General features: G+C 44.8%; 1 protein-coding gene and 1 long non-coding RNA gene across 2 annotated transcripts; one reads left to right on the top strand and one right to left on the bottom strand.

Annotated features, from left to right (window-relative positions):
- Window positions 1-23842: 23842 nt before the first annotated feature.
- LOC137470444 (uncharacterized) lies at window positions 23843-32516 on the top strand. The gene is made up of 2 exons (XR_010997066.1): window positions 23843-31041; window positions 31511-32516. It is a non-coding gene; the product is annotated as an uncharacterized lncRNA (long non-coding RNA).
- A 22651-nt stretch (window positions 32517-55167) lies between these two features.
- Window positions 55168-62310, bottom strand: ZNF706 (zinc finger protein 706). The gene is made up of 4 exons (XM_068183784.1): window positions 62149-62310; window positions 59091-59227; window positions 57787-57894; window positions 55168-57174 (listed from the first exon to the last, which is right to left on the bottom strand). The coding sequence occupies exons 2-3, from the start codon at window positions 59223-59225 to the stop codon at window positions 57799-57801; spliced, it is 231 nt and encodes a 76-aa protein (XP_068039885.1). The 5' UTR covers window positions 59226-59227; window positions 62149-62310; the 3' UTR covers window positions 55168-57174; window positions 57787-57798.
- Window positions 62311-71817: the final 9507 nt, after the last annotated feature.

Raw genomic sequence — 71817 nt, 5'->3', positions numbered from 1 at the left:
CTGAATCTGCAGAGAACTCCTGGATGAATGTCACATGCAAACTCGTATTTAGAGAAGATACCTGAGAAGCATGGAGTTCAATCTAGCAAGGAACAGATTTTTCAAATTCAGACATAGGAAAACAGTGAGAAGTACCTACTGTGTTTGGAATGTTACACATACAGGTGCAGTTGCCCAATTTAGAAATGAGTCTGACATTCCTGCTCACAATCTAGGAGCAAGTGAATGTTTGTCTGCACTATTGATGTAAACCAGTCTCATCACCTATGAATATCTTGCTTTTGGAAATGTCAATATTTTATGTGAAAAAAAAATCCTCTCTTCAGTTTCTTCTTAAAATAGGATGCCTAATGTTGGTAAAATTATTTCAAGGTTTATCTCACTGGCTTTTCTATAACAGCCGTTTCCCCGTGTACTGCTTCCCAAGGTGGTAGTGGTAGAGCTGTGACAGATCATCAAAGAACATCATGGGCTCAGTGCTTGCAAATAATTTTTAATTAAAAAACATCTTAGTGAAACTTCCTCCCCCCCCGCCGAATTTCCAAAATTTGGGCTACTGTCTAGGATCCTTAATTTCTAATTAATTTCCTTAATTTTACTCTTAAAAAAAAAAAAAAAAAAAGATGGATAAAAGAAATAAAGTTATATTAACACCTTTTACAAGGGAGAATAGCTAGAAAATTGAGAACAGAGGCACATTGTATTTAATTCATATTAAATACATCCCCTTTGCATTAAGAGTGAGCCAGGGCACCACTGTTGTATTCCATTCCTCAGCTAGCTGGAATACCATGTAAGTAAAGCCCAGCTCTGCTGTCTTGTCTTCTCTCCTTTGCCTGGTGGTTTTGTTGGTCTGGGGATGAACATGGGATGCTCTGCTCCCTGTCAGCCCCAGCCACCCCATGATGGTTTCTGTCTCAGGAGGGGAGGCCTTGATTCCAGACATTTTGCAAAGTGCCTGCTGTATGGGACCCTATCACTGGGAAGAGTAAGATGGCTCTGAGATGTAGGATAGACTAGACTGGAATAGAATAGAATAGAATAGAATAGAATAGAATAGAATAGTTCTGTTGGATGGGACCTACAGAGATCATCTAGTCAAGGAGATACTAGATATTAGCGAAGCCTTCTGCAGGGGCTAGACAGTGTTTTGTCACCAAGTGCAGACATGCTGCAGGTGCAGTCCCCCAGCTCCCCAGAGAAATGTACACTGCCACATGCCCTCCACACAGGGTGAGTGCTGGGCACAAACAGCACAGGCACAGGACTTCAGGCTGTCACAGCAACACAAGGCATCAGCCCTGGTAAACAAGGCTCAGAGAATCACAGAATAAGCTGAGTTGGAAGGGACCCACAAGGATCATCGAGTGCATCTCCTGGTCCTGCTCAACACTATCCCCAAGGATCACACCATGTGTGTGAGAGCATTGCTCAAACACTTCCTGAGCCAGGCTTGGTGCTTGGTGCTCATGGCTGCAGTGGCCGGCGCAGGAGCACGGGGAGCCAGGGCAGTGTTTGCTTTTGGGGCTAAAGGAAGGGCCCCATCCTGCAATAACATTTCTGTCTTCATCCTTCCTATCTCTGAAGTAGGGGTGGCAATAGCAAGCCTGGTTTTCCATCACAGTGCTGCCCTTCCTTCCCCTTTCCTGTGGCAGGAGCGACTCAGCCCTGGCCCCTTGTTCTCAGGATAGAAATTCTCAGTGCTAGCAGCTCTTCTGAGGAGCCTTTGGTTGATTCTGCCTTGAATTCCCCATAGCAGAGTGCTGCAGTTAAAGCTGGGCACTCAGAGCAGCCCCTGGTCCTAAGGCAGCCCACAGGAAAGGTATGAATGTGTCCCCCACAGGAATTCTTAAGGAAAAGTCAAATGTTTAAGTTCTGTTAGGATTCAGAGCTTGCAGTCAGGTTTTGCACCAGCAGAATAACCTCACAGCTAAGGCAAGGTCAGTGAAACTGGAGAGCTCAGCCCATCTCAGCCTGCAGGGATCTGAACGCTCCCATCCATCGGGAATATCATAGCCACCAAACTGTGCTGCTGCCCATCTAGCAAAACCAGGCCTTTTCACCACAGGACCCACTGAGGAGCTGCTGCCTCATCCTCCAGCCCTTCACTGCCTCTTTCTGAGGGAATTTAGGCAATCTGCTCCAGCCTTGAACCTGTACTATGAACTAGCAAAAGCCCCGGACTCGGATGCCTTTGAAATCACTTTGCTCTATTTCTTCCAACAATTCCCATTTATATAATGTGACATTTAAGTGTCCCAGACCCTTGAAGCAGAACGACTGGGCAATTATAACCTGCATTTGTTGTTCAGCTTGCGCCCCCCTCCCGCGAGCTGAACCGTGAAAACAGAGCTCACACCAGCTCTGCTCTTGTGAGCAGGCAGCAGCATTTACAAACCTCCGGGATGGGCTTTATGGCCCGTCCACAGTGATGGATGCAGAACTCCTGCAGGTGCACAAAGCTTGATGTTCAAATAGTCAGTCTGATCTCCAGATCCTTCCTTCCACAAGGCCTAAATAGCTTCTCAATAGAAAAGGGCTAATCTGAGCTTCCCATCCAAAAATCCTGTTTGTATCTCTGTTTGCAGACTCTCTTGTTTCTTGGCCTACTCACAGTGGAGGGCGCTGTATAAAGATTGTTTATTATCAATCTCCCCGGGAATGGAGTGGGACTGTTTATCATAATCCTTTGTATTTCTTTAACACTTTAGACCTGATTTCCTAGCTCTTGGCAAATGTTTGCACTTCAGCCTTGCAATGTCTCTTCAGGAAGGTCAGTGGGTTATCCATGGGTTACAAGTGGGAAACTGAGGCACAAAGGCCTTAAATGGCTACTGGCATCCCTGGCTGCTGTGTGAAGTGGATTTAGATGCAAACCATTCCAGCTTCAGGTCAGTGCCAGCCCTCTGGTAACAGGGCCAGCAGGAAGAGGTGAGTATGAAGAATTCTGCCATCCCAACAGTAGTACAATTTGCCAGCTCTTGCCTGGATATGGGGAGCTCTAAACAGAACTGATGGGTCACAGGGTCTGGGGTCTGTATCACCTTCCATCACCTTTGCTTTGGGGCCGTGACTCACACTGGGTGCTTAGGTAGGACAGATGTTACAGACAAGCACTGCAGAATTGCCTGGTGTTTTCTGTCAAGAGACCTTGACGAGAATCAGAAGGTACATTTTGAACACAGCCAATTCCTTTCCAACCACAAAGACATCCTTCCTTCCCCATGTGTATCTGTCACTTGTTTTGATAGCTGCCATATTTTTCTAACATGAAATAGGCACACATAATATGATTTTCCCCCCCATTTCTCAAGTTTATCTGATGCAAACATATTTAGGAACTGGATAACAGAGCAGAATGCTGGCCTTCAAACCATAACTTTTAAAGTTGGGTGAAAATTAAAGCAAAAATAGGTATTAAATTTGAGAGAGGCTGAAAAAGTTCTGTTGGAACTTGGAGGAATTTCAAATGTTATTTTTAACCAGACATTTAGCTCTTATGGGAAACAAAACTTAGAAGGACAGATATAATTAGGTCAGATATTGAGAAACTTATTATGCTTTGCTACAGATGATCCCAGGAGACTGTAACTTAAGCCCTTTTTTTGTATTAAGATTCAATCATGGTTCTTCACTTTTTAATGTAAAATAAAGTAGATAGAAATATGCTCTGTATTACTAAGTGCTTCAGCATCTGAAGCAATGGATGTTTGACAAGAAATCTGAGGACAGAAGGCAAGGTTTTTATTTCACTTTGTACCAAAATACATAACATTATGCTAGCATCTGTGCCTGCTTTTGTTCACTGTACAGATACAATTGATTTACTGGTGTATCCTGGGAATATCTGATGTTTGGTATCTCCCAAGCTCCACTGTGCAAATATTAACTGCACCTTGCAGTAGGATTGCAATGCAGACATTATTCCTATTACAAGGGGGAAAACTGAGGCAAAGAGCCCCAGTTGTTTGATCAGCACTGAGCCTGTTTCACTGCTGCAGTCAGGACTTCAGAACTTCTGCCTTCTGCTCCCACTGCTTCTGCAGAGAGATCCACCCTGACACTAGAAGTATGTGCTTCATGCAAAACCAGGGGAGAAAAGCCTTCATCAAAAGAAGAAAGGAGCCAGTAGGTGGCTGATAGTGCTGTTAACACATGGATCTGTCATTACTCACAGCATTTATCATGTCTGTTGCTGTGAGGCACACTGTTCTTCTTTGAAGTAGGTGTCTAATTTGAGGGATACTGGTTTTCCTAGCAGCTGCAGTGATCTGGGGAGGGAGATGTGGTGAGTTGTATGCAGTGAGATATTGCACATTATTTGCTGAAAAGTCTGCCCAGAGAGAGGTGAAAGTGGACTGGAGTCATGCTAGGCAGATCCTGGATACCAAGATTTCCCAGCACAGCCCCACTGGCTCAGGAGTAGAAAAAATCAATATTCTCACTAACAAAGATTTGTTGGCACCTCTCCTGGAACTCAAAGCCAAATCAGACACAACACATAAAGGTGAAAAAAGCTAGATAGCTTAAATTTTTCAGGGAGATGGTCTAACTCTGTCAGCAGCAACAGGTCTCCATTGCTAATGTAAAATGTTTGTCCATCCTACAGACAAGTTGTGTGTATAGTTATTAGCAAAACTTTTGTTGTGTAGGATCAAGATGCAAATATCTGCAGTGACTGGAGTATGTGAATTTGGAGTTCAGGTTCAAACCTCCATCACAGATGAATGAAATAGAAGGAATCTCTTCTTGTTTCGAGACCCTGTCCAGGCCAGAAGTGGTGGTAAATCTGAACAATGGATTTATCTTGAATTCATCTTGAATCTGAAGCAAAGAGCAGCCAGATGCAGTGGCAGGACCATCTGAAACTAACTAAGCACACTCAAGGCAAGCTGATTCAACTGGTGTTTACCTGGACCAAGACTCCGTATCTAACGTGGCATTGAAACATAAAAGAAGCCAGGAAATAGAGGGTATTTAAACAGGAAACATCAGTATTTCTTATAATATTTTTGACAAGTATAGGTAAAAGGCAACCATATAAATTCCTATGGTAAGTTAAAATCTCATGCTTGATCAAGATGAAGTGGTGGAAAGGTAACTGATTCCAGTGCTGCATATATTTGTAGCAACACAAAAGTGCCATCCATCCCACTGTTGCCAATATCCAGGAGTTTACTTGCTATCTGTACTTGTAAATGGTAGCAATTGCAGTCAAAGTTTCCCTGTCTGCCACAGGAGGTATTAAGGTTGATGAGCCGTTCAGAATTCTTGCTAATGACTACAAGGTAGTGATATTGCTCTTCACCTTCAAGGTAGAAAGTGGTGTCAAGCTATGGCAATAATTTCCTGGAACAAACGACATACTTTTACTTTCTAATGTAAACTGTACTCTTATTGATGCAATAAACTGCAACTGTTTCTTCAGGCTGTGGAAGACTTCCAGTAACTCATAAAAGCCTCAATCATGTAATTCTGTGGGGTGCTGCTTCCTCCCAGAGCCTTGCTAGCTGATCTTGCAATAGGGACCATACAAAAGAGATAGTGTACAGCAAGTTTGGTCATTTCCAAGCAGAGCTTGGTTGTTGTCTCTCAAACATGCCACTTCCTACGTGCAGCTGCAGAACCTCACTGCCCCAAGAGACTCAAATCAGCCAAGTTGTAACTCAAAGTCCAGAAGTAACCATTCCGAGATAGGGAAATATCGTGGATAACCTATTTGGCATAACACTTCTTGGTAGCACCCAGACAACAAATTGACTTAAATTAAAGCTAATTAGGATTAATATTATCTGAGAATACACATGCTTTCCTGTACTGAGTAACTCTGCAGCCACACTTCTACAACAGTACTTTCTTACCCACTGCTTCTTTGTGTTTCTGTTCTGAGTCATCTGTCAAGTCTATCTCAAGCCTTGTCAAGCCTTGTATAGTTCTGCCAAGAGTGTAAATTTCCTTACTCAGGGTACGTTGGAGAAAAGAAGTTTGGTTGGTTTTATTTTTTCTTTTCTGAGTTTCTTTTTTATTTTTCCTGAAGGAGATGGTTTACCTTTTCTCAATCCAAAAAACCTATCGCAACAAAGTTATGTTTCTGCTTCTGTACCAAGAGTCTCATTTTCCCAGGATAAAAATATCATATGGATGCATAATGTTGCACTCTAATGACTGGTGTAGCAATGACAGCTCTCTCCTGACACAATGTCCAAGCTCTGAATTCGATTTGTTTTTTTGTTTTTGAAGCATCTGACTGTTCCCTGCTGCCATCAATAGTGCCTGCACCTCTAGAGTAGTGGAAAGGGGGCAGACAGTGCAGAAAGCAAATTCTACTTCAAGTTTTTACAATGCTCAGCTAAAATATATTATCAGGCCAACATGGAACTTCATCCTCAGGCTTTGAGAGGTGAAATTGAATTCCTTTTAATCTTTGAAACATCATGTTTCACTGTTAGTATTCAAGGCAAAGAGTAAGATGGCTACTTGCCTTTTCTATTTTTCAGAGGAAAGCAAAACCAAATTTTTTCCTGGTTTGATACCAGAGAGACACTGTCTACTTGAAATAGAGCCAGTTTGTGAAAATGAGTTAAAAGTCATCTCCTTGCCAATTTTTGTGGGTGTTCATGCTGCCTGGTTAGCAAGAAAAATCCTGCAGGGAATCTCATGAATGTCAGTGCAAGCAGGTAATGAAGAGCTAAGCCTCTGCTACATTTCTTTCTTCCTTCCTTTGAGGAGGAGGAGGAGAGGGGAAGGCAGATGGTACATCTTCTCTGGAGCACCGTGCGTATGTCTGTTTTGAAGCTTTACCTCTATAGAATTGATGTGTTTGACTAAAGAATTATATCTTTGCTGCAGAAAACAGGAGCAAGACATCAGCATGTTCCATGACTGCATTTCTCTGAGTTGGAGAAAAAGTACTATGGAGAGCAGGGAAGGGAGAGGGCAGGAGCTGCTCACTGCAGAGCAGTTCCAGCTAGAGGAAAAAATATCCATGGCTACTGCCAATGTGCCAAGTGTTGGAGAGTGTTGTTCAGATTTACCAAATTGATGTGATTTATTGAGCTTTCCTTTCATCCCCCTCCAAAAATGTTTTGTCTGCTCAAATACATTTTTTACTTTATTGCTCACAGTTGGAGTGTTTCACACAATGAGGCATAGGTAATATAATGCATTTTCCCCAGATTTCTCCATGGAAGCTCAAAAAATGCTTAAGTGTTCTTATTTTTTTGGACAGACCCTCTAAAAATTGAACCTAACCCCTGTTCTAGCAGTCAGTTTGTGGCAGAACAGCAGGAAAACCTATTTCAAATTGGACTTTTTAGGTACATTAAAATAAATTTTTTTATTCTGAGTAAAGACATAGCCTAGGACTTCTTGGGGAAAAAAAAACCCCAAACAAATCTTTAAGCCATTGTTACATTAAATTTTGTTCATTAGTTTCTGATCACATTCTAGGGAAAACAAAAATGTGCATACTTATAAATCCAGGGGAAATATTTCCCAGATTTGGGGGGCATAAAGTGCTTTTGTTTCAGCTGGCTGGGAAGTTTGGAGTCTACCATATTTGGGGGAGGAGAGTATGTTAAAAATATATTTAATTTTATGCTGAACACACTGAATGGTGTTCATTTCAGCAGTCACCCTTCTGAAAGCATTTATTCCAACATATTACCATAGAATCACAGAATGGTTTGGGTTGGAAGGGACCTTAAAGATCATCCAGCTCCAACCCCCTGACATGGGCAGGGACACCTTCCACTTCACCAGGTTGTCCAGGGCCCCATCCAGCCTGGCTTGAACGCTTCCAGGAATGGGGCAGCCACAGCTTTTCTGGCCAAGCTGTGCCAGTGCCTCGCCACTCTCAAGGTGGGGTTTACATCGGTTTGACTGCCCTTCTTTTGTCCTGCAGCAAGCAGCTGGGAGAGATGGGCGTGGAGTCAAAGGTGCAGTCCAGACTGTTCAGGAAATGGTGACATGAAGTTTCTGTTAAAAGCCATCTCTTTAAACCCAGTGCTTCAGGTTAGCATAGAATACTTGGGTGAAATCTGGCTAAACTGATGCCAGGCAGTGTTTGTCTTTCCCACTGTGCCTGGGTGGGAAATAGAGTAGATGTTTCTGGACTGGGATCTGGCTCCTTTGAGCATCATGCACCACAGTGTGCCTTTCAAGTGGTGAAGGGTGCCTGTGAGCTTCCCACTGGCTGTGCTAGAGCTAGGCATGGTTCAGTTGAAGGGGACACAGGCAGGACTGAAATATCTTTGGTATGGGACCCAGAAGGAGCAAAATGGTTTGAAGTCACCTTTCCATGTATCTTCATCTTGATTTCTCATTCTGCTCTGAAAAGAAGTCCTAGAGATATCTCATTGCTTCAGTATTATAAAGTTCAGAAAATAAGAATTCTTTATTTAACACTGACTATTCTACAGCAGTTTACTTCTGCTTTTGTATATATTGTACCACACACAAAGTTCCAAAAACCTTCGCCTGTTAGTTTCTGTTGGACACAGCTAACAAAGACACAGGGGAGTCCCAGAGAATCAGCATGCAGCTACTTCAGCCCGTTGCTTCTGCTGAGATTTCAGCAACGCACACAGCAGTTATGGAATGCCCATGCTGCTTTACATTCAACCCCTGGCTTATTCTGAAATAACTTTCATGTGTAGGCAAGCCAGGACAAGGCTGCAGTGCTAACCACCCTGTCTTTCAGTCTTCAGGAATTCTCCCGTGGGAAGGCAATGCTTCATTTCCTCTTTAAAGAAGTGATTTGTCCCCGTATCTTCCACAGCTGCACAAAAGGGGGGAGACTAGACGGAGAATCTGTGTAAAATGAGAGGCTGGAAGGGGAATAAGCAAATCAAACTCCCTTAATGGGAAGTTCCAACTCACCATTTTGCGATGGACCCAAACCAGAACACTGAGACTCCTCTTTAATGCCAGGGAAATTCAAATCCAGGTCCAACTTAGAAGCCTAAGAGTGAGAGGTAAGGTAATATGACACTTCTCTTCAAGATGGCTGTTCGAAAGAATGCAGGAAGAAGAAAAAATTAACCCTGTCTGCATATAAAGTGAGCCACATCCATCCTTCATTCAAATCCAGGGGGAAAGTCTCCCCTTTGCATAATTCCTGTGCCCCAGGCAGGAAAGGGCATGATACAGTTCTGATGACAAGGGTCTAAGGGATGTGGAGTTCGGTATGATTATTGCAGACTTTGCAACACTGATTGTGCTGGTGTGGAGAGGGTGTAACATAATCAACATTTTAGGAATGTCTGCTTGCATTTGATTCAAAAAGTTAGCAAATAAGTTGAACTTGATATTTATGTTTTTGTGGGTGAACCTTACCTACACTGGAATATTTGGTGATCTGTGTAGCTCTGGATTCAGAATGTGTGTTGTAGCATCATCTGCAATGAATAAGTAACAAAAAGAAAACAGGAAAATGTGGGCCTGCTTCTGCATGAGATGGGCGCCATAATGCCAGAGGATACAGAGAAGGTGGAGTTACTGAATGCCTTCTTTGCCTCAGTCCTTACTGCAAGAGGTGGCTATCAGGAATCCCAGACCCTGGCAGCAAGAGAGAAAGCCTGGAGAAATGAGAACTCCCCACTGAGGAGGATTGGGTTAGAGTTCATTTAAGCAAACTTGTCCCTCTCACATCTATGGAGCCCAATGAGATGTGCCCACAAGTGCTGAGGGAGCTGGCAAATGTTATTGCACTCCATCATCTTTGAAAGGTTGTGGAGAACACAAGAGGTGCCTGAGGACTGGAGGAGAGCCAATGTCACTTTAGTACTCAAAATGGGCTAGAAGGAGGACCCAGGGAACTACAGGCCAGCCAGCCTCACCTCAGTCCCTGGAAAGGTGATGGAACAGTTCATTCTGGATGTCATCTCTAAGCATATGGAGGTTTTCCTCCATATGCTTAGAGATGTAGCCAGCATGGACTCACCAAGGGCAAATCATCCTTGACCAACCTGATTGCTGAGATGTCATGACTGGCTGGGTAGATGAGGGGAGAGCAGTGGGTGTTGCCTTCCTTGACTTCATCAAGGCCTTTGGCACCATCTGCCATAACATCCTCATAGGCAAACTCAGGAAGCGTGTGCTGGGTGAGCAGAGAGGGAGGTGGTTGGGCACTGCCTGGAGAGCAGAGCTCAGAGGGCTGTGGTTAGATGCTGCAGCTGGCTGGAGCCTGCAGCTCAAGGTGTTCCTGGGGGTCAGTACTGGGCCTCAAGGTGTTCCTGGGGGTCAGTACTGTTCACCAGATCCACCAGATTCACCAGCCTGTTCACCGGATCCACCAGTGATCTGGACGAAGGGACAGAGTGTACCCTCAGCGAGTTTGCTGGTGGTTCCATAGTGGGAGGAGTGGCTGATACCCCAGAGCCTTGTACTGTTGTTCAGTGACACCTGGACAGGCTGGAGAGAAGTTCAGTAAAGGCAAGTGCAGGGTCTTGCACCTGGGGAGGGATAAACAGGAAGGAATAACTCCATGCACCAGCACAGACTGGTGCTGACCTGCTGGAAACAGCTCTGTGGAGAAGGACCAGTGGGTCCTGGTGGACAATGAAGTATCCATGAGCCAGAAGTGTGTGTGCCCTTGCGGCCACCCTGGGGTGGTAGCAGGAGTGTGGCCAGCAGGTCAAGGGAGGTGATCCTGCCCCTCTGGTGAGGCCACATCTGGAGTGCTGGGTCCAGTTCTGAACTCTCTGTTCAAGAAATAACAAGGAACTACTGGACCAGGTCCAGTGGAGGGCCGTGAAGATGACGAGAGAGCTGGAGCATCTCTCTTATGAGGAAAGGCTGAGGGAGCTGGTCCTGTTTAGCCTGGAGAAGAGATGGCTGAGGGGGGATCTTATTGCATCCAAGTATCTTAAGGGCAGGTGTCAAGCAAATGGGGCATGATTCTTTCTAGTGCTGCCCAGTGACAGGATAAGGGCAACGGGCACAACCTGAAACACAGGAAGTTCCATCTGAATATGAAGAAAAACTTCTTTAGTGCGAGGGTGACAGAAAACCTGGGGAACAGGCTGCCCAGAGAGGTTGTGGAGTCTCCTTCTTGGGAAATATTCAAACCTGCCTGGACATGAGCCCAGGAAACCTGTTCTAGGTGAACCTGCTTTAGCAGGGGTGCTGGACTAAATGATCTCCAGAGGTCCCTTCCAACCATTCTGTGATTCTGTGAATAAAAATTATCCTAGAACTCAGTATCACTAACACTTGCTTTACTGTTTTTTTTTTGTCATGGATTTGTGGTATTTAGACTATGGTACATGAGTGGGAAAGAGAGGCAAACACAGCAGCACTCTCACACAAAGCTTCCATTAAACTCCTTTTTTTTGGAGAAGGAACAGATGAAATTTGAAAGAAATTAAATTTGAATAAAGAGCCTGGGGCAATGGCTGATTTCCACTTCAGTAGACATCAGAGATGGGCAAGGCAATCTCAGCTATGGTGCTGTCTGAAGGCTGATGCTTTTGCTTCAGTAGCATTGAAGTGCCACCCACCATCAGCTGAAGTTTTGTTCACTCTGTAGAGCCAGCCCCTGTGATGTTCTGGTCTGGAAGGTACAGGATTACCAGCTATTGCAAATAATTCAACCAAAATCACTACAGATACACAAACCTAATTGCTTGACGGCGTTGTGCTTGCAGATGAAAGGCAGATATTTAGTCTTGAGTTTTCAGAGGTGCTTAGTCAGTGCTGAAGAAGTGAAAATCTAAGGTGGGAAGTGCTTCTGACATTAAAAACGGGACTTGCACACTGCAAAAACCATTCCAGTATAGAATATTTAAAACATACGGTGACTTTACTTCCTCCTACCTTTTGGATCAGTCACTATTGCAGTTAGCTCAAAAAAAGCTAAGGCAAACCACAGCCAAAACTGTGGAGCTGCATATGGCTTTGACTCAAAACTGTGCAAAAATGCAACCCTTTAATGGTTTGGGGAGTTGAAATCATAATTCCCCTCCTCCCTCTGGTTCATAATTCCCACTGGGAAGGATACCCATGAGAAAACTGATTTCTGCTGCTCCCCAAATTGGCCTCAGTTTGCTGAGAAGGGCTGTGAAAAAGTCAGAGGAGCTGAGCTGAGAGTTTGTGCTGGAACAGTGAACCCCATAGCTGAACTCTGGAGAGGTCTTAGGTGGATCTATTTAGAAGCTACAGCTTCTATCAAATTAGTTATAGATCCCTGTGGGCCTAGATCTAGGCCAGTTTTAAAATGATCATGGAGTCTATTATATTTAAATATGTACTCCACTCACAGCTTGAGTGGTGGCAGTGCAACTTCTAAACCAGGTCAATGACTAATCAAAGGCAGTTTGTACTAAAAGAGAAAAAAAAATGTGCACATGCATGACTTCTAGATGAGGCTTTGTGCCCCACACTCTTCCAATTTGGGGTTTGGCAGCTCTGGCATCACTGTGATCCCAGATCACTTTTGGGAATTATCCTGATGACTCTTTGAAGACATTCTGGTGTTTTACACAGTTTTAAGTACTAAGTGGCCATATGATGGTAAAGCTATTAAGAGTGTGTTTGTACCATCTTGAGGATGACAGTTCCTCATGCACACTGGTATAATGTTACACATGCAAGTGTCTCCACACATAACTGGGTCCACATAAAGGTCCCATATATCAAGTCCTTGTGTGAAATTACCTTGATTTCTAAAGCTGTGGTGGGATTGATACCACCTGATTTCAGAGCTTTTCACGTCTCTTCTCTCAGGCAACTGGACTCCCTTTGTAGTTAAGAGAGAAACAGGCACTCAAAAGGTGTTTTGCCTGATCTTCTTTTTGCATGTGCACAAGAACAAGAGGAATCAGGTTCTGGATATGTTGATTTCTCTCCCATGACGATCAGAGGAGTCCAGAGTTTTGTTTTGGAGCTGCCATCCCAGCACCCAATCCTCCTGCTCCCGCTGCCACTCATGTCTCCCTGCATCCCTGACTGATCGTAGCTTCCTCAGGAAACACGTGTGGGCAGGAAACACAGTCAGCCACACCGTGTAACCCCGGCAGAAGCACACAGTGCTGCAACCACAGATCCTTTCTGAAGGTGGGGCAAGCTGCAAGATACATGTGTGGGAAAGGGAGAGACTCAGGTGTTTGTCATGGACAGCCAAGAGACTAGAAACACAGTGGTCCTGAATGCTCTTGATGAACCCAGCACAGGAACCGCATAGCACACCAGTATGCTCTGCTATAATTTCTTCCTGCTTTCACAGACTCTTATTTTTCTGTCTTAACTGTGCAGTGAGGAAGATTTTTTTTTTCCTCATTCTCTTCAGGCCTTTTAAGTCTCCATATCTTGTCTGTCTCAAGACATCACTCTTCAAGGTGTCCCCCATGCCCCCCACGCCCCTGGCCCTGTCAGGGTGGCAGCCTGCAGAGCCCTTTAGGGACAGGGCCAGTCCCACCCTGGGCTTGGTTGGCCCTACCAGGCCATACCAGCCTTTTGCTGGAAGATGACCGGGGCTGCCTCAGCTCTGAGCTACAGGGAAAGCCAGGACACAGGGAAACTGGCCAACAACCCAAACCCACCCTGGGAGTGTGTACAAACAGATCTGGCAACGAGCCTGGCCTCCCAGGAGCTCAGGGAGAAATACCACCACGAGCAAATGGAAAACATGAAGAGAGGAGGATGAAGAAACAGCCGAGCTTTTCAGATGATCTGAGGCAGGATCTAGTGGGTGTTTCACTCCTTTCAGTTTCCTCTGAAAACCCTGGCTCACAGTGATAAGATCACATGGTTGCACAAGCCAATTATTGCACAATTTTGTTCCAGGCGGTTTAAGAGGCTGCGTGTTGTTTTTTAATATACACTGCCCCCTCTGGCATCCCTCTCTGCTGCTGCCTGGCTGCCAGGGGCCAAGCTCCCGCAGCAATCCGGAGTGCCAGGGAAGGGGAGCAGCGCTGCACAGAACCAGAGGTTCTCTCTGCAGAGAACCAGAGTGAGGCACAGTTCTATGGATCACGTCAGCTAGGACATGCCATGTCCTCAGGCAGCATAGGAAAAAGTGGGAAGATGCTGGTCGGAGAAGCTGGCAAGAAAGTGCTGTCATTTCTGGAGCACAGGAGGTGTAAGAAGATTTTTCTGTCTCCAAGTGCCATTCACATTCCTCTAGCTGGCACTGCATGGTGACAGGGTTCAAATTATCTGACTTCCATTTATTTTTGTTTCTTTCACGGTTTTCCTCAGCTATGTCAGCACTTATATAATTTCCATCGGGCTCTGATATTAACACCGCATTAAAATGAGCAGGGAATAGGATTCACACTGCTGCTGGTTTTGCTTAGAGACAGGTGTTCTCTGAGATGGCTGAATGACAGTAGATTTTTATGGGGAAAACTATCTTTATAACAGATAAGGCTAAGAATAGACAAACTCCTTGGCTTGCACCCATCTTTCAAAGAGAGATCCAGATGGGAATCCTGAGTCCAGTGAGTCAGACCGTCTGTGCAAGATGAGGGGGCAGAGGGCTCCTTCTTTGCAAATCTTCCTGCCAGATAAGCAGGATTTAGAGAGCATTTTCCCTCCACGAAAGCTCCCTGTGATCCCACAGAGAGATGGGGGCACCTTGCAGCAGGTTCTGGCTGTGGGCAGGACAGCAGTCATGCTGTTCCTCAGACAGTACAGCCAGCAGCACGTCCCTCACTGGGGGCTGCACATTGGTAAGGGCCTTTGCATACTGGGAAAATGCTTCCAAGAAGGGAAATGTGATGGCACTGTTCCACAAGAGGGAATGATATAGATATGTGCTTAAATATCTGAGAGAAAGGGCCTGTCCCTCTGATGGGATCAGAGGTTTTTCCTCAAAAAAGAGAAAGGAGATGGTGGTCCAGCTAGGCTCAATTTATTCTCATTGTGAGGTTCCAGTTGCCTCCCTTGCTGGCAGTTGGAAGAGCAGACAAAAGCCAATATTCTAAAGAAAGAATGGTTGAAGAGCAAGGTGGTGCAATGACTCTTTGAAGCTGCCTATTTGTTATTTTCCCACATGAGAGGCATTAATCCCTTACATAATTGGATGTGCCAAGATGAACTTTGTCTTGAAGGTACTTCTGAGCCAGCACAAAAGTGCCAGCCAGATAAACACAGCACTGAATTTGGGATTCTTTTTTTTTTTTCCAAAGTGTTTTTAAAGAATTTAGGATAACTGCCTTTGAATTAAGTGGTTTTAAGAGTCATGCCTCAGGAGGGAACTAGGTCATTCAGAAACTCCAGTGGACTGCTGCCAGAAACAATTTCTTTTAAAAGCAGTAGTTGTATGAGTGAAATGAGAATCCAGAAATCCTTAGTCTTACACCTCCAAGTTGACGGTTAAGTGAGATATCTGTTGAAGGAGCATCCTTACAATAAAAACACAGGTCCCTGGAATACCATCAGCAAACTGGATATTCATTAACCTCCATATATAACTGTGTTTGTGTGAATGACAAATAGGAGAAAAACCTACACTGTTGAAGGAAAACAAAGCTATACAGCAGAAATTTCTTTAAAGCTGTAAAGATAAAAATCCATATTTTATATGGATTCACCTACTCTTAAAGTCAAAGCCTAAAGGAATGTCTTTGGTGTTGAAAGAAATGACCCAATATGTATCTTTGCCTCACTGCAGGATGGCAGATTTCAGTATCGTGAGCACTTCTAGTGTGCAAAGCTAAATAGAAGCTATCGCATATCTTTTTGTGGGGGGGGTTCATTCTTGATTCACATGACAACTTAATTTATACAGTCTTTGTTATATGAAACAAATCAGACCAGCTGTTCAGTGTCAGCAACTAGAAAATGCAGCTTCTGAGATAATGGAGGCCAGTATCACTGCTGTAGTATGCCATTACTGGTCCTATGGGAAAACCTTTTCTATGGTAAGGAACTATAGTACCTACATGCACCATTTATTTTTAATTATTTTACAAGGAATACTCTAAAAGAAATGTCCATGAAGCAAATCAGTGAAGAAAAGTTGTACTTGTTTCTTGCCAATGATTATATTTGCTAAGGAGGAGAGCAACAGTGGTCCTTTGTCCATTTTTCTGAGGTGACAGTGTCTTCAGTGTACCATGCATCAGTGAAGGATCACTACTACTAGTAAAGGGTTTCCAGATGTTCTCAGAAAAATGAGGTCTTATAGGATAAGGTGTTAATTCTATCTGATCTTGCTGTTATCTCTATAAATCCCAGAGGCAAATAACATGGATCTTAGCAATTCACTCTCCACCTATTAAGAATGGCATTTTAGGGTTTGGTAGAGCAGCAAAATAATACTGCATTCTGGATGACTGGTTGGAGAGGTCTGATCATCTGATCATCTCTTTAGTTTCTCATGGATTTTAAATTTTCAGTATTCAAGGATGCTGACAAACATTGTTTTCCCTGAAGCTACTCCTCTGTAATGTCATCTGTATAACCCAGTGCAGCATTGTGAAACAAATGTACCTCTTTTGTATTCATAACACACATTTTTCTTTTGCTTACGCTCTGCATTCAGAATAACTGAGGTCCTGATCTATAACACAGCCTAACAGCCATAGAAATTAGCGGCAGTGAGATACCTGTCTGCTTTGTGGTTCTCAGTCGGGTTCCTTAAGTTTCTGGTTAGCCTCATGGAAATCCGTTGCTTGTTTGGGAGGGGATGGTTTTGTGTCTGTCAGGATCAGTGATGCAGAGGAGACAACTGCTATAGTTATGTAAGAAAACAGCATGAAACTTCTGGCAGGTATCAGTTTCACAGGAGAAGTTAAAAAGAGAGATGTCTAAGCATCGAGTGAAACCATTTTCTCCCTTTTTCAGATTTTCCCCAAACCTTTATAAGTCACTTGTTGTGTGTCAAAGACAAGCACTTAGGCATGAGCACAGATTTGGACTTCATCAAATGCCACCTAAAATCCCTGTGGATATGTGGGCAGCAGGTGGAATTTGTTGTTCAGAGGTTTCTAGAGGCTCTCGCAGAAGACTCCTCTGGGAAGAACTGGCCAGATATTTTCATCAGCTAAAGATACTTCTGATGGGAAGCTGTGTAGGTGCCACTATGTACTGGCATTTATCTGGCAGCAGATCAGGCAAACAACCAGTGTCCCCCACCCCCTCCCCACAGTACCAAGCCATGGAACATCTCTGTCTGCAGAAGTGGTCCAGGAACATCTTTGTCAGAACCCCAATCCCAAAGTTCACCTGACTGCCCTGACCTCCTCAGTATCCCACTGGTGCTGTTGATGGCAGATGAATCTCCCTCCATTTCCCTCTGGAAGCATATGCTGAACCTTCCATTAAGCTGTTTATGCCCTTGCTCATGACCAGAACCAGAGATTGAGAAACCGAACCCTTTAGCATGTAGGACCAGCAGGGCTAAACTCAGGAACAACATCTCACCCCTGCTTTTGGAGGTCAATAACCCCTCCCTTCCTGCCTGAATGCAGGGGAAGCACTGCCCTCTGATGTAGGAATTTCATCCAGCTGTAGCACCTCTTTCTGGAAGTACGGCTCCTTCATTCCTTCAGTTTTTGGAGCAAAGTCACCACCTCTGATCCTGAGGCCACATGTATGCTTTAGATACTCCACAAGATCCCCTTCTCCTATATTTAGAGATACCTGCACACTGATAGTCTGCAATTTATTTACCACACTGCAGTTTTCAGAGGAGGACATCTTATCCTCCATGGTAAAAGATGCAGAGCAGCATGTAAGAGTGAAGAGAGTTTTGATTCAAAATTGCATCCTGTTAGACCATAAGGATTAAATGCAGAGCTCAGCACTTCTCTACACAGGTAAGATAATATTAAAGACATGGAAAAGATAACATTAAATGTTAGTAATTTCATTAGATCAGTCAAATAATTATCCTAATTCTGTACACAAAAAATTGGCCCTCATTTCAAGTACTCTAAACTTTAGCAGAATAAAGCAATGCCTGCCCTGGGCTGGCACTTCTGTTTAGATCATGCAGTGAATTATGCTTAGACAAAAAACTGTATTAAAAAGCTAAGTGGAACTTGACAAACTATCAAAAATGTTTTCTGTGAAGAAAATGTAGAAAATGAGTAATATTTATGCATAGTTAAAACATATTTGCCAAATGCCGAGGAAATGGAAAATATTAATTAATAGTGCTTTTTTATAGCAGAAAATTAATTGAAATTATTCAAAGTCCAAGTCTGTTCTCCTTATGCTGTGACTAATCTAATTGAGATAAATAGGCTACTTGTTGAAAAGCAACTACTCAGCATGACTAACTTTGGTGGAATCAAGCCCTCCATGAACATTATTAACCAGTTGTGAAATACAGTGATTATTTTGTGTCCCTCTCCTCAAAGACATGGCATTTGATCTACTTCTTTATTCACTTCATTTCCAAGTTGCCCAGAAAGGTGTGACTGTGAAATGTGCCAAGTAAAAAGCAGATAGTCATAAGAGGCACAGAAGTTACCCGTCCTTACGGGTGAAAACACCTGCTGCGTGTCCAAGCGGTGAAATCACACTTCCGAGCCGTGCGCCGCGGAAGGCAGCACCTCTGCTGCTGGAGGCTTAGCACCCTCAGTGTCAGAGTGATGGATTGGGTTTTCCAGTGCCAGCTGAAGGCAGATAACAAAAACACAGCTCAAGACCATTCCCTGGATTTCTCAGGGTGATCATGTTCTGCAGCCATCTGCTGTACAGAGCCAGTGCTCTCAGTGGTGTTCATTATGAGACATGGGTTTAAAGCATTTAACATAACCACAGTCTGACAGACAGAAAAATGTTTATCCCCTAAGGGAAGATATCAACAAAAAGCACATCTGGATGCAAAGCAAAGCTTCTGGATCCCTTCCTTGTGGCCTGACTCCATAAATGTTGAAGTAATTTTTTTTTTTTCCTTTAGGAGGACTTTATGGTTTTTATTCAGAGATGTGTTAACAGAAAAAGATCAGAGAGTAGAGGTGGCGTCCCACATGTCCCACTGGCAGATCTCTGGATTTCCCCAAAAGGAACTCCTAGTACTGTTTCTGAGTCCTGTTTTTTGTTTTCTGGGTCCTGTGCAGGCAGTTCTGCCAGCCTCTAAGTGGAGAGGAGATATCTGGCCACAGGTGCCCAGGCCTATTGAATTGGTGCAGTTTCCAAAAAATCACTGGTTTTCTCTCTGCATCTGACCTAACATAAGAACTTTTTCCTTGGTTCTAATATTGCTAGTTGGCTATTTATTAAGCTTTTCTAATTTATTCAGTTTTAGTCTTTACATAACAAGCTCTTATAAGATTACATATTTGCTGACAATCCACTCTTCAGCATGTCTGCTAACGATGCTTTGGATTCATGGGAAGATGGAAAACACAAGATAGGATGTCAAAATGTTCTGTGTTCAATGTCCCATGTTTTACCACCTTAGTGATAAAATGTTCTGCACTGCTGGCTAGAACATGATGACCAGTGACCTGCTGCCTACACTGGTCATCTGCCAGAGTCTGGGCTTTACTCTCACCCTGACCTTGCTGATACTGCCATCACATGAAAGGAAAGGCCTGAGATGTAACATAATTGAAGCACAAATTGTCTAAAGTTGTGAAAACCATTTTATAGTTCTAGCCTCCTGCATGCATAAGGTCTTAACTGAGTGCATTGAGTCCCAGACAAGGTCGTGCATTCCTCCAGAAGTCCTAAGTATGTGCAAGGTAACAGAGAAAGAAATGTTTTGTCATGCAATTGTCATGCAAAACAGGACAGAAAGGCAGGCATGTAAATTATGCTGTGATCTAGGATCCTGTGAACATCTGTGGAGAGGACCACCCCAAGGATGAGTCACCCCACCTACTTCAGACACCTCTCCTAGCAGTGGTGAGTCACCCGTGACAGTGCCTGCTCTCTCTATTGATTGCAGCAGAGTTGGGAGCAGCCGACACACAGCAGCCACCAGCTTCTCCCTGCTTGGAGTTAGGTGAGCTCTGCCTCTGCTGATGGGTGACTTCACCTTGTCTGTGGTGGTGGCAAGAGAAGAATAACAACTCTATCCTTCCCTGTTAAATATATGGTGATAAGGTAGCACTAGTTGCTGGAAGCCATTTCTGGAATGAAGTCCAGAACCACCTCAAGTGAGGTAAATTTTGTACTTTTCAGGCCTTTCTGTCTTTTGCAGAGAGGGCCATGACATTTGCAGTCCCTTAGTTATTATACCCCATCAGAAATGGGTAGTTCTGCCTTTAAACCTATATGGTTAGCATAGTGATTAATGAGATTTGAATTAAATTATAGTACAGAGGCTGAAGTGGTTCCTTGGGGAACCTCTTTTTTCATTTGACTTCTGTTCACCATTTATATACAAATTTGAATCGCTTCACTTCTCTAAGCCTGTGCTGTTCATCTTTGAGAGCTGCCTAGAGAAGTGTTAGTCAAGCTGAAAGCATTTATAGAGAGATCTGCTCTTTACTGGGGCCTTCTAAGTCTTTTCTAAATTGCTGATGTCTGCCAAGCAGAGGCAGAGAGGCCTTGTTGCTGGGCCCATGGTGTTTCCTCATGCTGGTTGCCATCATATTCAGTGGGCTGGCAGGGGCCATGTGGTATGTGAATCATTCTGGGTTTATGCAGACTTTCCCATTTAATTTATGTGCTACTTATATGGCCCCTGCCTCAACGTAGCATTACATCCACATGGCTTTACACAGTCAATGGGTTCATTTAGGACTCTGCAATGTGTAGATTTTTTTTTTCCTTTTAGCAGTGCTTGCTTTCATTTATCTGCATTGCATTTCCTGTGCCCTGAGTTTCTTTTCAGCTAGATTATTTTAGGTTCTTCACAGCTTTTCACCACTATGGTCACAAATTTACTAATTTGAATTTTTTTTGATATCTGTGGATGTTCTTACCTTACCTTCATCTTCCATAAATCACCAAAAGTCATAAAGTCTGAGTTCCAGAAAATTCAGTTGCATGGATGATAGGAAGAATGCTTCTTATCCAGTGTGGATAATATGGACATTGTCTTTCAGCCATGGTAATAGTGATCTTATTCTGACACCCTAATTCAGGCCAAATCTGTTACTACCTTATAGGCTGTGGTACAACCCTACACCTTTTGGACCAACTGATACCAACCAGAGGTTCCCATCACTCTGTGCTGATGCCATGGTCCAAAGCCTCTGAAGGAAGCCTATTTTCTTTATAAGGAGCTTTTAAGGAAAAGGGGCCTGAAATGAACATTTTCCTTTACTACCCCACCTCTCAGTTTGGACACACTCTTGTGTTGACTTGAAGGTCATATTTCAGCTTCAAAATTCCTTTCCATGATTCTGACAGGTTGGAATATGAAGCACTGAGCAGAGAAGAACGGAGTCTGGGTAATAACTGCAACAGAAGCTCTGGGGGAATAGCCTACCAAGCCAAATTTCTTGTGGTTAAGGAATGCAACCAAAGCCACATATGCCATATTGCAGTTTCTCTTTGGAACAAATTACAACCCCTTTAGCTAAACATTAATATTTTAAACACGAGTTTTATTCTGAAATGCATTTTAAAAAATCAGTTAAAATTATATTAACTGTAGCTCTTACAGTTAATTTAAATAGCTTGTTTGATTGATGGATGGCATATGTTTGTCAGACCAATAAACTGCACTGAACTGCAACCCAGGAATCAGATGGTTAATTATTGCAGTTCTATACAAGAATTGATTGGGAAACCAGGTGCTCGCTGTGTACACATTAAGTAGAAGTTTCTGAGAACAAGGTGCCTCTGTAAGATTGTTGTTCTAGCTTGAAACTATGTTGAAGTTATTAAAGTGGAAAGAGAGTGGTATGAAGAACATCTTAAGAGGGCAAAAAGATTATTATTGTCTGGGCTGCTAGGCTGTTGTTCTGAGCTCTAAGGAAGTTTCCTTTTTTTCTCTCTTGTGTTTAAGTAAGTATGAAACACCTGTGAAAGACTTTTTCTGATGTGCCAGGAGTACTTAGACAAATCTTTCACATATCAAACCTTACTGTAACTTATTATTTCCTATAAGCCTTTCCTTGTACATCTTTGTAACTGAATGCCATTGTATGAAGGGAAGCTACCTGATTCATCATTAAGCTTTTCATTTTCTGACAAAGTTGTGATGGCTGCCATATTTCCCAATAAGTTCCTCATTCCTAATAACTTGTTCATAAAATTTGTAGAGCTTCCAGTGCCCATGAAATCAGGAACTATAAAAAATAACCAGAAATCATGCTAGTATCTGTCACTTGCTATTCTTCTGTTTTCCAAGCTTGTCATCCAGTTAGGGAACATAAGATACACGGTGTGACTAGTCCAATACCAGTAACAGACAGCAACTTGTCAAAATGAACATTTGCAGACAACCCACAGCATATTTTTTTTTCTCAAGTGTTTTAGAACACTTACAAATAACAATTACATTCAGGAAAGCCTGAGAGTATCATTCAAACCAATGAAGCCTGTATTTTTGTATTTTTGACTTGGTATTATTTCATATTCTGAGTGTGATGAGGGCATCTTTATGTATAGGATTAACCAGAGAGAAAACAGAATGTAGAGAGCCAGACTGCTCTGAGAAAGCAGTACCCTGGTTAGCAAAAAAAAAAAAAAATTAAAATTTAAAAATTCTATGCCTAAAATCTCCTACTAAAATCTGTCCCTCCAACATGATGCATTAGCAAGACTTGCATACTTTGAAGACTGAGCTTTGCTGGTGAATGCTGGATGTTTGAAAAACCTGACTGCTTAATATTGTGAAGCAAAGACAGGAATGAAAACTACACCTCCAGAAACCTAACTGGCAGCCAAGGGACACAAGTCCCTTCTTGTATCCCAGCAGTACTACAGCTCTGCTAACTCCAGAAGGACTGGTGATCATCCAGCTGAAATTCAGTACAAACATCAGGATTAGCATGAGAAAAAATGGTGACATTTCAGTCCCCAGGTGGCTGGTGGGCTTGAAAGGCTACCTCAGGAGGAGGAGAAAACAGGTTCCCTGCAGTCCTGGCAGCAATGTAGAACTCCAGCTCAAGGCCTGAAGGTGTTAGTGCAGACTCAGCTGCACAGGGGTGTCCTGCATGGAAAAGAGGGAGTCCCCAGAGCTATGCACCTAACATGCTCACCTAACTCCAACACAGTGAGTACGTATTAATGATAAACACAATGCTCATATTTCACTGTCAAAAATCCCAGAGGAAACGTGTTTGAGGCACTTAATGCCATGAGCAGACTGCTCCCAGTCTGGAGATGGGTGGAAAAATTGAAAGCCCACATCCTGAACTCACAGTGCTTCTGTGAGTTTTCCTGGTTTTTCCTGGTTTTCCTCTTTACTTTCTTTCATGCTGGCAGCCTGTGCAGCGGATGGTTGTCTCTGCAGGGCCCAGCACGGAGCACCAACCCTCTGAGTGAGCATGTGTTGTGTAGGGCACAGGGGTCAAGCCTCAGCAGGCTGAGTGGAACAGCATTTACTTTGCCTTGCTGTGCTCACTTGGGTGAAGGTACCAGCAACAGCTTTACTCCATTCATGCCTCTGGCTTGGAAACTCTTGGTGCCAGGCCACGATGCTCCAAGGCTGGGCACTCTGCCCTTACAGGACTCTCTGACATATGCAGTACAGACCACCTGGAGGCAGGGAAGAAGGGTCCACCAAGCAGGATCCAGAGAACAATGTGCCAAGCAGCGACTCCCCAGTGGTGGCCTGCAGGAAACATGGGACGACTCTTGGGGCTGGATTCTGCCCGTTATCAAGATTTGAGGGAGATATGACTCCTGCACTCAGGATTTGCTGCCCTTATCTCCCTCTTCCCCTTGAAGTTATATCCCAAAACCTTTATTCCAAACCTAGACACGGGGAACTACCAGGCCATTCAGAATGAAAGGGATGCCCCGCCAATCCTTTTCCTTCTTGGAGGGAATTTGAATCCCTATTTGCTACAAGAGCCCTTTGCCAACTGGGCTATCAGCTCTTACCATTGGAGGGAGAGTTAGTGCTCCCAAACTCGTATTTTGCATGGTGAAATGAAGCACCCACTGGTCTAATAAACAGGAAAATAAAAATGGACATAGCTGTGCCTGGTGCTCAGGCATGTACCTCCCTGCCTCAAGGCAGGTTCGTGGGGCCAGCCTCCCTGCCACCGTTTAGGAGGTTTCTCAGAAGAAGCTGCCTCCCCTTGCCCTGGGCAATGCCAACCTCCCAGGAGATACCTTTTCCCCAGGAGGGAGAAGGCTGCCTGTCTTTCTGACACCTCTCATCTCCCTTTCTGTTTATGCTGCAGTGGGTGTCTCTGGGGAAGTCTGAAGGATGTCACACACGCTGTCCCCAGCTATTAGTCTTCAGGGTGAACATTGTCGGCTGCAGCCCCTCGGGTTCAGTCACTGCCTTACCAAATGCCAGTAGATATTTAGGTCAATTGATTGCACAGGCTTGCAGAGTCGGGTTTCTGAGGGCTGGGTCTCCAACAGCAGCTCTTTCAGAGCCAGAGACTGGAACTGCCTCCTAGAACGTAGCACCACCAAAAGCTCTCTCCCTGGAGACCTGGGAGAGCAGTTTGAAGCCAGGCTCCTAGGCAGGAGATCTGGATAAAACCCATCTTATTTCTTGTTCATGGGTGTAGCTAGTTACATAACAGAAAATAGGTTAATTATGGCCCAGATTTACCCTGGCATAAAAGCAGGTGGAAGCAGTTACATCAGGCTTGATCCCTGGAAGAGGAGGCAGCAAGGATGATGCAGCCCCATGGGAGGGTACTGAGCTGTACACACAGTCACTGCATGTCCTGCTTTGCAAGGAGAAGGCTGAGAAAGGACAAGTCTGCTGATTCAAAGAGAAACCCGAGGTGTCTATGCAGGGCCTGGATTCTGAGTCAGACTAATCCTTGGCAGCTTCTGGCAGCAGGAGCCCTCTCACAGCAGAAACCAGAGGAGTAAGGTCTTTGAGGACTGGATGTGACAACCAGGTAGCAAAAGGAAAGGTGCAAAGCTGGCAGTAATGTGTAATGTTAAATTACAGTAATCCCCACTGTAATGTGGGATTACTGTAATTTAAATGCTTCTTCTTCCTGGGGCAGAGAAGTCCAGTGAGAAAAATATGCTGAGACTTTATTTCACTTTCAAACTATGGGGAGAGCAGAGCTGCTCTTGTCTCCAGGCCTTGATCCCACCAGGTACCCTGGTGAGGAGTGTTGAAGCACCCTTTCTCAAACCATTTGCATCAATGGTTTGTTTTCTTGCCCATTTTTTAACATCCTGTCAGAGTTGCTAGTGTTGTACCTCTGGTTGCTCAGTCTCTATTTGCTACATGGATGTGGTAAAGCACAACACAGCCCCTTGTGAGTGTGCATTGAGAAGTGCTCAGAAAGGCACCTCTTCTAGCATTGAAATGTCAAACATCAGTGTAGGTTGCAGCTAAACTCAGTGAGTAATGAAAATAGGAAAGAAAATCACTAATGGTGTGTGAGCTGACACCTGAGACCATGGGGCCATCTCCTCATCCTGAGGTGACTGGGTGCAGGCTCTGGAGGAAGACTCAGTAGGCAAGCTGCAGAATTAGGAGTCTCTACATCAGGAGAGCAGATTTGGGCTTGTTTAGGGAATTGTTAGGCAGAATAAACTTGGAAACCAGTGGGAAAAAGGTGCCAAGAGTCTGGCCAACTTCTAAAGAAAACACCAAGAGCTGAGAAACATAACTTCCTGTTGAGTAGTCTGACCAAGGGTTTCAGGGGAAGAACTGCTTGCCTAAACAAGGAGTTTCTCAATGGTAGAATGGTTTGGATTGGAAAGGACTGTAAAGACCTAGACTTAGTGGTAGTTCTGCTTGAACAGGTGACTGGATAAAAGACCTCTTGAGGTCCCTTCCAGCTTTGTGTTTCATGTTTTATTGATTACACCTGCTTGTGAAAGAAATGGAGGTGGATTGCTTTCCAACCCATAAGAGCTGCCACAGCCCATGGCCAGGTGCAGCATATTCCTGCAGAAAGCCTGAGGCTGGCTGGGGCATGTGCTCCCATGCAAGCCAATTGTTTCTCCATCTGGGTGGGAACAGGCAGTTACAGGACAAGCTGATGGGTGCTAGCCATGAGAAACCGGGAAGCCACCCTGACCCAGCAGGGCCTCTGCCACCTGACAGAGTGTGGCTGTGGCATGGAAGTGACCACAGGGCTGGACAACAAGGAGCTGCACAGGAAGCATCCCTGGTGGGGTGGCTTTGGGGCAACATGGCCAAAAATGGGATGTGTGGTGGTTGTGGGCATGGCAAACCTGACATCCCTCTCAGAACTATGCCGTTCTGAGCAAGGTTTTTATCTGCCTCTGGCCTGATTGCTGAGCCTCCAACAAGGCCATGCTGTTTTGCTGGGAGTCAAAGGAATTAATCTGGTCAGGTTAGCCCCATTCCTTCCCCTTACCTGGCCTGATTTCTTGGATTTGCTGTGCCTTTCTTACCTCTGTTCTTGTTGCTCCTTCCCTCTCCATGTTTTTGCCTTATTTTGGCTACAGCAGCCACAGTTGTTCATTTTATTCACTTGCCATATACAGGGAAAGTGCCAGGAAGAGCTGGGGGAAGGGGAGCCATGGCAGAGTGTGCAAGTGTGCATATCTGTGTGTGTGTGAACACATCTCCAGGACACAAGCAGAAGCAGGCTGGTTCCTCCTTGGCTGCCTCTCCTCAGAAAGGAGAAAGTGCCAAATATCATCTCAGCAAGGGAGCTGCTAGTCAGGGAGCTGGAAATCTTCCCTCTCTTCAAAGCTCTGAAGAATGTAAGAGTCTTATTCAAGTTTTTCACAGCTCCCCTGCATCTTCAGAGAGCTGAAGTAATTTTTCCCAGAAAGTGTGATGTTCATTAGGATGGTGAATGAGGCAGGAAACTTGCCAGGTATTTAAGACAGACCACAACTGGATGGACTGGATCCAGCTGTCAGGTGCCTCCAGAGAAAACATGCTGAACTCCTCTAAGACACTTAGGTGAGGTAGGATTACCTCCTATGCAGAGCCTTCCTATACCACACTGGGAACATCCATGGATAGTCTTAATTTAGCATTTGGTTATAATTTAAAAACTATGAGAAAATCTTCATTCTGGATGCCATCAGGAAATAAGAGATGTAATTTTCTTCACTTGGGGAGGCTTTACAATCTTTCTCCATAAAAAAGAACTAAAAAAGCAAGACAGCTCTGCATGGATAGATAATACAAGTGCTTTCATCACATAAGCAATCTTGATTTATGTGCCCTAAATCAAATGTGGGAGCTCAAGTCTTTGGCTGGGACCTTAGCACTGCTGGTTGTTCATCATGAGAATTTGCCCAAGCAAGAAAACCTCATGGCTTATTAGTAATTTTTATTTTTGTTTGATCAGAGACAAGCAAATCTGGGCTCAAGGCTGGCCTGGTCTTCCTGTTCTGTGTTAGCATGCACTACGAAATAATTGGGATTTGATTAGTTTGGATGATGTCATCTTACAGGAAAAAATCCTTCAAAACCAGGATGAAGTCTGCATGAGACCTCCTGTGGCTGGTGCTGTGGGTGGCAGTGCTCATGATGAGACCTGGACACCAGAAGACAGCATTTGAGGTGCTCTTTTAATATGATGTGTGAAAGAAGAATATTGTGCTCTTCATCTGCATGGCTCCTTAAGGAGATGACTTTATATGTGGTCTTAACTACGTGGAAATGGCATTTCAAATTTTATAAGAAGTTTATTTATTTATTTAATTTCCAGGAAGAGCCTATCTCTTTAAAAATTCTATTCCTGGGATGTTAAGGCAGGCTGAATGACACAGGAGTTACGGATACTTATTGTTTTGCCACTGCAGAGTACTGGAGAGTAAGAGCTGCTTCTGACTCCACCTGAGGAGTGAATTGAATGCAGGAATGTAAAACTTGCTGTTAAGGTGTCTTGCCTTTAAGATCTTTTCACCCTTTTTTGCTTTTAACAAAAACAACCCCTGCTTTACAAAGAACTGAATTACTCATTCCAGACTGACAGATTGCCTTCCCATTTCTGCTCTATTCTGAGCAGTTGCATTTTTCAGCTGATACCTGGAAAGAACAGCTTCTCTTAAGAGGCTGCATAGGATGGTAAGAAAATACCTGCCTAGATGAGTCACTGGGGAACAAAAAGGGAGAATGAAAGCTGGAAGCATTAAGCCGCAGAAGTGCTACAGGCAGAAGAAAATCAGCACAGAGTTACTGTATCCAAGGTCTGCAGTTTAACAAGAAAAACATTAATTTTTTCAATAAAAAAAACCCATTGGGACAATAGAGAAATCATGGAGGTAATTTAACTCAAAATCATTGTCAAGCTATGGTTAACAGTTTGGAGGCTCAGGTTAGCTTGCCTGGAGGTCAGGTATGTTCCATGCAGCTCTTCCTAGACGTACAGGTGGGGTAACACTGTAAAAGAGACAGCTGGTGGTAAGCACATGTATGTGGATGCATGTGTGTGTGCAGCACTGCTAACCCAGCTCCTGAGAGCACCAGCAAAGGAGCTTGCACTGCAACATTCAGTGATTGTATTCCTCACAGCTGCCAGCCAGAGTCTGAAGCGTGACTGTCTGCATACACAGGTCACTGCTCCCCTCCGGCCACAGGGCAGCCCCAGCTCTGGGTGTTCTGGGGTTGCCACTGGGCTGTGCCTTGGGGCAGCAGCTCCTGCTCCTGCCACCCAGCATCCTGTTCCCCAGCACCATGGTCAGACCTGGGTGGCAACACTCAAAACAGATTGACCCGAGCTCTATCAAGCTGTGAGAGAGAAACAAAATACCACTTAGAGCAAGGTCAAAGCAGTTGTCCTTACCTGCTAATAGGGTGGAAAAATAATTAACCAGGGGCAGAGTGCTGACCAGCATGAGGGGAACTGGGCAGATCACTGGTGTGCAAACCAATATTCTCCATGTGTGCACCCCTGTGTTTATTCACGCTGTTTTTAAAGATATCTTTGCAACCATAAGGTGTTTTCCCATACTTTTTTGGTTAGTTTAAATGAGCCTCAAGAGAAAGTGGAAGGTCTTGAAAAGGACACAGGCTCACCCAGAATGGCCTGGTCTATCTCAGAAGGTGTTCCTAAAATGACAGAGAGCTCCAAGTCTCCTGGATTGACTGCGCTGCTTTAAAATCACCTTTTCTGAGTTACACAGCTGATTCTCGCAGGAGATACCCATGGCTTTGTGGGTCTCTCATAGTCAGAGCTGTAATTTTTGCACTCAGGGATTGTTTAAAATAAGTAACTCAAGAGGCCATGCCATTAACTCCCAGCTGTAATTAGCAACCTCACTTTAGTGGCCCTGTGCCCCCATTCACAGTGCCCCAGGGCTGCTGGATGGTGGTCAGTCACAAGCACAAGTAATCTACTTGCAGCAAGTCTTTGCAGTAGTGTAACTATGGAAATTCCATCCCAGAGTCTGATAGATGTCTCTCCAGACCAGACTGGGTGTGAGCTTCCCACAGTGTGGCTTTCCAGGATCCTGGGGTGTCTGGCTCAGTAGCCAGAGGCTGTGTAGCACTCTCTGCTAGCCTGGCCTTGCCACAGGATGAGATACAGTTTTCCATAACCACACTGGGGTGAAGTTATTTGTCATAATTTGTTCCCAGGTAGATCAGGAGTAAAAAATGAGCCTCCTCCAGATTTCCTCAAGCTCGGCCTTGTCTTGTCTCCAATGTTTTCCTAAAGCATGAGTAGGCAATGACCATCTCATTACAGGCATGTGGGATGCATCATGACAACAGCTGCCTGCACTTATTACTGTCTGCTCTCTCTTGCATTTCCCTTCCCAGTTCCATTTGCTCTTCAGTCTCAACTCTTGAGTTTTACATGTGGTTTCAATTTAGGTTTATTCTGATGTGAAATACCGGTAGAGCTTCACCAGGAATGAACAATGAAAACCCTGATAGATGCTTGGGCAAAATTCCTGCTGGGATCAAAGCTCTGGCTATACCTGGATAAGGACTTCAGCCTTAGGCCTATGTTTGCATTACACCATCCCTGCCAGGGCTGCAGCCAGCAGTTGTACAGAACTCCAGCTAAGAAGGGCAACAATATAATAAAATATCATATTGCAAGATGTCCCTGCTCATTGCAGGGGCTCAGACTAGATGACTTCCAACCCAAACTACTCTATTTTATGAATCTATGATAATCAAGGCCTTTTTCAACATGCAGACTAATGCGGAGAAATGGAGTAATGGGATTTCTTTACATGCACTGGGGAGGGTGCTGGATGCCACTGGAGGAACATGAGACACTGCTACTGGAGAAGCAAGGCAGAGGAGGTGAACACACAGGCAGGAGCAGTGGTCTGTAGGAGCTGAGGGAGATGGGGGACAGAGTCCTTGCTCCGTGCTGCTGAGGGAAGCAGCTCTATCCTGTGGGCCCCTTCAATGGCCAGGGATGCAGCAGGGCTAGCAGCTGCTGTGACAGCTGCACCACAGCTGCCCAACTCTGCACCTTGGTTTCTCCCATGAACAGAAGAAACCTCTGGACACTGAAATACCACCTAATGCTCAAGCTGTGGGACTGTACCAGGCTGGTTTTACTTATACTGGAGCAAATCAGCTGCTTTTATTGCAGGTCCTTCTGACTTTGCCTGTGTAGGAGTAAAGAAAATTGCTATTTGACTTTTTCCTGTGGAGCCTGCAGTGTGGTGGGATATATTTAATCTGAACAAGCTGGATAATGCAGCCCTTTGAATCAGGTTTGGCTTTGATTAAGTTCTAGCACATGTTTGGGGCCGGCAGATTCTTTTCACAGTAGCACTTTATAGCTCTGCACATTAGGATGCTCAGGGCACGGCGTATTGGGCAGCCTCAGGCCCATTCAGTGCTCTCCTGCCTGGTCTCTGGGGCTGTGCTGGAGCAGAAGGTGCTGGGGGAAGCACTCTCGTGCAGGAGGCAGAGGCTGTTGCTGTGCAGTCTGCAGAATTCCCATGGAGATAGTGCTTGGCATGTAACTGAAGTTCACCTCCACACAGTCAGGAGCACCTCTTATCTTGCTACTCAGCCTGCAAAACTTATACTTGAGTGGACTGATTATAACACAAATAGGGGCACTTCTGAGGGCCCTGGGAGCATGGGTACCTTGCTTTATTCCAGCTATAGGCTGCTTTAGGACTGTCTTTAGGAAACTTTTCTGTAGGAATTCCCTTTTTTGTCCCCTCTGATCACAGGGTGGGAATCCTACATGGACACAGATAAAAGACGACAGGCGCTCTTCTCCTCGGGACCAAATCCTGTTTATTATCAGAAGCCACCTCAGGTCGAGGTGACACCTCAGGGGGTAACAGAGGCCGAGGCGTTCGATGGCGTCCAAGAGAGAGAAAAAGAGAGAGCAGGAGTGTCCTCCCGGGGGGTTTTGAGCCCAGGGAAAAATGGGTGGGGCAGAACCGAGGGGCCACATCCAATGGGACACAGGTGAGGAGAAGGGGAGGGGAGAGCGGGTCAGGGAGAGCCCATCACACCTGAGGCTTGGGGGGAAGGGGAAAGGTGTGTGGAATAGACCAATGGGACATAGTGCGATATAAAAACTACTCAGTGCAAATTCCCAATCACCCAGTGCAAAACAACAACTAAATAACTATTTAGTGCATCACAACACTTTTCATTTTAAATGGGCACATTTGTTTGATTTTGAAGTGGAGGTGACTTACGCAATCAAGGTCAAGCAGTCTCAGATGAATTTCTGGTTACTTTTACAGAAGAAAAGTTGCCCTGTAAGGCATGTGACCCCAGCAGCAAGCTATTTCTTGATGCAGAAGTTGTTTGTCCTCCCTCTCAGAGTGAGCAACCTGGAATGAATGATAACGAATAGATGCTTATCCTGAAATGACTGTGAACTGTAGTGGCAGGAGCCAGAATGAGAGGTGGATGGAGGAAAGGAGAGGGGATGGGCTTGGCAGATCACCAGTGATCCTGAGGCCTTGGATGGTTGGGTCCCCACGCTGAACCTAGCACAGGCATCAGCAGCTTGCTGTAATGATCATTTGTGGTGAATCTGGTGGTGTGGATTTCAAGGAACAGGAGCCCCATCTTCCCAGCAACATGCACAAATCCTGCCCTTTGTTTTTGCCAGCTCAGTAGAGAGACACAGAGCAGAAGCCTGAAAAGCAAGGCTGGTGTTTGTACAATCATTATTGGAGGGATAGGTAGGGAAACAGGACAGGGAGGGATGACCTGTTCAAAGCATTTTTGCAGGGACTTAAGATTCCTGAGAATCTGCACATCACACTGCTTGTTTAAATAGCGCCCTTTAGGAGCCAAGCCTCTTGTGTATTAACCATCAGTATTCAACCTGGAACTTAAAAAGCAAAGTATAGCCATGGCAGGATAGGTATGGACCATCCACAGGAGTTCCCAGGTTCTGGAGGGAACCCAGCAGTTTACAGCACAGTTTTAATTGGCCCTGAAACAATTGTGTTTGGTTCAAATATCCTAATTGTTTGCAACACTGGGGTAATACTGTTTATGTGTTATTTACAAGATTGATGCCTATGAGAGCACAATTTGAGTATTAATAAATTGTAAGGTGCAGGAGCTATGGGACAGGTGAAGTCTGTGAGACTGATAAAGCCCTTCTCCATGTCAGTAGCAGTAGCAGACAGAAAAAAAATAAGGACTCTGACAGAAGAATTTGATGAATTCATCAAGCAGCACAATCAATCTGCTGAGAAATGAGCAAGCACCCAATGTGATGTGGGGATGGTGCCCCTGGGAAGGCCGGGGGACAGCACAGTGCCTGTTGGCATCACCTGAGGCGCCAGCAGTTTGCCAGTTGCTCGGGGAGCCTGTCCCTTGCAGGGCAGCCTGCAGCACAGTGCAGCTGAGCTGCCCACCAGCCTGGTGCCTGGGGGGATCCTGCCCACTGCCCTTGGCTTGCCCACAGCCCAGGGCCTCCTGCCCAGCTTTCCCAATGCCAGGCTTTAGTGTCACGGTGTTGGAAGACAAAGCCAACTGAGGACTAGGCACAGGTCAGCTTCCTGGTGTGCTCTGGGTGTTTTCTATTGGGCAGCAAAGCAAGGTTGTGTTGAAGGATTGTTCAGCCACACTTCAAGCAGGCTGCTACAGGATTATGTTTTCTTTTCTTTTCAAAGACAGATGAGAGAGACGAGTCAGAATTCCCTAGCATGTGTCTTGAACTCCAAAGCAAGAGATCACAGTGTGTTTGTGTGGGACCTACAGTTCTGTGCTCTGCCCATGCACTGTTTGCCAGCAGTGGGAATGGACATGTGGTGATTGACTCAGCCCCAGAGCTGGGCACAGTGCTGGTGGCCCACCTGTGATACTGATTTCCAGACAAGGAAATCACAAGGCACAATAAAACCTGTTTATTTTAGCGGAAGTGAAAATCAATATTTTCCAAGTGCCTCAACAGCCAGGCAGCAGTTGAGCTGAATAGTTATTTTCAGCAGTACCAGAAGGCCTTGCTCTCCATTTTAGACAAAGCTGCAGCTCCCAGCAAACACCTGGGCAGGTGTGTTTTGAAAAGATCCTTGATGGAGCTCCTGCAATAAGCACAGTCAAGCTATCCATGAGTTAGCATATTGGAGAGACAAACCAGCAGAACAGGAATAATCCAAATCTAACCCAGCACCATCTGCCACGCGAGGCACTGCGGCTGTATACAAAAACCTCATTAGTACCTGATGAGAGGGAGGCTGGGCCCACAAAGAATCTATTTGCAATACAGGGTGTGTGTGATGCTGTCAACATCCATGTGGCTCATGAAAAGGGGAAACTTGTCACCGGCAGCAGCTTGCAGACCTGCGGGAGAACCACGGGGCAGGTGTGGCACCTCCTGAGGGTGCAGAGATTCACACTTGGACATGGCCAGGGACCAGCCTGGGAAAACCTGGTGGTGCATAACCTACAGCAGGGGAAGACAACATCCAGACAGGCCTAGTTTCTGTCTCGTAGGCCCATGTTGGTCAGGGTGAAGGCTGAAAGCAGTGGGACCATAAGGAACCAAAATAAAAGCAGCCACATTCATCTCCCTTGCCTCAGGCTGGCAGCTGCTAGGGACATGGGCCAAGTCTGAGTGCCCCTGACCATACTGCACCCACTGAGCTGCTCACAGTGGCATCTGCCATAGCCCCAACAGGTCCTGCCAAATCCACCTTTGTCTCTGGTGCCCAAGGTGCAGCAGGGCCCAGCACCTGCGGTGCCAGTCACGCTTCCAGCCCCAGGAGGGGTCAAGGAGTGACTTGACATTGGCGGAGAGTGTGTCACTTTAGCTGCCTTCCCCCTCAGCTCCCTGTGCCTGGCATCTCCATGTGGACACACTGGTGGGGATCTGCTGTCCTCTTGGGCAAGGGGCATTTGGGGCCCAGGTGCCACTCTGGGTGAGTGGGAGGTGGTGGCAACAAGGATGGTGGAGCTGCTCTGAGGGCTGCAGGGAGAGGAGAGCCTCTCCCTGGCTCTCACCCTCCTCCCTTCCCTCCTGCTCACAGCTTGCCAGCAGCCAGCCCAGGGACTTGGAGGCAGGATTTGTCCCTTGGAGGTGGAAGGACAGGGCTTGGGCACTGCCAACTGCCATGAAATGACTGCCATGCTTGGTGGGAAAGACCTGCATCCAGGGCCAGCTCCTGTTCCCAAATGTGGCAAAGTCAAGCTTGTGATCTACTGTGGGCACTTGTGTGAGGTCAAAACTTGTTGTTAACATTATTAATTTTTATTGCTTTATTTTTAGCTGAGCATGTGATCTCAGATTTTGTGTGATCTCTCCTGCTGGGCAGCTCTGGCTCCTCAGGGGCGTACACAAGCAGGCATGGCACAGTGAAATCCCAGCTCAGGGGGAGACAACATTGGGTAGGTGGGGTCAGGAGGATTGGAGGGGGAGATGCTGGCAACTGAGACTTCAGAGCAGATACAATCCATATCTCTCTCTCTCTATATATATATATATATATATAAAGTAATTAAGCAGAAGGAGGCAGAATTAAAAGGTCATTTCGGGGCTGCTACATGGTACCATCTTTAAAGCTATCATGCAGTGCAGCCTGGTGTAAGAGCACAGCCCTATTATGGGTTATTGCATTACAAGCTCCCTCATTTTCTTTCTCCAGACAGTGAAATACAAGGGTCTAAAACAGGAAAGCAGTTTTCCAAATGCAAGGCCCTGTGAAGGGTGAGGGTGAAGGCACAGTGTAACCCAGGGAAGAGGGTTATGTGCTTCCTGGACTTTGCTCCTTGCCTCAGGGACCCTGCCTGTCCTCAGGGCTTCTCCTGGGAGGAAGAAGCCATGGAACAGGGCCATAACTGTTTTCTTTTCTTTTGAAAGGAGTTAGTCCAAAGGAGAACTGGACTGTGCCTTCTCCTGCTGCTTGTTAATTACCTGGGATACCAGCTGCCTCTCTCCCCTGCCCTCGGCTTTTGCATTCTTCTCTCTCATGATCCCATTGTGGCATTGCAGCCTCTAATACCCTCTGACACCCAAGGCTGTGCCTTGCTCACCAAATTTCCTGCTTTCATACATTTCATCTTCCCTTTCCCAGTGCAGCCTCTTGAAAAGTTACTTCTCAGTTCAGTTATCACCTTTGCCTCTCTAGATATCTTGTTCATTTTCATCTGTTTTCTTTTGCTTTATGTGTTCTCTTGTTGGTTGGGTCAATTACAGGCCAAGAAGTGGTATGGCACTTTTATCATGCCCATGTCAGCAACTGGGACCTTCCTGGTAGCATGGAACACTGTGTTTATCTGAGGAAGGGGTAGGAATTCAACCATTCCAGCTCTTTCTGTCCTTTGAAAGTCCTATGTTTGCTGTCCCTTTTTAGAGCCTGGAGCAGTTCTTTGTTGGTGCAGTTCCTCTGCTTCTCAGCTCACTCTGTTTTGAAGCTAGATGGTTTCAAGAATTATAGCTGGAAAGCATTGGAACAGGCAGGCATACTTTGCTTCTCTTCACAATTACATTGCTTGCACACTTAGAATGATTTAGTTCATTTAGTATTTTAAATTCCATACAATTTTAGGAGCACAGGGGGATACATTAGTCTGAATTATTTCCTGCCAAACAATCCTGCCATGAAGACTGCCAAGGCTGCTCGAAGTGTGCCGGGGGCAGAAAGCTCGCTCCACACAGCTCCAGGATCCACATCTTCAGCCCTGGAGGAGTTTCTATGGAGACATTTGCAGTAAACAAATATATGGCTTCCCCAGCGTGTGCAGGCACTGCAGCCCCAGCCCTGCAAGCTCTTGGGCTGTATTTGGTAGGGGCTAATACATACAAACCCCACCCAGCCTGTGCCCCCTGCCAGCCCATGGCCCTGCTGCCAGCAGTGCTGTCTTTTCACCTTGGAAGATGGCAGACAGTAGCAATAATTCCCAGTATTTTAGCCAGGGGATGAATTTTGAGGGGTCCCAGCATGGTATCATGCTCTCCTGGCAGAGCAAACAAAACTCCCATTAAATGTTTGTGTACATATAGCCAGGGAGAGCCACAAAATCCTAAGCAAAAGCAGAGCAGTGCTTTTGTGGTGGAAAGCAGTGCTTCACAGGGTGTCTCCAGGCCCTGTACCCTGCTCCTGCATCTCCCCATGCTGCAGTGCCCATGGCTGGAGACCTGCACTCCACTTGACAGTGCTGAGCATCCCTGAGCTCCAATCCCCAAGTTTGTGGGGAATTAAAGCCCCTCCTGTGAATCTTTGAACCAGTTTTTCCCTGAGATGGCTGAGCAAACCAGAACAAGAGGAGATGATGCTCAGTTACCTTCTGCTGGGTTTATAGTAATTTTTCTACTCCCAGCAGAGTTTTCCTGGTTTATTCAAGATGGGCAGTTTATGTATGAGTAAAATGTCGGTGAATTTTTCTCACAGAGGTAGATATGAGAGCTCGAGTACCCCAGCCAAACATTGCTTGTGTAATAACCAGAAACTGTGCTATAGCTTCATTATTTTTCCTGTTAAGGCTTCTCTTGCTGCTCCAGCTCTGCTCTACATCCCCTCTCAGACTGCAGCAATGCATCATGCTGGGCTGCTCAAAGGCTGCTGCTTCTCTGGGAAGTACTGTGTGTCACCCAAGTCTAAAGCTGAGTCTGGAATATATAAAATTTGCTAAACATTTTGCCATTATTAGGCTAAAGAGTAAATGCAGCCACCAGTAACTTTGATCCCAGAAGACCAGCACAAAACAAAACAGGGATTCACCAGCTGAGTGCACATCCTTATTTTTATCGTGGCATCCAACAGAGCAATTGCTAATGGACCTGAACAAAATTTGACCCATATGGATTTCCAGATTCTGAGCTGAGCTGGCTTAGGTGCTGGCTGCACTCTCCAGCAGTACCACACCCTTGAATCTCAATGTGAAACAGAGCTAGAAGAGGCCCTTAAAATATTGGTAACACCTAACTATTGGAGACAGGGAAGTCAGCTCGAGTCAGCTGAGTCTCTGGCTTTGTTTCAGCCTGGGCTTGTGCTTTATGGAGGAACAAGGGAACAGGCAGGTGGCCATGGGGTGCTGGAGGTGTCTCAGGAACAGCAGACATGCCCCATGCTGTACAGAGCAGAGCCTGCTTTGCCAGCAGCACTGTTCCTGGTAATGGCTGGTGCAGCTCAGCCTGCCCGGGGGTGGGGGACCCTCGGTGCTGCCTCCCCACTGGCACTCACACAGAGGGGCTGCACAGAACAGAGGCCACATCACACTGAAACCCCCTTATTCTTGCTCAGCTCTAAGAAAAGGTTATTTGAGCACTTGATGGAAACACCACGTGCCCCAGAACCAGGGTGATATCATGGTTTTAGACACCCAGCCCTGCCTATCCCTACCTGAGACCCAAGACTTGCCCTCTCTGGTACCCAGTGGGATTGTCAGCCAGGCCATGGCCCTTTAGGGTCCCTCATGTTTTGGGATTGCAGCAGGGCTATGGCTTGATATCTCAAGCCATATGACCCTCAACCCCTCTCACCTACCCAGTACCTATGGGTGATAGGTGAGTGGTCCCCACATGTTCTCCCCAGCCCAGGCAGAGGCTGCTGCTGCTGCCGGTGAGTGCCCCACTTTCAGCCAAAGGAGTTAATGAGGGTGCCCTGCTCCTGCTTGCTTTTCTAGTTCCCCTCCTTTGAGAGTTAATACATATCTTGCTCTATTTTTTGCACAATAACAACAGCGCGGCTCAGGGGAAATTTGCACAAAGTAAAAAAAAAAAAAAAAAAGACTATGTCAGCCAACTGTGGCTTGTTTTTTTCACCTGAAAATGGCTGGAAATTAGAGGAGTGCTGGGACAAGTGCCTCCTGGGTGTGCCCTGCTCCTGTCAGCACATGGGCTCTGCTGCAGGCAGCTCCCACGCCCAGCTGGCGTAACCCCGAGTGACCAACCTCACCTTCTTACGTAAAGGCACTTACTGAATACAGGTTATAAAACTCAGCTTATTGGTTTCCAAGAGACACAGCTGTCCCAGCACCATAGCCTGCTTATCCCTCAGCTGTCTTGTGGGGAGAAGCATCTTCTGATCAGAGATGTTGCCATGGCCAGCAAGGGGGATGGTGACACCTGACAGGTAAGCCAGTCTGGAGGAGTCCCTGTTTCCTAGCCTTGTGCTTTGCTGGCAGAGATATTCCAGGGTGCTGTTTGCAAGAGATCATGGCAACAGCCTAAACCAAGTTACGTCTGCTCTCATGGGATCACTTCATAACCCCTTGGTTTCTTTAAACTAATGACTGCTATGAGAACTCAATGGCAAAACAAATTTGTACAGGCCTTGATATTGCTGAACCCTGGCTATGCTATACAAACAGTTCAGTGAGTGAGGTTAGGAAGAACTGCTACTGTAGACCAAGGCTAGATATACAGGCCTTCTTAAACCAGAGACCTCTGGCAACATGAAAATAATCTTGTCAAAATAATATGTATTAGATATGGTAAGTAAAGAGATGGTAGGTAAAAGAGACAGGAGAGTGCAGGGAGGTATTTGCTCTGCAGAAATACAGTGACTGAGGAGAGACCCTTTGATAAACCACGTGAGTCAGAACAGTGAGCATCTCTGCAGCACTTAGGGTGGGAGCTCAGCTCCAGCAAACGTGCGTTATTTGGGTTCTGCTGTTGTTATCAGCTTGGCAGCCTTCAGAAGTGATGCCCGAGCTGTCAAACATGGTGCAGAAGTATTTTCAGCTTCTCTGAGGGCAGGATGCAAAGAGAAGAGAGCTGCCTTACTGGAGCTTGCTGCTGGTCACTGCCCGGAGCAAAGCCGGGCTCATGCTCCCTCTCCACAGCGATCCGGGGGCTTTGGGGCTGGGGCCACTGTGCTCTGAGCTGGCTGAGGGAATGGCTGGACCACAGCCCATTGCCTCGCTGCAGAGGTGAGAGATGCCCTGCCTCTGGCTCAGCACCTGCTTACGCAGCAGCCGCTGCCCTCCTCGCCTGCTAATCAGAGCCTGTGACTGCCACGAGCCGATGCTGCCCTTTTGCCCGAAGCTGCAGTTCCTTCTCCAGGTTAAGGCACTGTGTGCTAAACTGCTGCTGCCCCACTTTCCCCAGGAACATGTTTACCAAGGAAAGATATACTGCACATTCCTCTGAGCTTGGCTTTGTGCTCCAGAAGGCCAGCAACAGACCCAAGACCATCCTTAGGAGCTGCCGGCAGGATGGGACCTCCTGCCAGCGCCTCCTGGCCCCATTAAGCCAGAGGGGCCGTTCTCTGAGAAACGGGTCATGCAGGAGGATGAGCCCAGCCACGGGCAGAGCCCCAGACTGAAGATGAGACAATTACAGGAGGGACTGACAAATGGAATCCACAGAAAACAGAGCTGGCAGTGTCTTGGAATACCTTACTGCTTATCAGGCTGCTTGCTGCAAGGCAGGATTGACGCTGGCTGTGTCATTTTTGACCAATCTAGCCAAAATGGGTGTTTCTTGGGTTTTTCTGTAGCTATTTATACAGTACTATCTATTACTTGTTGCTCTGCCAGTATCACACCAGGTTCACCATGACCCAGGAAGGTGAATTTCAGTGGATTTTTGTTCTTTCTGCGTGAAGCATCTGTGGTGAGGTTTCTTCATCAGGGCAGGAAGACTGGCATCTTGGGATCCTGACCTGAAGCTCCAGCAGAAGCGCTCCACAAGCTCCAGAGCATGCCACCATGTGAAGGCTCTCCAGTGAAGGCAAAGGATAAAGGGATACTTTCAACCTCCTCTGATTCACTGCCCTGAGTCTGAAATAGGTGTGTAGCTTAAGCCCTATTTGCAGCATCTGGTCCATGTCCATGATGCAAACTATAGCATTCAGCAGAGCTTTTGCCATAAAACAGGAATGTTTCAATAACCTAATTTGATGCTGATACCCTGAACCCTCACTGCCTTCCATCACACCACACAGTGCCCTAGCTCCATGCAAATATCAGGAATACTGTGGGATGCCAGCCAGAATGTTGCATGTTCTTCAGAGATGCTGGCATGTGCCACGGGTGCTGGTTCACAGAGCTGTGTTGTTGTGCAGCCCATGTTGGGGCCATCTGAAATGAGCTCTGAGGCAAAATGAGGGTGTGAAATGAGGAGAGGGCAGGAGGGGAAGTCCTGCCTTACTGCAGACTCTAGTTGGCAGCACACTGGCTGGGTGGTTGGTTTGCCCTGTGGATTTGGCTCTGTGCTTTAGCTATGTAGGTGAGGTGTTTCATGGTTTTCAGAAAGAAGGAGGGATTTGGGCATGCCATAATTAAGGAAATTTCCTGGGCACCTGAGGCACTGAGGGAAAGGAAAAAAGGTAGTATAGTACTGGAGAGGTCTGGGGCAGCTTGGAAAGGATCCCTGGTCCAGGAGCTGTGCGAGGAAAAGCGGAGAGAAAGAAAAGCAGAAAAGCTTGAGCAGGTTATGGGCATAAAGACAAGTTTTCTCAAGGAAGTGGGGCCATGAGGGTCCCAGCAGACGAATGAGCTGGGAAGAAGGAAGGATGAGAAAAGAATGCCAATACACCAGCAAGAGCAGTGCCCTGACCACATTATGGCAACATTCAGGGAACTTGGGCAAATCTTAAAGTTGTAATGTTCAAGAAAGAATCTCTCTATATATTTAGCTTTGATTAGCAGTAAAGAGCACAAAGGTCTTGCATCACCCTGACAATTAATTTTCTGAGAATCCAATACATCCAGCATTCCTAAAATCTAACATTAAATGAGGAACAAACTAACTCAGCTGAGCCAGCTCGTGAATCAGCCACGAGCACAGCATCCCTCTGCTCCCCTTCACTGTGCGCAGAGCACAGCCTCGACCCCTTCTAAGGCAGCTCCCACAGGAGATCTCAGGTAGATGGGAGCAGTGCAGCCCACAGGAGCCCTTGGAGAGTGTTGCCTCCCCTGCGCCTTTGGCTGGTAAAAGAGCAGAGTTATAATGTAAGGGGTGTCAAGCCAAAATTTTTGGACTGTTACTATCTCCCAGAGAATGCCAAAACTCTCCTTTGGTTGTCCAGATGGTCTATTCATCTCTCCTGCCCAGCCCTGAGTACCCAATGAGAGGAGCATGTCCTTCTTAGTCTGGAGGCATCCACCAGCTCCAGGTTCAAGCTCTCTTAAATGCATGAGCAGTGGTTGATAGTGTCACAGGATACCTGATTTCAGAGCTGTGCGTGGCCAGGCTGTGCTGGCCGTGGCTCACCCCAAAAGCACCGTGTTACACAGGCCAGACGTTGTTTACAGCCCCTGGGATGGTCAGTCAGATTTACAGCTCTGTCCCTTGGGCTCAGAAAACCTGGCAGCACCCATCTAGATCCTGAAGTGTAGAAGCAGGCACCAGCCCTCAGTCCCACCATTAGCATTTTGGCATTGGTTTGCCAGTGACCTGGACACAAGCTCACTTCTTTGCTGCCTCTAACTCCTCTGTCAGACAGAGCACCTTAACTTCACTAGGCCAAGGCACTGGGGATGCTACATGGATCTTATGAACCAACTCATAACCTCAGATATCCAAATAAAACCTAAAGTTTCATTTTCAAGCATCTGACAACTCTCTAGGAGCCTCTTGTTTGATTTTTCAAATGCTCCGGCAGTTTGTCACACCTTATGGCCAAGTCTGCTTTTTCTGCCTTGGAGTGAAATGCAAGGATCTCATAACAAACTAACATCAGCCCTTTGCTGGGAAAAAAACAGCTCCTGTTTTTACACACAGCTCCTGAGGATCAACTGCTAGTGGTCAGCTACCTAAAGGCCTGCTGGAGAAGAAATTGGTGATCTGCTGGTCGTGCCCTTTCTGATTTTTGTATAGTAACATGGGTACTACCAAATGGGGTTTTAAGCTCAGGAACTTCCCTGGGCATAAATCTAGCTTAGGTACCATCCATCACACCTAAGCTGGCAGGAGCTTTGCTGCTGAGCCAGGGACCAGGGCAGGGATGAGCACCAGCATCTGTGGAGGGATTGTGTCTTCCCCTGTTGATGGACCAACAACTGAGGGTGTCCTGGGGAAAACAAAGGAAAGCAGTAAATCAAATTTGAATGATTGTCAACCCCTGATGGTTTCATCACTTCAAATTTACATCAGGTTCTAATGAAGCAGTGATGAAAGAATGGGGTTGCCTCTCTCCTTGAGCTAGATAACATGTGTCCTTGTGGGGGGACTGCATCTCCTTTTGCCATGGGACCACAGGGAGTGTGCCTGGCCCTGCATTGCAGCGACGGATGCCTGCGGGGCTGCCGTTAGAGACAGTATCACAGTAACTGGTTTCCAGAGACTGAATTTAGGTTTGTGTAGGTGGTATTTCCCAGCTGTGGGTGTCTGGTGTTGCTACCTTCCCACAGGGTTTCATATGTGGAATTAACCCCTCCACCACCATACAATGAATTCAGCAAGCCCTCCAGTGCTGGTCAGGGCCACTGCACATAGCACCCAATCCATGGTCCTGGCACCCGGCTCTGCCATGGGCACCCAGTTTCACTAGAGCTTGCTCACAGCAGAGGACTCCTGGGCTTCATGTTGTGCTTGGGAGGGGACATCCCCAGAGCGTGCCAAACCTGCTCCCAGCTCAGGAACACTCCACTTCCTTCAGCTCCCCACTCATGTCAGTCTCTAGTCATTCCACCTGTACCCATTTCCTTGCTCTTCTCTAGGTCAATCACCCCCTATCCTCACCTCCTGTCCCAGTTTTTGCTGCTGGTTTGTCCACTCTCTGCTTTCTTTGCCATTTCCCATCTCCTGCCAGCCAGCCTCAGGCTCCCCAAACCTCAGGGCTGCATGGCCTGACACCATTTCACACATCCAGCAACAGGCAGCTCTGGCCTGAGGATGGCCTGAGCATGCTTTGGTCATCAGTGGCTGTTTGTGCCACCTGCCCTGGGTTTCAGCCTGCCACTGGACTGCAGAGCTGCAATATCCCCTGCTTCTGCTCAACAAGAGCTTGGCTGGCTTTGGAGAAGCTTCAGCCAGACAGCTGATTTTAAAAAGTCTTAAAAAAAAACTTTAGCAAGAAAAATACTTCTTAAAAATTACCTGTATTTTAAAAATAAAGTGTTCCTGCTTATCCATAAAACCCAGGAGCTTGGGGCATGCTCTAAAACTATTTAGACTTCAGGAGCAGGACTGTTCTCATGCACATTGACTTTCTAGAATTCAAGTCTCTTCTAAACTAGTTGTCAAAATCCATACAGGAGTGAAATCCTTTGAGAAGACATCTTCCCCCATCCTGAGCCCTACCTTGGGTATGAAGCTGTACCTTTCAGGGATGTGTCTTCTCCCATTGACCAAAGGAAGATCTCAATCCAAGCACTTTGCTTTTCAGCCACTGAAAGGGAAAGCTTTCAAATGGTAGGTTGGAAACTAGTGCACATGATTATTGCACATTTTTTTGTTTCCTAGAAGTTTTTATGTGTTAAAGAATTTATGATGTTACATATTCATGCCTAACCAGCAGGGCTATTATTTTTCACAACCCTCACAGTGCCCACCTCACTCCAAGGACATCCCATGTCATGTGGGGCAGTCAATATCCCTGTCTTGAACACTTGCTGTCCTTCCTCGTGCTCTTGGGTCTCAACACCAGGCTTGCCTGGCTGTGGATACCCCAATCTATCCACAAGGCTCAACAGCTGCAGACATTCCCATGAACTGGCCTTGGGCACGTGTCCCAGCAATGACCACGTGTGGTGGCAAGCTGGCAAAGAAATGCAGCTGCACAGGGGTCTGCTGCTCTGCTGAAGGGCTGTCCAGGTGCAAGGTCATCATCCTGCCTTTGGGTGGTGAAGCATCCAAACATACTTCTTTCAGTATGTTTTTTTTTGTAATAATTGTATCTCAGTAGAAATTACATGCTCAAAACTAAGGAAATGGCAAGGTACTTACCCTGATTAGCAGGTTTTCATTGGTTACTAAGTCTTAATTTTATGATTGGAAATGAAAAGCTGACTCACTCTCCCTGGCTACCTTCAGCACTGATGCAGGAGTTTTCTGGCTTTGCTCTGGAGGCATGAAAAATATCAGGTACAATATGAATACAAAAATCATCCAGAGAAACAGCCCAGTAACAAATAGGGAAGCTTTGCTTTGGCAAAAGCTAGACAAGAACATTATGAAATAATTCAAACTATAACAATCACTTTTGAATGTCTGGAAAGATGGTAGAAGTGCAGTGTTATTACACTGTGCAAAATTTGAGGTAATTTGTTCCTGGAATTTGCTTTGTTTCTTATAGTATTAATGTCTGTCTAGAATTCCTCTTGAAAACAAGCAAGCAAACAAACAAACAAACAAAAAACCACCAACCTGCAAACAAAGGTAATCAGTAAATCCAACTTAAAATAACATTAAACCCACTGAGATGGATGAAGCCAGGAAGGCTGGCTCTGGCTGCTGGTGGGCAGCAGGAGCCCTGTGCCACCAACTGGAGCACCTACCCAGTGCATCCTGCCCTCCCTGCAGCCACAAGGTTAGGGGCTGCTCGTGTAGGATTGCAGCTCTTGTCTCCTTTTCCAAGCAGCTGAATTAAAAGGAGGACAGCAATGCCCTTCTGACCAGGACAAGGCTAGGTGAGAAAAGGAGGCTCTGGATGTCCAGCACGAACTACCCCAGGCGTGTAGGCGGCAGCTTCACAGGGTGCAGTGTGGGGACACGGAGCACACAGCCCCTGGTGACTCACAGGCCAGCAGATATTGGCTGTACACGGGCGTGCTGCTCGCAGCTAAGAGGAGTAGATTTTGCAGATCACGATTACTTCTCCCAGGCATGTGAGTGCTGGATGGAACAATTACAGCTGTGGACAGTTTTATCCCCTTTGCCAAGAGCAGAAAATGGAAGTGCTGCAGAAGAGACAGTATTATATCCCCAATCTCTTTATTTAATAGTGGAACCAAATGTACTTTTATTCCTGTGCAGTTTGCAGCAACAAACTGAGGCTTTCTTCCTCTTACCCCAGGGTGCTTTCATTTGTTCTGCCAGCCCATTCCCTGTCAGTGAAAGGATATACATTATTAATGTATGGACTAAATGCTGTTCTCACTCATCCCTTTGCTCTCAAAAGCAGCACTTACATGGAGAGGACAAGCAGGATTTGGCCCCAAGATTTTAATCATCTCACTCCAATGAATTGGTTTAACACAGACTTAAATGGAAATATTTATGTTCTGATTTTTTTTAGTGTTTTAATCACTGAAGGGGTTATTGTTTGGCTAATTTAAATCACCATGGAAGGGAATACCCTGCTTGAAGAATTACTCCTGCAGATCTGTCTGAAATGGCAAGAGTTTAAGACTGAAAATATAGCTTAATAAATTGTGATTATAAACAGCTGTTTTTTTTTTTTTTTTTAAGGGAAAATGTATGTGCAGGAAGAGATGGCACTACAAAGGCAATTACAAATCTTGAGCTAATCTTACAGCTGAAGTTGAATCAGCATCCAAAGCATGTTTTTGTCAATTGATAGGCCCATATCAAGACATACATTAATTATATTTATGCAGAACCACAAGTCAAGTTCAGCAAATCCAGCACCTGGCTGCTTGTACCCAGAAAGTAATGATGCTTTGGAAAATACAGGATACAGCAGAACACACATGCAAACTGTACTCTGGATAACAGTTAGAGAGGACTAAGGCATATTAATGATCCTGAGAGGATGCTAAAGGGAAAAGTAATGGCTGCAAAACAAAGACCAACTCTTGCCTCAATGTCCAAAATGTAAGCGCTGGACTCAGCAAGTCCTGATCCTAAGATTTTTTCAGCACTTGAGCTGCTTAGGTGGGATCCCTCCCATGGATTTTATACTGCCCACTCTCACTTGTGCACTGTGCTGTGCTGAAGAGAAGGGCAGGTGGGCTGGGGATTCATTTCCTCTCACACAAAGCAGGTGCCAGACAGAAGGACACTGAATGAAACATAAACGAGATGATGAAGCGCAGAAAGAGGAAGAAGTAAGCAGGTTGGGCAGGAGATGCTGGAAATTCAGCAAAGCCCATCTGCAAGGTGTTGTCAGTTCAGAGTTCACTGAGGTAAAACCAGAGTGGTAAGCCTTGACCTGGGAACTAATTACATTAAATACATAGTGTGAAACACACCCAAGATTTTTAAGGAGCTGTCTGGTTACTCACTTCAAAACAAGGGCTGCTTAGGTTTGAAGTGGTTTTAAATGTAGGGAGTGCAGGGTCTGGGCTGCTCCCAAACCCTCCTCTCTGGGTTAACTCTTTACCAGCTGCATATGGCAGTAAAAAACCTACCTGTTGACTGCTATACTGACAATTGCACAGCAAGCAGTGAACAGAGGGCATTGTGTGGGGGTGGCTGTGGATATGCATCCCTGCTCTCTGCCCCATTTGGTCCCAAGTCTTGCCCTTGTGTCTCTGACTTGCCAATTCTCTTGTCACTAAATAAGGTCACATGTGTGATGAAGGGCTGAAAAGGAGAGGGCAGCATGGCAGAGGGAAATGTGGTCTTAAAAAAAAATAGATGAATTTGAATGCTACGGGCCAAGGCAGTAAATCAGAATTAAAAAATATATAGTCTGGAAAGCAAAGACCTTGTGGTGTAAACAACTCAGTGAAGACTGAGCAAGGGAGCCCCTCTGCTGCTCACAAACAGTGAGGAACACCGAGAGAAGGAGAAAGAGTTGTTTCAGCATCTATCACCTGCAATAACTTCTGCACCTCTTCTGTAGGGGAAAGACTTGTCAATGTGACCTGAGAAACAGGATGGTGTGGCTGTGACCACCATGCATTTGGGAAGTCTGGCCATGGAGCTGGAGACAACTGTGGTGGGTGCTATTTGAAACCCCACTGATGGATGCTGCAAAGACAGCTGGGAAGTGCTGGGAAATAGGAGAGAGATGGGGAGGATAACAGGACAGCCTGACAGCTGCTACCAGCTTCTGGGATGCCTCCTGGCAAAGCAGGGTTTTGAAGGAAGGAAGTGAGGTTGAGAGTGAGGAGTGGAGAATACAGGAAACAACAGGTGAGGACAATGATCTTTTGGGCAGCTCTTTGCAGTGACACTCTCCAAGAGTGTGGAAATGAGCAGGGCCAGGCAGCGTATGAGAAGGCTGATGTTAGAGGGAGGGGTGCTGCACAGAGTACCTGTCAAGGACCTGGAAAAAAGCATTGACTAAGGAAGGCAGAAGAACTGGCAAGATGTCTGATACAGAGGGATCTAGATGGAGACCCAAACCAAACCAAGGGCTCATGGACAATCCAAAGTGACACGATAGTTGTAGCAATGCAAAAAAGATTAAGGGGTAGAAGCACTGTGGGCAAGAGGTTAAGAGTTTTCTTTCAGGGGTATACAGTTACAGCTTTTGGTTAGACATTCATTTAGAAATGTCAGAGAGAGTGGGTGTGATTCATTCCACAGTAAAGACTGAGGAGTTGTTGGGAGTATAAATGGTAGCTCACTCATGATTTTGGAGAGGAAAGACTTAATACAGCTCTTCTAGAAAGCTGTCTGGAAATGGGGATAAAGAAAAGACTGCTGGAAGAATGCAGAAAGTAGAAAATGGCAGTGGTCGGAAGAAAAAAAAGGTTTATAAATAATGTTGGTTTTGATAGGTCTTAATAAATTAAAAGGACCATTTCTACACAGTATGATTCCACAGATTAGGATCCACCTTTTAAAACAGGTGGTATTTACTACAGCTTAAGAAAAACAAGAGATGCCTTCCTCAAAAAATAAGCAATGTGTCCGGCACTCTGAAGTCTTTAACTAAGAAAATGACCCAAGGGTAGCCACTGGGATTATTTGTTTAATGTCTCTGCATATCAATTTGCCTGAAGAGTGGCTTGAGACAAACAGGTCTCAATAAGAATTTTGATTTTAAGTTAAATTCTGCACCATCTGTTTCATTATAATCTGCTTCCATTCAGTCTCCAAGGGGGCAGTAACAGCTTTACTTGTTTTAAGAAACTGGACAACTAACCTTCAGGAGGAATAACATTTCAACACTTTCTCTCATAATCAGTTTTAGCAACAATGGCAATAACCTCTTAGTAGAGCTTACATCTGTCCGAGAGCCAGGACCTCTTGCAAAGAAAACTCTGGATAGCAGCACTTTTTGGCTGTCAAGTTCATAGGTGACAATACTGGTTTTTTGGTGGAATTTTCAAATGTTCCCATTTTTCTGTTCTAGCCTTCTCTTGAATAGGGACTGCTTTCATTGGGGCTTCTTGTTCATTTTCTCCCACAGAGCTTCCTGGAAATGGAAGGACTTCTGTTCTCTCCCTGCCAGCTCTACAGCATGTCATCTGTGGGAGTCAAAATCTGGTCAAAAGCAGCTCATAAACTTCACTGCTGACAATAAAGTCAGCATCAGTTTTGTTAAAGTACCATGCAGTTTTTCTCTTCCTGAAACACCAATTATATATAAGCCTATTCAATTGTACTTGAAGAGATGAATATTTGGGTAAGGATGAGTGCAGCACAAGGAGGTCTGGTATAGACATACCCACAACACTGAGGGATGGAGGAGAAAAAATCCCCAAACACTCAAGCACTTAGCACACTCATTACCACATTAGTTGGAAGAATGGTGTGTCAGTACTTGCAAAATATCTGTCATGGGTGCCATATAAAGCACATTTTCATCAAGACCTTGTTAGTTTATTGCCTTTAAATGGACCCTAACCATCATTAGCAATCCATCAATCCTGAGCCAGCCTCAAGTGCTCAAAAGCAAACCTTTCATGTAAGCAAATGCAGAGTGAACTTTCTTACAGTCTAATTGGGATCCTGCCACTGCCTCTCCTCCTTTCCTCATGCAGGGCAGCTGTGAAGGAAAGGTGTTTGTCTTTGCTGAGCTCCTCCAGAAATGCGGACTTCCTGCTGCTTCCTGGCTCCCAAACACAAGCTTCCGCATACAGGCACTTCAGTTTGCCAGACTCTTCCATGGGCTGACTGTTCACTTGCCTGAACTTGGGAAAGGGATTCCATACCAGATGCTTCAGTGTGAATTCACCTTCCCGACTAAAAAAATGCAAGCACCAAAGAAAATTTGTTTTGTAGTTTGGGCATTTCTCAAGTGTTTCTCTATGTCCAGCCCTGCAGGAGGTTATTTTGCAGCCCTAATCCCCCACCATCCCTCATAATGACAGAAAGCCCTTCCTCTACCCAGTCATTTTCACAAATAGAACAACAGAATTGCCTTTAAGATACCTCCCTTTCTACAAATCTGGCTGTCAAGGGTTTTAACAGCAAGGGCCTAGGGCCAGACATGACCAATTACACTGCTTGTGTGGCTCCATGAACCTCATGTCCAGACGGTGGCAGGTCGGGAGTGCAGTCGCAGCAAGCACCTCTGTAGATACCAGATTTCTTCTGTCCCTTTGTAGGGAGTGAAAGGTGAAGTCTGGCCACCAATGACTAAAAATAGCACAGTCAAAGCAGTATTAGCACGGGACAATTTTACTATTATATTACTGTGCTCCTACTCATTCACTCACCACAAGTGGGGAAACACAGAGAGCACAACACAGAGAGCTGGGTGCTGAAAAAATGGCTAGAGTCACAGAGCAAGCAAGAGAGGTAAATCATTTCAGAAGTGTCCAAGAGAGTGGTATCCAAATCTCTGTCCATAGGGCACTAACCTCTCTGAGGTCCACAGAGTCATATTGCCCACACAGCTTCTAATCAAAAGGTTTATGATTATCATAAGAAGAAGAGAAATTTTGAGGACTGACGGTGACTATAGTCCAAAAACATCTTTTGACTTTATCAATTAGAATTTGTAGTCTGTCTTGGTACAGCACTGTATATGTTTTCTAGACTGACTACTGCATCTTCCAGCCACACATAAACTGTCTTCTGATATACAGACATCAGTTACACTGATTTTAGTAACGTGACATAGATTTTACAAAGGTGTTCAAGCTAGCAGCTTTCTGCACATGCAAGTATTTATAACATGACAAAATTAAGTTCCTACTGACTTCAATGATGTAGAATTTAATTATTGTTTGAGAAAAATACAAGAAGGCTTTGTCCATTTAGAAGTCAGCCCAGAAGCTGAGAAGTTGTCCTCCTTCGCTATTGGTGGTTATGCTGCAAACAGCGTCACATTCTTTCAGCTGCTAACAGCCCTTGTTTTCAGATGCACAACAGCAAATTCTTTGAATGATTTACTGCAGCAGCAAAAAGCAACTGTTTACTATTTCTTAACCTTACTTAACATGATCTTCAATAAACACTATTTCTTAGACCTCAGTAAGAATATTCTCTTCTAGCACTGACCTGATAAGAACTAACAGCAGCCAATGCCCCTTAGAAAATCTCTTAGGGTTAAGCAATTTTTAAGTCATAACAAATCTAAATTTACTTTCTAAATGCAGCAAGACAAAACCAGTCAGAAATAAAAATTCTTTTTCCCTCAGTTTGTGTGGAAAGAAAAAGGAGCTTGATTGACATCCTGATTAGTTCCCTTACTGCATAAAGCCCATAGTGATATAAAATCTGAGTTGTGTCTCCAACAACAGAAAACACAACTGCATTAAGCCTTACTGTAATAAAGGTGAGTAATGACCATAAGAATAATTCTGAATACCATGAAGACACAATCAAACACTTAAGACTTTTTGTGGGTTTTTTTTTAAGAAGACATCATTCTTTTATTATTCCTCTGGTTGGAAATACTTACTTTTCCCTCTTCAAAGGATCCACAAATGTTCACAGGAAATAAAGAAATAAAGCAAACATTTTATAGAAAAATATGCAGTGATTATCAACAGCTAAAGAAAATGTGTACCAAAAGAAAGTAAAAACTATCCCTAGGTAATGGCCACTGAAATTTGAAGGCATATCAGGAATAAGAAATTAAGAATTCAGGCCTATCCTGACGGTCTACAAGTATGCTGGACAATTAACATGGGTCTGTTGTCCAGGCATACTTTAATTTTGCAAAGCACTGAAAAAGACACAGAGGCAGCTTGAGTATTACTGTTCTGTGGGTAAACTAAGGATAAAGCATCAGCTATGACGTGCTCTTGTGAGGGGTTGGATTACATTGGCATCCATATGGAAAAGATAGGCAGCAATGATTAAAGGATAGGGACAGTCTTGAAAACCAGAGGAAGAAATGGCCAGAATGATGTCTGATGAAAAGTCACTCAGGCATTTAGCTTATTTAGTGCTCTGCAGTTTTATATCCAATGTTAACTACCACTGCACATTCAGATTTATCAGACCAGCCTGGTCCTTCTCATTGCTAGCTTGTAGGTAAGTAAATACTCAGCAGAACTCAAACTTTAATGAGAACGCTCTTGCATGTTTGGGGCCTTGAATGCATCAGTATGGACTATATAAAACTTCTGACAGCTCAACAGTGGGCAAACCATGCAAAAAAAAAAAATATTGCAAAGAATTCACCACAGTGGTTGCAAATATAACAGTGTGGATCCTGAGAGAAAGACAAAAGACTGGGTTTTTGAAGACTCAAAAGTCAACACAGTAACACCTTCATTAGTAGAGTTCAAAAACACAGCTGAGGTTCTAAAAGGCAGATACAAAGACTACAGATATCTAAGGAAAGATCAAGTATAGGTCCATTACCTGATGAAGAAGGAAAGAAAATGAAAGATAAAATTTACAAATAAGTCATCAACAGCATTTTTGACTTCACTCAAAAGTTAACAAACTCAAGAAGTTGAAAGAGTAAGCTAAAGTAGTCAGAGGATTTTGATGAAATTCGAGTTGGCAACAGCTAATAACTCTCATCCTAGGATGCACCAGCGATCAGCCATATCACTAGGGACCATGAGTGCTGCTCTCTGAGAACTCACAGAGCACAGGAAAGAGCCCAAGAGAGTAGTGGGACAAGCACGAGGAATTTAAAAATAAAGGGACTCTTATCAGTCATCCTAAACCTGGGAAAGGGCTAGGATAATTTTTTATAGAATTCCCATTGTAAACGCATATGAAGAAGTAACCAAGCAATGGCCAGACAATATGGATTTTTCAGGAACAAACTATGCCACACCTCACTACCTTTCATTTCTTTGTGAAAACTGGCTTGGTGGCCACAGGCACACAAGAACCAAATCTCCCTGTTGTTGTAAATGCCTTTGACACTGTCAGTCTGCAAAGTCCTCACAGGAATGGGGCTCCAATCCATACTGACCACAGAGAGAATCACAGCAGTACAAAGTGCTCTCAAGAAGCAAGTACCAAAGGCTTACTGGAGTCTAACAGGATACTCAAGTGAGGTCCTGCAAGGCTTTGCCTGCAATGTATCCCATCAGTGTGTTCATGAACAATACAGACTGAAGAGTAAAAGAGGACACCTGCAATATATCCTCCATGATACCACTTGGATGAAATGTAAACACTTTGGTCTGAGATCCCTGAGAGGCAGGTATGTGGACACTAAATAGAGGTACAAAGTGGAAATTATTAATGGTACCAAAATTAATCTGTGATGCTGTTGCAGAAAGCCTAATATAATCCCAGTGTATGCAAGTGCCAGACCTTAGTTGTTCCAGCTACTCTGCACTAGCCTCAGCCAGCACTTTGGGTCATATCATGGACCATATGATTCAAGAGCACAAACTGTAGAGGATCCAGAGCACCAACAATTGCCAGGCTTAGAAAATATGACCTATGAAGAGTGATTCAATTAACTGGGTTTACTCTGAAGACTAGGAGAACACAGTAGCAATGTTCAAATAAAGGCACTATTCATCACATCTATTGCCAATAGGAACAGTAAGCAATTGACTTAACTGGCAGGGATAAACTCTTGCTGTGATAACTGTCCACTTCAGCAGTGGTTACAGCAGTGATACATGCTGCTTACAAGGTCTGGGATCGTGGGATCCCTTTCACTGGAAGCTTTCGAGTTAGAGGAACACTTGGCAGTTTGTCTGGGCAGATTTTATTCAATCTCAGAGTAGGGAGATGGACTAGATGTATTCCTGAGATTTCCCTTAATCTGTCATGCTCTGAAAGAGCTCCAGCTTTCAGTTACGCTTTGCACACTGATTGTCACAGCTACAAAGAAGGAACACAAAAATGCGTGTGTCATGCCATCAAAGTGCTGCATGGACCTTGGCTTTATATATTTAATGGACAGTATTTCTCAGAGGAAAGCTGTGCCATATTTCCTCAAAAAGCTGAGACACAGCTTGAACAGTTAGATAACTATGTTGGGACAACTATAGATTCCTCCTTTCCTAGGAACCCCAGCGTGAAACTCTACATAAGAGAATTATAAAACATACATACAACCTAATCTACTTTTCTTTGAAAGCTCCCAAGATAACTCCCTCAGTGAGCCTGCCTCTGTTGTGCCTTATCTATACAAAACCTATAACACAATAGACAATGTATTAAAAGATTTCAAAATAATTTTTAAAACGTACATAAAAATTACAGACAGCACTTGACACCCTCCCACTGTCTGGACTAGACCAAAATCATTGATGATGCTACAGATTATGTAGGATTGGGAGCTGAATTCAAAGTCCACTCCAAAACCTATAAGGCTCAAAACAGGCAAATCAAAGGCTCCCAAATTACACACAGCAGAAGGTGGCTGGGTAGACAGAAACACAAACTGACCTTTACTTTGCTTGTGGCTCCTATAGGACTAATCAAATTTACTTGTCAGACCATGGAAGATCACACTTCTGGTAAAGCCCACTAATTCCCAACTTGTTTCTGTGAAAATGGGAAAGCCTACCAGTACCTGATGATAACAGACATTCCACCTATTAGTTCTTATCAAGATGGGAAAATAAATCAGTATAGTTTACAGAAATGCCACAAATTCCTTCATTGCTATGTGGTTTGCAAACAGCCTGTGGTCATTAGCTTTACTTACTTGAGCAGAAGTGTTTTCAGCAAAAAACCAAAGGGGATGGTGTCCAGGGATGTATCAAGAGCACTGCATAAACTGCTTCCCTAAGGCTACACAGCAACTGTCTTCAACTTCTCTCTTGGATTTTTCACGCAGCTTTTTGACAGTAAGAAACTAGAAGCCCTGAGATAGGTAAAGCAAAGGCACAGAAATAAGCCTGAGTAACAAAACTGCAAAACTGTTCTCGATTACTCAGTAGTCTCCATGATGATGGCCTCATCATAACCATACCTGCTAACTTTTTACACTCTAAGGTGAGACTTTTTTAGAATATTTTAAGCCTCATTTAAAATGCAATTTCAGATGCTGCTTAAAGAGATTCCTAGAAGATGAAGGCTCCTGAAAATCCAAAACCCCTCTTAAAGTTGCTCCACAAGTATCCATGACAGCTGATGTCCATACTGACAGAGTAAGAGCCCTTCACCTGTATGCTGACCCTGCACAGAAATTAATCTTTCTCAAGGGAATACAGGAAATGTTCCATGTTTATTTTTCTTTCTTGCATAGTTTGACAGTTTAAAATTACATGGCCATCCACAGCCATGAAATTTATTTTCTAGGTGCAGCAAAAGCAGGCAGGAAATATGACATTTTATCTTTTTTATTTTTAATTCTCTTTAATCAGACACATTACAATGCACAACTGTGTCTTTAGCCAGGTACTAGGGTGTGCTGTCTTTCAGATCAGGAAGAGATGGAGAAATAGTCCTTCCTCTGATCTTTTAGGTACAATGAGTATTGCAGGTATTCTGACTGAGGGCTATTGTCACATTTAGTACAGCCTTTATAACAATTCAGTCACAGCTTTCATTTACTTCTATAATTAAGATGACTGTTGTTGTAGCTGGGGATCTTACTGAACTGAGGATCATCCTTGCTTTCCAACATGTAAACCCCATCATTTCAGAAGGTATTTTCAACTTGAGCATCATAAGAGTTTTGAATCTAACTGAAGGTAACCGTCCCACTAATGATGCAGCTTTCCAGCTCTTCAATGCTCATTAACAGAGATTCTTTATGAAACAAGTCTTTTATTTAATGCTACACAATCTGAATTGAAGGAATAGAACATTTACTTCACCTCAGGCCCAAGCTTTAGGGATGCATCCCCAAACATTTTCCAGAGTAAAACCAGATTATCAAATACCAATCAGTGCAAGAAACATCTCTTCTATTTCTACTCAGCGTATTTTTAGACAAACTACAGCATTAGAACATTGAAGTACCTCTCCCCCACACAGCATATAGGTTGAAAGCAGATTTCTTGCCTTGTGGAGCCAGTTTGTCAGGATGTATGTATTGATAACATTAAAGAAAAATAAATGAATTGTTACATTCTGATGTCAGGTGTACAAGTGCAGTAGTGGATTACGCTGAGGAGAATAACATTATCTATAAAAGTTAAGTGGTATACAGGTTATCCCAGAGTGACTATAATACAGAGAAACTTTATGTCAAAGTAAGTATTTACAGAGATACTGTCACAGCAAAGAGGACAGGAAGCTAGTCTCACAGAAGTAGTTCAATAAAGAGCAAATGAGTGGACAAAGACAAAGGTTTTGACTTTATATAATAAAATACCAAGTGCATTCTTTCAAGTGAATGAGTCTTTGAGGCTATGGTCCTAGATTTTAGGAAGCCATTTGAAGGTCAGATGTATAGTCCTGCTGCATAGCAAGGGTTACTTGGACTGCCGGAATTTTTACATCTATTGTAAACTCTGCACATCACAGCAATTTTAGTACTGCTTCTAACTGCAGGGTCAAAACTAAAGCTCTTAAGCCCCCTCCAAAATGCCTAAGATGGGATTTTGTATAGTAGACCTTCCAGCACAATGCAGATGTTTCTCCACTACTTTTGTGCTGTACATCTGGGATTAGAACACAGCCCAGAACACTTTAGGGGTAATTATGTTTATCTGCTCAAATGGTCTTGGCCAGAGTTATTATCCAGCTTTTTCTTGTCATTGCAACTTTAATCACATCCAATTTCTTTAAGTAGCCATATTATTTTAGTTACTTTGGCTCTTTTCCAACGGGCTTATTTTAAGCTGGTTGTGAAGGAAGGTTATTAATAGCTGGCTATTTTACGTATTCCTTCAAGAGAGAAATAACCAGACACATGTGAGGGGGAATATGTGTGGTTGACTGCTCAAAATAGCATTAAAAATATTTTCAAATCCAGTTTTCAACTAAGAGCAGAGTTGCTTTAACCTAGTATTTGGCAAGCATTTTTCAAGCCAGCATTTCAATCTCGCCACCTCTCAAGCTTCCTCAGCCATCTACCTAAATAGAAAGGTTAAAAAGCATAACCAGAGCTCCTCCAGTGCATGACTTCAAGGAACATGATCCTTCACAATAAAGGAATCCCATTTGAAATGGCTTGCAGTACTTAAGACTCCAGTACATAGGACAAAAATGTAGAAGGAAGTCTCATGATTCTCATGCAGCTGCTCAGGGGTGTGCTGCACCTTGAGCCATCAGCTTGGCCACTAGTCGCTGGGCTCAAGCAGGCAGCACACTGGACAGTAAATCTGAACAGCTTCCCTCTCCACTTTAAGATTAATTTACTGTAATGTACATTACTTGCAGTGGAATGATACTGCTCATTTTTTGCAGGATGGGGAAAATTCCACTTTTGTATTTTTTATTATTTTATAAGGCAGATAATGCAGAAAGGTGAAACAGAATTTCTACAAGGAGTTAATCTGTGATATTGTAAAATCAAAGTACTACTTTATTAAGTGAGTTATTTTACACAATATGAACATCAATATAATTACAATTGTAAAAAATTTTTTATAACAAGTATGGACTGATTTTTTAGGATTTCCAAATAGGGCACAACTGTACATTTACACAGAATTGTCTTTGCATGAAGCCCAAGAGGGAACAGCATAAAAATATGAATGTTTCTGTAGCCCCTTCATTTTTGCTGATCAACAGTTTTAGAAAAGCAGCTGCAGGTTTGTTATGTAAGGTCTGACAGTAGAAGAGTCAATAGGTGTCATGACTTCACCTATAAAAAACAAGAACAACTCGGTTAAGCTGAACCATTACACAATGCTGCTTACCTCTGATGAACGAAATACCATACTACTGCTTTTCACTTTATTTCAGCCTTTTATTATAACCACTTTCAGTTACAGTCTAACAACTGCCTACTGGGAAATCTCTTCTACAGTCAACACAGAAATTCAGATTTTTCTGCATTCACTTGCATAGCTTCAGGAACAAAAAGGCTCAATTGTTGGAAATACACTAAATGACTGTTTACATTACATGTTTTATAGTAACAGACAGATTGTACTTATGTATTTTGTTCAAAGCAGAACTAACATTTCAAAGCAAGAACTAAATAATGAAGTATTCCTACAACACTAAGAATGACCATTTAAAATAACATTAATCCCTTTTAAAATAACCTCTGGGCACAGTGAAATGCCACAGCCATTTCACCCATGTAAGAACTAGCTCGCTTCTTTCTTCTATTTTAACAGTTCAGGGGTGTAACTATAACCTACAGTAGTTTTCATATTATAAGAACTGAAGCAAGTTTTAAGTCAGAGTTGTTGGTGGTAAAAAAAAAAAAACCTTTCTCAGACAATCAATTAAAAATTAAGGTAATGACCTGTAGACAACTTTATGCCTGAACATCAGCCAATTCTGGAGGAAGTGGAGTCTTAGGATGCTTGCTCTCAAAGTGCTGTTTGAAGGTCTTGGGATCCGGCATTTGAGTCTGATTAAAGAGAGACATTAAACTTTATGCACAGTACAAGAGTTAAATAATACTACAAAACCTAATCCCTGCTATATTTTATTTTCTTTCCCCAGAAGCCAACTACCTCCTTGATGACACTGTTATAGTGACAGAAGCACCACTAATTTAGCTGCAGGGTAAGACGAGTATTTAACTGCCTATTTTCAGAGGTGCTTTTAAGCACTACTATCACACTTGCTTTGGCATGGTCATGAATGGTGTTATTCTGGCTAGGTATCTTCCTGCACATCTTACACTTCACAGGCTGGTTTGGCAGAAAACCTACCTCCTTCACCATTTTCTTTTTCAACACCTTAAAGACAAACATTTATCCTTTACAGACTCCAATCTTTATGAAAGCTATTTCTTTAGTTTACCAATAGGCCAAGAAGTTACATGGCATGAACCGAGTCTCTACTTGGCACAAGCTATCTCAGACCTTTGCTACGACACAGTTGCAGGCATCAGCTCCCCAAAGTGATTGATATTACAGCCTGATTTCACAACAAGAGGAGCTGCTTACAAGTACTTAAGTAAGCAACTCTCAATATGGAATCTTATTTAAGACATTTGAAGTGGCAGATCTATTCTGAGACTGACTATTGAAGTGAAAATGGCACGTTCATCCTTCAGCTCCAGAAGAAGCATTTAGGAAAACCAGCCAGAAGGAAAAGGACAATCCGATTTGTACTCGAATTTCTTTTTTCTTGTCAAGTAAATTGTTCTAGCACAAGTTACTTTGTATCAAGCTTCAATTAAAGCTTTTGGCACCACCGCTTCTCCTTTCTACAGCAACATCCATAACCACTGATTCCAAGACAGGCCAACTCCATCACAAAGAAAATATGTTTCCATCTAGAGACTAAACAAGAATTGACTGCAGGCATTTTACATGTTCTATCTCATACTAAGAGCACATGCAGACCACTGTAATACAAAAGGCAAAATAACTACCCAAACCAGACCTGAACACGACCCCTCCGATTTTCTATCTCAATTACCAGTACGGCTGAGTAATCTCTAAGTCACACAACAGATGCACACTCTTCTTATAGCAACAAGCTAGACAACCACTTAAGTATTTTAATTTCCACTATAAATCTTCTGAAAATCCTGTTCTAGGCAGGAAGACAGACCTTTCCCTACAAGACTACTTTGACTTCAGTTCCTCTTACCCTACAGACAGTGCAGGTATATATCAAGGCAGCCTTGGCTGCAGCCTTCTGATCATGTCCTTGTTTCTTTTTTTGCTCAGCTTGCTTTTTGGCATTTTTCTGCTGCGACTGAATCTTCTGCTGTCCACGAGCCATATCTACAAACAAAAAGAAGACATTTAGTCTACAAAGATGAGAAACTACTGCTGCTATCTGACTGAGCAGCTGTAACTATGAGCACAATGCAGTCATATGCTCTTTCCACAAGGCCTACAACTCCCATAACTCAAACACAACAGACATCTGTTCGAACTCTTTGCTATGTAAAGCCTCTGGGTTCAGTATCATTCTTAAAATAAACACCAGAATTATTAGGCCATTCTAAGGTGTCTTCCTCTACTAAGATTCAAGCTGTACTTTTGAAAAGTGTTTTCAATAGTCAGAATAATGAAAAGTTTCCTTTACAGTTAATAGAAACTTATTCTCTTTTTCAAAATATACTGAAAAATTCAGGGGTTTTGTTGTTTGTGTGTTTTTTTTAATTAAAGATTAAGACTCAACCTTTACCTCTGGAACTTGAAACAAGTTTCAAGAAAGGCAAATCAAAGTATTATCCAAGATATATTACTGTCTTCTATTTTAGGTGCTTGTGAGCTGCTTTGAGGTTGGGAACTCCAAGAACATTAGGTCACTCCTCTTTACTGAAGGTGATTTTTACAGGTGGCTATTGTATTTTTATTTTCAGCCTCATTTATGTGCATACGATTTCTTGAAAAAAAAGACTGCCCCCATCAGAAGCCATTATGTGTATCCTGTGTATCTAACACAGGAGCACAAAGGAAGTAAATGCTATTGACATATATGCCATTACAAGGTCCACCAGAAGACAAAATGAGACAAAGGCGTCACAATTTGGGGAGCATCAAGACATCACATTTCACAGTGGTGCATTCCACCTGCACACAGCCCACCAGGACACCCAATTCAGTCTTTACTCCAGTCACAGAGCACACACCAGTCAGGATTTGGACACACCAACAGAACAGGATTCAGCATGTGGTTATATAACCCAGCAGCCCAATTTCTGCTATTGTGTCTCTCCCAGCCTTCATGGCCCACGCACGGTTCAGTTGTACAGCTCTCTCAGAAGCACAACACTGCCCAAGCACAGGACAGCTCGCCAAGTCCATTGTTCTCAGGACAACTAGTAAAGTCTGGTGTTCCCAGGAGGGCAGCTGCTTGGCCACTGCCCCTCTGGGTAACCTGGGCACTTGCCCCAGGTTTGGTACTTGTGGGACAGGCACACTGCATGGCTACACCATGCCCCTCACACAATCCCTCCCATCAGGACAGGTGGCTTCCCAACGGGGGAGAAAAGCCTATCCAAACAGTGACCAACCTGTAGTAAATATGTATGAAAAGCCCTTAAAAACCACTATGAAAATTAAGTCTCTATGAAACATCAACAACATGTGACAATTCGCTGGTATTGTGGGAATTTTTGGACATGTGCCTAACATGTGAGCAAAACAATGGCCCTAAGACCCAGAACAGCTCTTGTGGATTGAGAGACACCTCTGAGGCCACAGCCCAGGTCTTTCACGGCATGAAACACCACCATGCAACCCTCTGCAGAAGTATTAGACTAGGTCTTCAGGGTTCCCTCCTCTTCCCCCACCAGTTTCTCTAAAAGAGAATTCAGAAGTCCATACAACTAATAACATTGAACACAAGTTCCATTAACAAGAAGATAGAAATACATGTGGCATCCAACAGTTGCCATAAGATACAACACTCAATGTCAGTAAGATTAAAAGTGCCAGTTTATGTTTCACTGGATGCTACAACTACTCCAGAACACCCCAGCCAGGACCTCATGCTGTTTATATACAGCACGGCTGAATCAGAACACGGGATTCCCACTTGAAATTAAAAAAATATATATACATATAAATATATTGCCAATAGCTTTGCATACACAAGAAGGAACAGTAGGTTTTATTTCACTTCTATTTAATCAGCATTACAGCAATCGTCAAATGGTTCCTGACAGAAAATACTCAGATGTAACAAAAAAGAATTCTTTTCACAAAGTGTCTGCGTATTACTTTGTATTTTAGTGCCTTGATAAGTACTACATTACAACAGCCAACCACACTGAGCTTTTATGTACTTAGCAACTGCTGGTTTTAGTTAAGTCACAGACAAGAAAACAGGACCACACAATGTCTGGGACCAAAAATCCAAGAGTTTAAATACCACAAGTTACATTAATACAGCTGAAACAGAAAATTAAGGTTTAGACTACTATTATTCTAAGAAAGTAACAAAAAAAAAATCCCAAAGCTCGTTTAAAAGAACGATGAGTTCATCTACAAAGCCAAATCACGAATTTCAATTGCACAACGTAGGTAAGTGTTGTTTTGCCTATCAGGCACACCCTCACAGAGTCCAGCAGACCAGCCCGCTGTCTCCAAATAAAGAACGCGCGAGCACGTAGGAAACAGAACACACGGAAAAAATCTGCTGCCAAATCGTAACAGGATTTTTTGCTGCCAAACCATAACAGCAGCAGCAGCAGCAGCACGGGCAGTGTCGGGAAGCAAGGCTGAAACCCGCAGCACAGCCATACCTCACACGGGGTCATTTCCTCGTAAGTAACCAGAATCCGAGCGGAGTTTCAAGCCCTAAAACTGGACACCGACAGCTGCTTCCGCTGTCACTTCCAGAGGCACACAGCAGCTCGAGGCACCGCGGCCTCCCCGGCCAGGAGCGAGGGGCTCGGGCGGCCGTTCCGCAAGGGCCGCCCCGGCCCGGGCCCGGCCCGCGGAGCGCAGGGACCGGGGGCAGCCGCGGCCCACAAGCGGGCCCGGCGGGGCAGGGGCGACCGCAGCCCCACCACGTGCCCCGCGGGAGGGAAGGGACCAGGGAAAGACAGACGGACGGAGGCCGCAGCCGGGGAGCGGCGGCCCGCGAGCGGAGCGCGCCCCGCTGCCGGGCCGGGCCGCCCCCCTTCCCCCGGGTCAGGACTGCTCCCCTTCCCCCAGCCCCTCGGCTCCGCTTCCCCGGCGCTGCTCACCCGTGCGGGATCCGGGCTGGGCGGCCCTGCCGAGCGCTGTGGAGGCTCCGCGCGGCCCCGCCGCCGCCGCTCGGGAGGAGAACGAGGAGGAGGAGGAGGAGGAGAAGGAGGAGGGCCCGGGACCGGCAGTGCGCGCGCGCCGGACCCGCCCCCGCGCCCGCGCGCCCCGGGCGGTGCCGGCCAATGGCGGCGCGCGGCCGTTACATAACGCGGCCGGCGCAGCGGGACCCGCCGGCTGCGGAGCCGGGAGGTGGCGGCGCTTACGGGGCCACGGGTTCGCGTCCCGGCGGCGGAGGAGGACCCTGCGGGGTTCCACCGCGAACAGCCGGACTGGGTGGCTGAGGCTGCCAAGCCCGGCTTCGGGACCCTCGGGACCTCCCCTGCGCTGCTGCGGGCAGGGGCGCGCCGGAGTCCCGCGCTGGGCGGGGTCCGGTCCTGGGGCGCACCGGGATCAGCCGGGACAGGCGGGCTTGCCCCGCCCCGTTCCCGGGAGCGCGGCGCCGCCGGAGCCGCCGCTGGCGGTGCCGCAGCGCCCGCCGGATGCGGCAGCGCTGCCCTCGGGCCGTCGCCGCTTCCCGGCGGGCCCGCTCCCAGCCACATTCCTGTGTGCTTAGCGTACGGGCGCGGCCCAAAAATAGCGCTGCTCCCGCTCCGCGGGATCCCGATAAATGGCTCCGGGAGGCTCTCGGGAAGGCGCTGGGCAGGACGGGGTTCTGTTCTGGCTGCAGTTCACACAGAAGGCCCGTGTGTAGGCTTCAAGGGTTAAGTAAAGTAGGGGGAAACAGCCTGCGATGAGAAGAATTTTATTCAAGTTTAAAGTGCAGTAGATCTGGTTTGGACACGTTTTGCAAGGATCGTAGAGGAAGTTTACAGGCTGTATCCACTGCACATGTGATTTGAAAGTTACCGACTTGCATCAATACAGATGTAGGCAGGCCCTGTAAGGAGGCATAAATGAGCTCTTTATTTTCTATAGACCTCTTCGTAGGATTCAGCCAAAGGAAGGCTGAATGTTTGTGCCTGCTCAGATTATGCACCTGTTAGGAAAAGGCAAAATACAGACAGCATCTCTGCTTAGAGGTGACGTTCTGCCACTCATTGAGTAATTGTTGTAGCTTCCAAACCTGGCATCTTGAACATTTCTCTGTCTCGGGCAAAACAGCAAACATAATATGCCTACTAGAGGAACTATAAGGTGTTAGCTTGATGTTTTGCAGAGCTTAGGCTTAATGACTGTAATGTTCTGATCTAAGAGAGGAAAATGCAACACCAACAAAAAAATCCCTAAAGAAGTACAGTGAAGGTTTTAGGCTGTTATCTTGCCTAGACCATGATAGCAGTTATGAGGGAGCTGAATAGTAGATTTCTGACACTTAAGTCACTGGAAGCTGGTCCAGATGTCACAACATCCAAGACAGTCAAACATAAGCCTGTGATAAAAAAATGAATTCTCCTTTAAAAAAATCTTCCTAACATTCCTGTTTGCAGCTATGTCTTCCACATGAAACTGATAGCACTGGAAATGCTTATACCAGCACGGTGCAATCCATGCTGCATTAAAATGATCTTGTCACTAGGTTCTGAACTTTATGGAAATAGGCAACTATAAAAAAAACCCTCAAAGTGTATATGTGCATGGGCTTATGGGGTGGTGTGGAGAGGGAGGCATTTTGTGTCCTAGGCTTGCCAGCAGGTGGCTTTCAGAATGAAGTTTTGCTTTCATCAAGGAGAAGATTGATAAGTGAAAAAGTAGCTTCTCTCCTGGCTGATGCTATTTTTAAGGACTGCTGGCCTTATATGTGGAACTGGAGAGGGTTTTTCAAGCATTGTGTTCCCATACTATGGTGTTGCTATACATCTGGCTGGACAAGAATTTCAAATAAAGTGGATCTCCCAAGTACATGCTGAGCTCTGGCAGGTCTTGGAAGCCTTTTCTACTTTTAGAAGAACAAGGGATAGATCTTGCAGGACAGGGGGCTGTGGCTGTTTCTCTGTCTGCTCTGTCTTCTATCCCTTTGTGCTGTAGATTCTGGTCACAGCATCGGTCCCTGTATTGCCCAAATCACGGCTTTGCAATTGAGATCATTCCAAAGAGACTGGTAGAAAAAATGAAATAAAAACCACAGTGGAAGAAGAATATAAGTGCCCATAGCTGAGATTTCTACTACTAAGATAATAAGGAAAACTTCCCATTGACTGTTGATAATTTTTTAAAATTGATTCACTGCATGAAACTTATTTGTCACACCAAAGGGGGTATTTCCATGCACATGTGCAGGTTGGCAAAGAGACATGGGGTAGGTGCAGTGAGCTGTTAGAGAGGCAGGGCAGGCATGTGCACTCCATGCTTTGTGTGGCTCTGATGAAATGAAGCTGTGGTAATTACAGTTTGTCTGGCTTGTGGACTTCCTCTCCTCTGTGTTGCTCCCACATGAGGTGAAACAAGCCAGAGTGTATGAACAAAAGTATAAATAGAAGTTAAAATGTAAAATAAATGCAGACTTTAGACTGAAATGTTGAATCTTAAAATTACTAGAAATACACTACAGGACTTTTCTGTGTGCTTCTTGTTTAATTGTTGTTTTCTAATTTAAAAACATCTCCCAAACCCTACAGATATTACCGAGTACTCTGCATTAAAATAGAGTGAAAAACAAGAACATCTCTCGGTAGTTAAGGGTAGACAAAATGCAAGGCGTTTATTACCCCAAGCCAAGCCTAAAAAAATTACAATTCACTGAAATCTGTAGAAGAACCATATGCATAGAAAACACAGCTCCTTAAGGATAAGGTATTTTAGCCCCTATGTAGCCCCTAAAAATAGTCCAAATTAAAAAAAAAAAAGAAAGATGTTATCTTCTCACAATGAGGCAATTGATGAGAAACAAGACTTCAGTTTAAGCCCAAGCTTGAATGTGGTGGTCAAATAAACCCCAAAATTATGGTCTACTGAGAAGGGAAGCAGCAAAGGAAACTGGAAGGAGCAGTGCTGTGAGGCAGAATTCTTTCTTAGTTTCTTGGTTTTTTTTTTTAACAATCATGATTGTTTGTAATTCTCTTGCTTATTTTTCATCCCCTTGGATTCCACCCCTCCATCATTTCCTGTGCCTGCAAAGAGGTGCAATTTCTGCCATTAGGTCAAAATACCTGTTCTGCTCAATAGCAACTTGTTGGCACTTGGATTTTGTTACAGGTCAGTTTGAGCTGTGTCACCCTGATGTGACTGGTGTCCCCACCACAGTTCCCTGCTGGGAACCAGGTGGCATTTTGACATATGTTATTAAACCCATTTTGAAAGCAGTTGTCGTGAGGTGCAGGGCAAGTTTGCTCACAACAGCATGGGTGGGGCTGCATCTTCTTTCTGAATCAGCCCCTGTGCATCTGCCAGGTCCTCCCACTGCCATTCCCTGCTGCACTTTCTGTGGTGTATTTTTCCTGTTCATTTGCTCCTGTGTTCACTATTGACCCAGTGCCACATCAAACATCATCTCAACTGGCTAAATGTTGCCTTGTGGCCAAGGGCTGCCCTTGGCCCTCGCTCGCAGGGAGGAACATGCTGGTACCGTGTGCGTGCCTATTGAGGGGTTTTATGTGGTGCCCCACCATGATCCCTGGTCATGTCTAAAGAAGTGAAGGAAAGGGAAGGAGATGCCCTGGGCCTGCAAGTGACAGCGATCTGGTCACTAGATTTTGTGGATGCAGACCAATGTTGACACAAACACAGAATGGGAGAGCTTGGCTTTGAACCCAATAGGCTTTGAAAGAATAGTCAAAGCTGATGCAATGGTAGATCATAGTCAGCATTGCTGAGTATTAGGGACAGGATGACATGGATGCAGGCAGAACCCCAGCCAGGCTGTAATCCTGGTAATTAGTGCTATTTGATGGAAAACATCATGCAGCAGTGCCTATCCAACTTGGGGGCCTCTCAAGGTGGTGTTTTGCTCATTTACCCTTTCTCTGCTTTGTGGACTTTCACTTCCTCCCTCCCCCACACGTTAGCACACTGTTCTTTTCTTTGTAAAGGCATTTTACACAGCCACAGTTCCAGCTTTCATACATCCAGTTCACGCCTCCCTGACACAGCATTAACTCCTGTCCCTCTGTTGACCCTGACTGCTGTGTGTTACTTCTCCAGAGCTGGGGTGTAGGCACCTCATGGGCTTGAACAGTATTGCTCTTGTGGCAAATAAAAAAAAGCGTGAGATCTTAAATCACATACTTGGTTCACAGATTCAATAGATTCTTAGCACTGCACTGGCATGAGATGATACCAAGTCACAATACATATATACTGAAGAAAAAATTATTTTAAGGTGCGTGATGGTATGCCTCCCTTTGCATGCTGCTGCAGAACTAGTGTGTTCTGTAGTGCACAGTTCTGTATGCTGATCCACAAGGTTTAAAAATGGAAAACGAAGGTAGAAGAAAAGGAGAACAAACAAATTGAGAAGGAAAACCAAAGATTAAGCTCTCTTTTGGAAAGAAGCCAGCACAACAATGCAGCTCTCTTGGCAAGGCACTTTACGCTTGTGGTACCCTTGCAATTCCACACTAGCTTTAAAGACCCAGCCCTGTTAGCAGCAATGCAGCATCTTTCCCTGGTTTGCCTGCTGCCTTTCTGAACAGCTTCTTTGTTCCAGGAACACCTGATGGATGACATCCTCCAGAACACGGACAACCTCAGGTGATGTCCACGACATTGCCAGCCTCCCTGTGCTCCTCACAATACTCCTGGTCCCATCAGTAGACTCCAGAAGCACATAAATAAGACTGACATTATCCTTCCTAGCAGGACAGTGCCCCCTTCTTCTGCACCCCCAGTGAGCTGGCAGTGTACCAGGTGGTCAAACATTTGTAAACCTTTTCCAAAAGTTGATGTAACTCTCACTTCTACGTCGCCTCTATCATGGGATTAGGCTCTTGTGCAGCAAGGCAGCCTGCAGAAATACTTTTGCCACAAAACCTTATATTAGGACAAACCCAAGGAAGTGTCCCAAAGTCAGTGGTAGATTTTGGTGGCACAGAGACTACAGCTAGTTGTCCTTTCTCTGGGTTTGGTGGTTGTTTTTTTTTTGGTTTTTTTTTCTTCCCATAGCACCTGACCCTTTCCAGCAAGAATGGACAGAGCTGCTTCAGTGAGCATTCCTTTCCACTGTAAGGGCAAAAAAAATGTACAAGGAAGGATGCAATAAGGAGCTGCCCACATCCTCTGAGAAACAAAAATGTGAGGACTTGAGGAAAAGGCTCCTGAAGAATGACAGATGGAGGCAGTCAGAAGCATGGAGATGCAGTTCCTCAAATGTTTCAAGGCATATGCATCTCCTGGAGAGCATGGGCCAAGACTGTCTTGTGACCTTTACGTATTTTGCAGTCTCTCCTCTTTTAAATCCATTTTGTTGGAAGTGAGTTTTGCTAAAAACAACAAAGCACAAATGCCTTTCTCAGCATGTCACAACTTTTTTGACCAACCCACATAGACAAACTGGAGACCTTGAGAACATACGCTTCCGTTCTGTATAAACAGTTTAAAATAGGTTTTAGCTTTGCTCAGCATTACGTAGAGTTACTATTTTTAAATGCACTCCAATTAATCATTCCCTTTTTTTATCTGTGCCCTCCATTCATGCTTTTGAATCTTGTACATGTTCAAGTTCTTGTCTTATCATGAAAACAAATATATCTGTACATTTTAATTAATTCAGAATACCAAGGTTTCCCTCCTCTCCACCAATAAAAATACATGTATGAGGCATAAAGAAAATCCACATACTGTGTCATGTGCCTGTTAAAACCTGCAGCAATTGTGATTAAAACCTCTCACAAACATGCCAACATTGTTGACAACTGGTCTCTAGCTTCAAGAAGAGAAATGCATCCCTCAGCCAGCCTGTGCTTCTGAATGGCTGCACATCCCAGAGATGCCTCTGTGTTGAGGTGGCTTAAAGTGTTCACTATGTCTGCTTCCTTCTTCAGCCCATCTGCAATGCTCCAGCCTCGTACTGGAAATATTTTGGTAGCTGCTTATTGTACCTTGAGGGAGGGGCAATTACTTCTCATCCAGAGCCAGCCTCTCCATCTGTTTTTCAGTTATCCACGTGCAGATTTCATTGCCATTCTAGAACTGCTAAGAGCAGGATGAGAAGCTCTGCATGTTTTCCAAACAGCACGTAAAATCTTGTGGGATAAGGAAGCAAAAGGCCAAAGGTGCATGTCAGAATTACACATAAGAGAATAAGTGCAGAGAGTACACAGGAAAGGGCTCTGCAGCTGTAGGATGTTCTTCATGGAAGGGAAGCAGCCTTGGACATCCGAAAGTGCCACACACGCTCTGCTGGTTTTCCCAGGTTAGCAGTGCTGGCTCAGTACCAGCAGTCTGCTGCTTCAGGAAGAGCTCAGTGAGAAACATCTGCTGGATTTCATCTTTCTCCTTTTCAGATGCCCCATTACACTCACTCTGGAATCACTGCATGACTTAAAGGCAGGAATCCAAAGAGCCTGCTGCAAAGTGAGCTGTGGGGATTGCTCTTATTGCCAGTGTTTCCTGCCAGCTGCTGACAGTGCTTGGAACGTAGTAAGGTCTAGCTAACAAACACTGGTGGATAAACAGGACCTGGCAAGAGAAATCAGGGGAATTATTTGGTTTGCACCAGGCCACTGGGTCCCATTTCTTTGTGCAAAACATCACAGACTGCTGCACCAGAGGAATGTGCTATGGGATGTGGAGCAGAACAGAAAACACATTCCTGGAAGGAGCCAGCAGTGCCAAAAGATGGCAGCTATGTAGAGGTAAAAGGCTTTACTTATGTGGCAGCAAGACAGAATGGCTGTGCTAATTGACAGAACTTCTGCTCCTGAGTTACTGTGGATATACGAAGTCATGTCTCAGTAGATGCTCGTAAGTGTACTCTTGGGACAGACTGCCATGGGATGGAGGAATGGAAAGCCCTTTTCCTGCTTTATGGCTGGTGTCTGAGCAGCAGAGGCAGAGGGCTAGCTGTTTTTTCACTCTGTTCTTTAGCCTGGCTTTTGCTTGGAAACTGTGGGAGAAAACCAAGGAGGATGAATTAATGCTTCTGTGAAAACACTCAGTGCACATCTCTAATCAGGCAGAATGGCACTTAAAGAAGAGTCCCAAGAGCTGGTTGTGAGGTAACATTAAATACAGACTTTGCACATTAGTATTTCCTAGGCTAGAAAAATGTAAAGTTCTCATTTAAATTACCTGGTTAAAAAAGAAAAAAAAAAACAACCTAATTTTAATCTGACTACTGGTCTGCAAAGCTAATTTAAAAAACTCTGCTCTTGCAACCTGGCTAAAGAGTTATAAAGAAGTGAAGTGGAAATGCCTGGTGCTGGAGACATGCCTGTTTGTCTCAGTGGAAAGGTGTCTTTTACAATGCTTCCATAGGCAAGAAGACAAAGGTGTGATCCTGTCTAAGCACAGGCAGGAGCAGCTTAAATACATGCAAGCTTCATTCTCTCCATCCCCAAACCAAGACTGCAACCCCTTACTTAACATCCTGCACTGGAGCCTTCTTACTCCCACATCTCCAGGATACCCTTCTCCAAACCAGTTGTCCCAGGCTTGTCCTGGTACTGTCCTCTATGTCCCAGTATGCATGGTAACAACTCCATCTGTTCAAAGCCCAAACCAAAGGCTACCTGCACAACATAAGCCTTTGCACACTTCACCTGTTCCCTATTTTAAAATGTGCATCTTTAAGCAAAATAAATTTAGCCTGGAAACGACCTTCCAGGCTTATTGCTTTTATATTTTTCTCTGTTACTGTAAAGAGTTCCTTGGTGAGAGAAATCCTTTCCACAGATATTTAAAATCAGGATCAAATCCTTTTTTTACTTTTCTGTTTGATAAACCAAAGAGCTTAAACTAGTATTGAATAGTACTTTGTAAGAAAAGGTCCTCACGGGACTAGCACTACCAAAAAAGACTGGCAGCGAGGATGGCATCCCATTAGCAATTATTTTTTGAGATTTTGTACAGTCAGCTTCCAGTCTGTTCCCATGGTTTCCATGAGCCTATAAACAGGACACCTGTATTTCTCTTTTGACTTCTTAAGACTGTGCTGCAGACAACCTGACCCCCAGGGTGACCAGGTCCAGGTCTTACTGACCTGACAGCTTTACTGGGTGCCCTAAAGTCTCAAGGGTCTTCCCCAGATCTTTCTTTAGATGTCCCTTCCCATATGCTAGGCAAAGTTTCCACAACCAACACTACAAAGCCTGACTGACATTCACTAGTCCCTGTGGATGTCCTGACAGCACTGTTGACTTGGAAGCCTCCAATAGTACCCAGATGCAGCTGTGCACATCAAACAATCCAGTGGAGGGACTAAGGCTGACACAGCTACTCTGAAGCTTGAATCCCTTTTTCCTCATCATTCTAACCCTGCAGGCCCTTGCCAGCACAGAGCCTTGCTAATGCTCTGCACAGGCACTGCAGCTCGTAACTCCACCCTGGGTCAGGAAACGACCTTAGTGCTTTACACAGCTCAAGAGCCTGTGGCTCTATTGCTCACCGAGTGCTGTGGAGGGCGAGGTGCTTAGGCAAACAGGGATGATAAGGGAAAGAACATATGGCTTTGCTGCCTCAGCACTGGAGGTGGCTTTTTACCACATCCACCTTCAAAGAAGGCAGAAATGTTTGTCTTGGGAAAGAGGAGGAGATGAGAGGAACCACCCTTGTGCTTAGGACAGCCCAGGCAAGAGGAAAGACTCTGGTCAAGTCTCTCTGAATTTCTTCAGGGCTGTTGGGGAGAATTATATGACAATGCTGAAAAAAAAACAGTGAAGGACACAGTTGGCAGGCTCACAGCAGGCTCACTATGCATCTCTGCTTTTTTGTGATCCTGTGGAATACACCGACCTCACATGCTGGATCCCCTGCTCTCAGCTGTCTTATGATGGGACAGCTACATTCTTAAATTTCTGTGGTGATGTTAGATGTGACTGCAGTGTCTCTGGGATGTGTTGCACAACACACAGGGACCCCAACACATCAGCATCCTGCCCTGGGCAAAGGCATTGTGGCTGGAAACCTGTGACCACTTCAGCCAACAATCTTCTCAGTGCAAAATACTTGGTTTTTAACAGTTAGGACAAAGCATGATGGCCAGGAGATATTAAAGCAGCGGGCATACTTGCATGTTGTCTATCATCTAACCTTAGTACATCCTGAAGAGTTTTAGGTGGGACTTACTGGAGCAGAAATGATGAATCAACTTGATCACATGGTGGAAAGCCTGGTTGCTCCTGAGTGCCTGCAGCTCTTCTGCTGCTTGTGAGAGGAGAGACAGTGGTTTATAGCCTTAAGGTTACTTGCCCTGGCGCAGTCTAGTGATGGCACTTCTGACCAAGTGTCACATGGCCTCCAGGAAGGGTCTCAAGATCCTGGTACTTAGACTAAGGGGGAAACAGCTGTTCCACTGTGCTGTGACAGAAGAACTGCAGCAGTGATATCCAGCACAATACCAGTAATCCTCAAAAAGTATCCAATATCCATTCTTCAAAGAAAGGGCTGTGTCCAGACCAGATAAGTCTGGTGTTAGCAAACGTGCTCCAGCCTGCTATCCAAGTCTCTACCACAGACACAGCAGAGCCTAAAGAAGTTAAAACCCGACCCCTTTGGGGTATCTGCTCTCCAGTAAC

The sequence above is a fragment of the Anomalospiza imberbis genome, chromosome 1 (genome assembly GCF_031753505.1).
Source record: "Anomalospiza imberbis isolate Cuckoo-Finch-1a 21T00152 chromosome 1, ASM3175350v1, whole genome shotgun sequence".
Taxonomy (NCBI): Eukaryota; Metazoa; Chordata; class Aves; order Passeriformes; family Viduidae; genus Anomalospiza; species Anomalospiza imberbis.
Note: the sequence above shows the minus strand (reverse complement) of the source record. Positions and strands in the feature narration are given on the sequence as shown.

Excerpts from the sequence above, each read along its gene's own strand:
- ZNF706 (XM_068183784.1), bottom strand. The coding sequence starts at position 59,225 with ATGGCTCGTGGACAGCAGAAGATTCAGTCGCAGCAGAAAAATGCCAAA. Across the intron at positions 57,895-59,090 it reads ATACCTGCACTGTCTGTAGG|ACTCAAATGCCGGATCCCAA; the intron begins GTAAGAGGAACT and ends CTCTTTAATCAG.